Genomic DNA, 53,071 nt, shown 5'->3' with positions numbered 1-53,071 from the left:
CTCTCGTCAATGTAGTAGCATTCAATTTTTTCACATCCTTTTCAATACTCCTTTTTATCCGTCTTGTTGATATAGCTATCTTGTGAGTATGAAGTGGTATCTCATGTTTTTTATTTTGCATTTTGCCAATGAGTAAAAGTGCTGAGAATTTTATCACATGCCTTTTGGCTATTGCTATATATGTTCTTGGAGAAATATTATTGATACACTTATCCATTTTAAAAATTGGGTTGTCTTTCTGTTGTTGAGTTCTAAGAACTTTTCATATTTTCTAGTTATAAGTTCCCTAACAGCAATGTGGTTTTCAAATATTTTCTCACATTCTATGAGATGTGTCCTCACTCCTTTGTTGATATTCTTTGCAGTAAAGAAGGATTTTAATTATAGAAAAATTCAATGTATGTATTTTCTCTTTTGTTGCTTCTGCTTTTGTTATCATATCTAAAAATGTTTTCCTTAATCCAAAGTCCTGTAGATTCACACCAATGCTATCATCTAAGAATTTTATAGTTTTAGCTCTTACATTTAGGCCTTTGATTCATTTGGAGTTAATCTTTTTATATAGCATGAAGAGGAGAAGAATCTTTGTTTTGACTGGTTCAGTGTGGTTGCAATCTCCTTGAAAATTACCATTCTGTGAACTTCTATATGTTACCCATGCTTGTGATCATACAATTTTGTGAGGGAGAAAAATTATTACATACATATGTGTGGGCATATACATTATTCATGTTGATTAGCTAGTAGCAACATTATAACTGGCTATTGGGCTACTACCACCACTGCTGATATAGCAGTAATAAAAAATCATAATAGTTACTATATGGGTATATACTGGATGTGGAACACTATTCAGTACCTTTAATAGAGCATTGATTTGTTTTTAAAAACATGCAGAAAAAAAACCCAGTTTGTGCCAACATCAAATGACTTGTTATTTGCAAATTCCCAATGCCTTTGAAATCCTAGGAAGTGACTTGTTTCCAAGCTGAGTGTTTGGTATGTGGATGTTAAAGGGATAGAATACACAGTTTATATAGCCAACTAGGAAATTTTAGGAGGCTTTAGAAGATAATTATTAGTTATTCATCATTCAAGAAAACAGTCAGAAAATAGTGAAACAAAACATTCTTGCTTAACAGCAAAACTAACAACAAAATTGTACGTCAAGTCAATGACACCTGCATTCTGCAGGTTGAGGTCAGTAAGGTAATGATTCCTAGGACATGCTCTCTGCACACGCTAAAAACAAAAATTTAGGGGAAAGGTAACGTTCCAAAGTAGAAGACATCATTATATTAAACCAGAGATAATTTACCGTATTTTAGCATATGTTACTATCATCCCTCTGATTTGAATAGCACCATGACGGCTCAAGTTGGGCCATGTAGGGACAAAACTCTCCTGCTAATGTGGAGAAAGAGTTGATGATGGAATCTTGATATCTTCTCAAGAATGAGGGAGTTCCCATCATGGCACAGTGGAGTTCCTATTGTGGTGCAGGGGAAACAAATCCAACTGGGAACCATAAGTTTGTGGGTTCGATTCCTGGCCTTGCTCAGTGGGTTAAGGATCAGCATTGCCACGAGCTGTGGCATAAGTGGCAGACATGGTTTGGATCCTGCCTTGCGGCTGTGGTGTAGGCTGGCAGCTATAACTCCAATTAGACCTCTAGCCTGGGAACCTCCATATGCTGCAAGTGTGGCCCTTAAAAAAAAGCAAAAAAAAAAAAAAAGTAGCAAAAAGAGAAAAAAAAGAATGATGAAGAAGCTGGTCTTCTCCCCATCCCCACTTTTCCTTTGATTATAAAAATGTAGACTATTCAGCTCTTGGGGTGGCTCTTACCTGCCTGCTTGTATCTCTCACAAGCATCCTATACTAATAAACTTTTTCCTTACCTGTCACTCTGCTGCTCACTGAACTCTTTCCTCTAAGACTGAAGAACCCATGCTCTACTGATCCTTGAAACACATTCTGTGTTTTCAACTGGAGAGGAGAGAAGGAGAGAGAGGATTCTCTACATAAGCAGTGGAGTAGGGAGAGGTATCCAGGAAAGAAAAAGGATAAGGTGGTGGCTGAACTTGATAGGGTTACAGGCTTGCTTGGTGAGAAAAGGAGGACTGGGAAAAAGAGATGAAGATCTTATTACTGGTAGTGATGGTATATTAGGGAAGTAGAGATAAGGTGATCGCTCAGAGCCTGGTGAAGAATGGGATGCACAGAACACAGGTGTTAAAAGTAGTTTTAGAAAGTTTTCACACAACATCATTTGTAAAGCTTCATTCCTTCCTCCCTATGAAATCTCTGGCAATACATCACTGTCATTACCTTGCTGAGCTAAATTTATTTGGTGACTGCATTGATGTTAGATCTTACTTCAAAGTGGGCACAGGAGGAAGCAGTCTATTCCTCTTCATATTGTAAGCAGATAGGGTAGGGGGTCCCCAGAGAAAGAGGATCAGTCATGGCTTGACATAAGAGAAGCCGTTTTTGGCCTAAGGCATTTGGTAATCAAAGCCTGGCCACAATGCTTGCCCTTGGACAGATCTCAGTAATTAATGATCTTAAGGGAAAAAAAAGAATGCAGAAGCAATGGACTGTTATCAAGCAAGAGAAGTAACAATAGCGAGGATAATACATCAGTTATAAAGACTCCCAGTTCTGTTTCAATGGTAAAGATTAGACTGAAGAGCTCAACTAGCAGATCAATGGGAACATAAGGGATAATGATATTGACCATTTCCTACTTCAATCAGCTAAAGCTAGGACTCTGTTGACCACTCAAGCCTCTTCATTAATATGCATGTACCCTTAGTCTAAAACCTCCCCAGTTTTGCTGTTTGGAGAGATCCCCAGTGTTCTCCTTACTAGTTGTAAGTAATAAATCCTTCCTTCTCCTGGGCCTTGGCTTGACTGTCTTTTGTCCTGACACCACCAACAGGTGAACCCTTACTGTTTGAGTAACAGTATCAGCTCACCCTGAAGTGGAGTGATAAAAACAAATGCAAATGGGGGGATCGTCCATGTGGCAAGTGAAATTCCCTCAAACTGCCTGGCTCTTTGGTGCAAGCAATTAAATCAATAAAAAGAAAAAAAAATACAGAAGTTCCTGTCATGGCTCAGTGGTTAAGAAACCCGACTAGCAGCCATGAGGATGTGGGTTCGATCCCTCGCCTTGCTCAATGGTTTAAGGATCCGGTGTTGCTGTGAGCTGTGGTGTAGCTCACAGATGTGGCTCGAATCCTGCATTGCTGTGGCTGTGGTGCAGGCTGGCAGCTACAACTCTGATTCAACCCCTATGGAATCTCCATATGCTGTGGGTGCAGCACTAAAAAGAGGAGAAAATGGGGGAAAAACAAAAAATATGAAAGTGGTATTTCCAATGTACAGCTGCCTATACCTATGTAGGGGAACAAAATTTGCTACCCCAAAATGTGTTTCTTTGGCATAAGGATTAAATTTGTTTATTATTTTTAAGAAACTGAAGGCTCTGGAAGTTCTTCTTTTTAACTCCCCATTAGTAGCCTAAGAATTGGGGAAAGAGGATTTTTACTAGAATTTTACTAGAATTACAACCAGAGATATCTGAAAAGAGTATGGGTTAGATGTGATGGAGGAAATGTAGAATCTACAGATCAGAGCTCACTCTGGATCCCATTGTCTCCTCTTGGCCCAGCAAAAATAGGTTTGCTTTTCCATCTTCAGGTGAATTACTTCCATCCCCTTTGAAATCCCAAAGCGCTGTCCCCAATATCCTCTTTATCCTTACTTAGGTGAGATCTTCAGGAATTTTAGAAAGGTACTCAGTTTTCCTGGGTCTCTCCCATGTATACATATTGTAAACTTTTGCTTGAAGTTTTCTCCTATTACTCTGTCTCATATAAATATAATTCTTAGACCAGCCAGAACTTAGAAAGGTAAAGAAAATTTCTTCCATCTGGACACACCCAATTCCTCAACCTTATGCAAGAAACTTTGTAAATTAGCAGAGCAATATCCAGCTCTCCATTTCAGTTCCAGTGGAAGGTTCAAGCATAATTAAAATACAAGCCAAATTGAACTATATATTAAAACGATCATACACCATGATAGAGTCAGACTTATCACAGGGGTGGAAGGATTCCTCAATATCTACAAATCAATCAATGTGATATATCACATTAACAAGCTGAAGAATAAAAATCATATGATCATCTCAATAATGCAGAAAAAGTTGTTTTACTCTTTTGACAAAATCCAACACCAATCTCTGGTAAAAACTCTCTAGAGTCCAGAAAGTGTGAATTAAGGGAACCTACCTCAACATAATAAAAGGCATATATAACAAACCCACAGATAAGGCCATTCTCAATGGTGAAAAACAAAGCATTTCTTCTAAGATCAAGAACAAGACTAGAATGTCAATTTTCACTACGGTTATTCAACATAGATAGTTTTGGAAGTCCTAGCTATGGCACTCAAAGAAGGAAAAAAATTGAAAAGAATCCAAATTGGATTCTGTTTGCAGATGACATTATAATATACCTAGAAAATCCTAAAGACACAACCATAAAACTGCTAGACCTCATCAATGATTTTGGCACAGCACATTTTCATGGATACTAGTTCGGTTCATTACCACTGAGCCATGATAGGAACACCCTAATTACCAAATTTTTATTGGTGAAATTTCTATTGGGTTGGCTATTTGCCAAATATCAGTGGCATGCTATCTCAAGCATCTCACCCTCTTTATTTTAGTTCTGTTTGCCTTGACTATTGTATTCACTTTAACAATGCAGATTCTTCCAATCCAAGGGCAGGTTATATCTTTCCATCTCTTTGTGCTGTCTTTGATTTCTTTCATCGGCTTCTTAGAGTTTTCAGAATACAGGTCTTTTGTCTCTTTTAGGTAAGTTTATTGCTAGATATTTTATTCTTCTCGATGCAACGGTAAATGGAATGGTTTCCCTAATTTCTCTTTCTGATCTTTCATTGTTAGTATATAGAAATGTAATAAATTTCTGTGTATTAACTTTGTATCCTACAACTTTTCCAAAATCATTGACAGAGATGTCATGCGCAGTTATGCAACCCATCTCTAACCTATAAGACTCCTGCTTTCTTTGTGAAGGGCAGAGCACCCTGGGATGAGTTAATATGGGAGAGAGAGTATGTGGAAAGTAACTTGGTTCCAAGGTGTCTGGTTAGGTCTTGCTGATCCTTAGAAACTGAGAGGGATAGGCACCATAGGTGGTACATCATGGGCTTCTAGAATTCAGTTTTCTTGGCTTCTGGGAGCTGCATTCTGGAAAGTTAAACTCTACTTGGGGAAGAAACAAAAGCCCCAATGCCACTAGTGCCTGGCAGAAGACCTTAACTAGTGACTAATGGGCTTAGGAGTGTAAACACTCTGGCTCTCTTGACCCTGACTGAGATAGTCTGAGGTGTGACCTGTTGCATCTCCAGAACTCCCTGACTGAGGGCAAAGTTAACTGCTATGGGGCTTTGCTTAATATCATCCCTTGCTCATCCTATAAGTTGCTCACATGCACTCTCACCCAAGGTCTCAGTTTGGGGGACCCCACCCTAAAACGCCACCCAGCTCCAAGTTCCTTATGTCTAGGCGACATTTGTGTGGTTGTTTGGGTATTTTCCTAGGAGATCAGACCTGTGGCATAAAAGAATGTGTTCAAAGTGACATCTAGCTGTTTTGGAGGTTTACTGAGACTTAGTCCTTGTAGTCAATCATTGTATTATCATAATTTAAAAATAATTTTTTTGACTAAATTATGTTTCTTTTTCAGAACAAGAAGGGACTGTTAAGGAATTTTTTTATTTTTTATTATTTTATTTTATTTATTTTTTTGTCGTTTTAGGGCCACACCCGCAGTATATGGAGGTTCCCAGGCTAGAGGTCTAATTGGAACTGTAGCCCCTGGCCTATGCTACAGCCCCACAGCAACACAGGATCCAAGCCGTGTCTACAACCTACACCACAGGTCATGGCAACACCAGATCCTTAAGCCATTGAGCAAGGCCAGGGTTCCTAGTCAGATTCATTTCCGCTGCGCCATGATGGGAACTCTGTAAAGGAAGAAATAAAGTACAAGACCTGAAATCCTTGGAAGTTTTTTTCCCCTGCTTTTCTATCAGTTCTTGATCATGGTGCTTCATTTCCTCTGTGTTTTTATTTCTTTCTGTGTACTAGGGTTCTATTTTCTCCACATCCTTGCTAACATCGGTTATTTGTAGACTTTATGATATCCATTTTGACAGGTGTGAAGCAATATCTCAATGCAATTTTGATTTGAATTTTTCTGTGTTTAGCAACATTAAGCATTTTTTAACATGCCTGTTACCATCTGCATTTCTTCTTTCTTTTATGTATTTAAGTCTTCTTACCATTTTTGGTTGGGTTCTTTGGTTCTTGATAATGAATTGTATGTGCTATTTATAATTTTTTTGGATATTAACCCCTTATCTGTCATTATTTGCAACAATTTTCTCCCACAAAGTAGCTGTCATTTCAGTTTGCTTTTGGTCTCCTTTGCTGTGCAAGAGTTTCAATTTATTTAGATCCCATTTGTTTTTTTGTCTTTATTTATTTTGCCTTAGGAGACAGATTTTTATTTTTTTGATGATATTTCTTATTAATGTATGGTTGGTTGGTTTACAGTGTTGTGCCAATGTCTGCTGTACAGCAAAGTGACCCAGTTGTACATGTACACATTATTGTCTCATATTATCTTCCACCATGTTTTATCTCAAGAGATTGGATATACTACAGAAATACAAAAAATCGTGAGAGAATACTATGAACAATTGTATCCCAACAAATTTGACAACCTAGAAGAAATGGAAAACTTTCTAGAGACTTACAGCCTGCCAAAACTGAATCAAGAAGAAACAGATCAACTGAAAAGACCAGTCACTAGAAATGAAATTGAATATGTCATAAAAATACTCCCTACAAATAAAAGTCCAGAACCAGATGGCTTCACAGAAGAATTCTACCAAACATGCAAAGAGGATCTGGTGCCCATCCTCCTTAGACTTTTTCAAAATATTGAAGAAGGAACACTCCCGCAGACATTCTATGACACCACCATCACCCTAATTCCAAAACCAGACAAAGAAACCACCAAAAAAGAAAACTATTGACCAATATCTTTGATGAATATAGACTCAAAAATTCTAAAGAAAATTTTAGCCATCCAAATCCAACAACATATCAAAACGATCATACACCACGACCAGGTGGGATTCATCCCAGGTGCACAAGGATGGTTCAACATACGCAAATCAATCAATGTCATACACCACATTAACAAAAGAAAACTCAAAAACCACATGGTCATTTCAAAAGATGCATAAAAAGCATTTGACAAAGTCCAACATCCATTAATGATCAAAACTCTTACCAAAGTGGGTATAGAGGGAACATTCCTTAACATAATCAAAGCCATTTATGACAAACCCACAGCAAAGATAATACTCAATAGAGAAAAGCTAAAAGCCTTCCCACTAAAATCTAGAGCAAGATAAGGATGCCCACTCTCACCACTGTTATTCAACATAGTACTGGACGTCCTAGCCACAGCAATCAGACAAACAAAAGAAATAAAAGGCATCCAAATTGGAAGCGAACAGATAAAGCTGTCACTATATGCAGGTGACATGATACTATACATGGAAAACCCTTAAGACTCAACCCAAAAACTACTTTAACTGATCAACAGATTCAGCAAAGGAGAAGGATATAAGATTAACATTCGGCAATCAGTCACATTTCTGTATACTAACAAGGAAATATGAGAAAAGGAATACAAAAATACAATATCTTTTAAAATTGCACCCCAAAAAAATCAAATACCTGGGAATACTCCTGACCAAGGAGGTAAAGGACTTATATTCCAATAACTATAAAACTTTAATCAAAGAAATTAAAGAAGATGTAAAGAAATGGAAAGATATTCCATGCTCCTGGGTTGGAAAAATTAATATGGCAAAAATGGCCATACTACCCAAAGCAATCTACAGAGTCAATGCAATCTCTATCAAATGACCCATGACATTTTTCACAGAACTACAACAAACCGTCCAAAAATTCATATGGAACCACAAAAGATCCAGAATTGCCAAAGAAATCCTGAGAAACAGAAACCAAGCAGGAGGCATAACTCTTCCAGACCTCAAGCAATATTACAAAGCCACAGTCATCAAGACAGGGTGGTACTGGTACCAAAACAGACATACAGATCAATGGAGCAGAATAGAGAACCCGGAAATATACCAAGACATCTACGGTCAATTAATCTTTGACAAAGGAGGCAAGAACATAAAGTGGGAAAAAGAAAGTCTATTCAGCAAGCATTGCTGGGAAACCTGGACAGCAGCATGCAAAGCAATGAAACTAGAACACACCCTCACACCATGCATGAAAATAAACTCAAAATGGCTGAAAGACTTCAATATAAGACAAGACACCATCAAACTCCTGGAAGAGAACATAGGCAAAACATTCTCTGACATCAACTTTATGAATATTTTCTCACGTTAGTCTCTCAAAGCAACAGAAATAAAAGGCAAAAATAAACTAATGGGACCTAATCAAACTGACAAGGTTTTGCATAGCAAAGGAAACCAAAATAAACCAAAAAGACAACTTACAGAAGGGGAGAAAATAGTGTCAAATTATGCAGCTGACAAGGGCTTAATCTCTAGAATATACAAGCAACTTATACAACTCAACAGCAAAAAAAGTCAATAACCCAATGGAAAAATGGGCAAAAGACCTGAATAGACATTTCTCCAAGGAAGATATACAGATGGCCAACAAACACATGAAAAAATGCTCAACAGCACTGATTATTAGAGAAATGCAAATCAAAACAACCATGAGATACCACCTCACACCAGTCAGAATGGCCATCATTAATAAGTCCACAAATATCAAATGCTAGAGGGGTTGTGGAGAAAAGGGAACCCTCCTGCACTGTTGGTGGGAATGTGAGCTGCTACAACCACTACGGAGATCAGTATGGAGATACCTTAGAAATCTATACATAGAACTACATATGACCCAGCAATCCCACTCTTGGGCATATATCTGGACAAAACTTTCCTTAAAAAAGACACATGGAAATCCTGTGAAATCAGATTGTTATCATTATACAACTACAGATGTGATAAATTCATTTGAGTAATAAAAAAAATAAAATTAAAAAAAAAGACACATGCACCCACATGTTCATTGCAGCTCTACTCACAATAGCCAAGACATGGAAACAACCCAAATGTCCATCAATAGATGATTGGATTAGGAAGATGTTGTGTATGTATACACAATGGAAAACTACTCAGCTGTAAAAAAGAATGAAATAATGCCATTTGCAGCAACATGGCTGGAACTAGAGACTCTTATCCTGAGTGAAGTAAGTCAGAAAGAGAAAGACATACCATATGATATCACATATCTGGAATCTAATATACGGCACAAATGAACTTTTCCACAGAAAAGAAAATCATGGACTTGTAGAATAAACTTGTGGTTGCCAAAGGGGAGGGGGAGGGAGTGGGGTTGCTGAGGAGCTTGGGGTTAATAGATACAAACTATTGCCTTTGGAATGGATTAGCAATGAGATCCTACTGTGTAGCACTGAGAACTCTGTCTAGTCACTTATGACGGAGCATGATAATGTGTGAAAATAGAATGTATACATGTATGTGTAACTGGCTCACTATGCTGTACAGTAGAAAAAAAATCACATTGGGAAAATAACTATTAAAAATAATAATAAAATAAAATAACATTTAAATCTTAAAGAAAAGATAGAGATTGGATATAATTTCTCATGCCGTATGGTAGCACCTCATTGCTTATCCATTCTAAATGTAATAGTTTGCATCTAATTGCACAGTTTCTGTCAAAGAGTGTTCTGCCTATTTTCTCATCTTGGTATTTTATGGTATCAGTTCTTACCTTTAGGTATTTAATCTATTTTGAGTTTATTTTTGTATATGATGTGAAAACTATTCTAATCCTATTCTTTTCCATGTAACTGTCCAGTTTTCCCAACACCAATTATTGAAGAGGTTGTCTTCTCCATTGTCTGTTCTTACTTCCTTTGTCATATATTAATTGACCATAAATGTATGGGTTTATTTCTCTATTCTTTTCCATTGACCTATATATCTGTTTTTGTGCCATAACTAGGCTGTTTTGATTACTGTAAATTTGTAGTATAATCTGAAGTCAGATCATGTGACTTGATTCCAGCTTTGAGTTTTTTTCTCAGAATTTCTTTGGCAATTCAGGGTCTTCGATGGTTCCATATAAATTGTAGAAATATTTGTTCTATTTCTTTGAAAACGTGATGGTATTTTGATAGGGATTGCTTTATATCTCTGGATTGTTTTTTGGTAGTATGGGCATTTTAACAATATTATTTCTTCCAATCCAAGAACATGGAATATCTTTCCATTTCTTTGTTATTATGTTCAATATCCTTCATCAGTGTTTGCTAGTTTTCGGAGAGTAGGCCTTTCACCTTTTTTGTTAAGCTTATTACTAGTTTTTTTTATGTGATTTTAAAGGGATTGTTTTTTCCTTGCTCTTTCTGATCACTCACCATCAGCATATAGAAAAGCAACACATTTCTGTAATCTCCTATATTGTTCAAGGTTACTGAGTTTATTAATGGTGATACTTTTTTAGTGGAGATGTTTTCTAAATATAATATCTTGTCATTTGCATTAGAGACAGTTTTACTTTTCTTTTACAATTTTGATGAATTTTTGTCCAATATCTAGAGCCCCCATTACTATGTTACACACAAGTGGTGAGACTGGGCACCCTTGTTTTGTTCCTGAATTTAGTGGAAAGGCTTTCAGCTTTTCGTCATTGATTATTAGGTTGGCTCCAGGTTTTTCATAAATGGGCTTTATTATGTTGAGACATATTAACTTAAATCAGCTTTGATGAAAGTTTTTTTTATCATGAATGGATGTTTAATTTTCTAAAATGTGGTTTCTGTGTCTAATGAGATGATCATGTGATTTTTATCCTTACTTTTGCTAATGTGGTATATCACATGATTGATTTGCAAATATTGAAACTATCTTGCATCACTGGAATAAATCCAACTTGATTGTGGACTGAGATATATACATAGTCTCTTTGTCTTTTTGTCTTTTCTAGGGCCACACCTGTGACATATGGAGGTTCCCAGGCTAGGGGTCTAATTGGAGCTGTAGCCGCCAGCCTATACCACAGCCACAGCAACATGGGATCCAAGCTGCATCTTTGACCTATACCACAGCTCACGGTAACGCCAGATCCTTAACCCACTGAACAAGGCCAGGGATCAAACCCACAACCTCATGTTTCCTAGTTGGATTCGTTAACCACTGGCCATTATGGGAACTCCGGATCTTTTTTGTATAATGTTGAATTCTTTCGCTAACATTTTTGTCTTGAATTTTTGCATCTATTTTGCTCAGAGATATTGGCTTATAATTTTCATTTCTTATAGTATTTTTTTTATTTTTGGTATAAGTGTAAATAGCAGCCTCATAAATAGAAATTGGGAGTTATATATCCGCTTCAATTTCTCTTGGAAAAGCTTGGAAAGGATAGGTGTTAAGCACTTTTGTTCATATGTTTGGTAGAATTCTACTGTGAAGCTGTCTGATTCAAACTTTTGTTTGCTAGGGAGGTGTTTTTTAACAAATATAATTCACTACTAGTGATTGATCTTTTCATGTTGTCTAATTCTTGTTTCATTCTTGGAAGATTGTACGTTTCTAGAAATTTATCTTTTTATTCCAGATTTTGCAATTTGTTGGCATATAGCTGTTCATAATATTCTATTACGATTTTTTTTTTATCTCCGTGGTACTGGTCATTATTTCTTTTCCTTCATTTCTCATTTTGTTTATTCAGATCCTCTCTCTTTTTTCTTGATAAGCCTGACTGAAGGATTATCAATTTTGCTTATCTTTTATTAAAAAAAATCTCAGTTTCTTTGATCTTTTCTATTGTTTTTCTGGTCTTTAGTATATTTATTTACTCTCTGATTTTTGTTATATCCTTCATTCTGCTTATTTTGAGTGTTATTTGTATTTCCTTTTCTAATTCTTTTGGGTAGTAGTTTAGGTTGTTTGAGATTTTTCTTGCTTCTTTATAAAAGCCTCTGTCACTATAAACTTCTCTCTTAGAACTGCTTTTGCTGCATCATGTGGATTTTAGAAAGTTATATTTTTATTTAGATTTGTCTCAAGATACTTTTTGATTTCCTCTTCAATTTATTCATTGACCAATTTTTTTTTTGATAGCATGTTTTTGAGTCTCCACATGCTGGTGTTTTTCCTGTTTTTCTTCCTGTAGCGGATTTCTAGTTTCATATCATTCTGATTGGAGAAAACAGTTGATATAATTTCTTTCCTCTTACATTTGTTGAGACTTTTTAATGTGCCCTAGCATGTGATCTATTCTGGAGAACATACCATGTGAACTTGAAAAGATGGTTTATTTTGTTTTTTGATGGTGGAACAGCCTTTAGATAGCTATTAAGTACAACGGGTCTAATATATCCTTTAAGACTACCTTTTCCTTATTGAATTTCTGTCTGGATGACCTGTGCTGGATGTAAGTGGGGTCTTAAAGTCCCCTGCTATTATTGTATTATTGTCAATTTCTCCATTTCCAGCTGTTAATATATTTAGGTGCTCCTATATTATTTGCATATATGTTAATAATGTTATATTTTCTTCTTTTTTTTTCTTTTTGTGGCTGCACCTGTGGCATAGGAAAGCTATTGAACCAGGGATCAAATTGGATCTGTAGTGGCAACCTACACCAGCCATGGCAACACTGGATCCAAGACTCATCTGTGACCTACACTGCAGCTTGAAGCAATGCTGGATCCTTAAGTCCCTGAGTAAGGCTAGGGATCAAACCTGCATCTTCGCAGAGACAATGTCAAGTCCTTAACCTGCAGAGCCACAATGGGAACTCCTGTATTTTCTTCTGGTATTGATTATTTTATTGTTATAAAATGCCCTACTTTGTCCTTGGTTATAGACTTTTTTTTAAAGCTTATTTTGTCTGATATGTGATTGCTACCCCAACTTTTTCGTGGCTTCCATTTGCATGAAATATCTTTTTCCATCTCCTCACTTTCAGTATGTGTGTGTCTGTGTGTCTTTAGGTGAACTGTTTCTTTTAAGCAGCAGATAGATGGGTCTTAATTTTTTGTCCACTCAGCCAACAGATGTATTTTGATTGCAGCATTTAGTCCATTGATATTTAAAGTGTTGTGTGTGTGTGTGTGTTTTTTTCTTTTTAGGGCCACACCCATGGCATATGCAAATTCCCAGGCTAGGGGTCAAACTGGAGCTGTATTTGCTGGCCTATGCCACAGCCATGACAATGCTAAATCCAGTCCACAACTGCGAACTATACAGCAGCTCATGGCAATGCCAGATCCTTAACCCGCTAAGCAAGGCCAAGGATTAAACCTGCATCCTCATGGATACCATTCATTTTCATTACCTCTGAGCCACAGTGGGAACTCCAAAGTGATTATTGATAGGTATGTAGTTATTACAATTTTGTTACTTGTTTTCTGGTTGTTTTTATAGTTCTTTTGTTTGGGGGGGGTGTCTGTTTCTTTCTTTGCAGTTTGATGATTTTTTTTTAGTGGTATGCTTTTATTCCTTTCTAGATTTTTTTGTATTGATTGTACATTTTTGATTTGCTGTTACCAAAAATTTCAAAAATGTAGGGGAGGGGCACCTCCAGGGCATGTGGAAATTTTGGGGTCAGGGACTGAACCCAAGCCACAAGAGTGACAGCACTGACTCCTTAACCACTAGGTCACCAGAGAACTCCTTTTTAAATACATTTATGCTTTTTTTTTTAACTTGAGGTTCATAAGTGTTCACATATAATTATACCTACTTTTGTTAACTGATACTCATTTAAGTTCAAACACATTCTAAATGATCTAGACTTTTTTACTCCCTGCATTCCCTTTTTGCGTTTTTGGTGTCCTATTTTACGTATTCATGTCTATCCCTCAACAGTTTATCACAGCTATATTTTATTTTACTTATATTTGTCTTTTAATTTCTGTCCCAGCTTATATAATTTGTTGATCCACAGCCTTTACTATACAATTGCCTTTACTAGTGGGATTTTTTTTCCCCCTGTTTATCCTTACTTCTTCTTGTAGCCTTTTATCTTTTATTTTTATGGCCACACCTCTGCATATGGAAGTTCCTAGGCTAGGGGTTTAATTGGAGCTGCAGCTGCTGGCATACACCACAGCCACAGCTACACTGATCCAAGCCACATCTGCGGCCTACATTGCAGCTGTGGTCCCCCAGATCCTTAACCCACTAAGAGAGGCCTTGATTGAACCTGCATCTTCAGGGACACTATGTCAGTTCCTTAACCCACTGAGCCAGAATAGGAATGCCTCTCTTAGTCTTTTATGTTAGAGAAGACCTTTTAATACTTCTTGTAGGTTCAGTTTAGTATTGACTAGCTCTTTTAGTTCTTGCTTGTCTGAGGATCTCCTTTTCAATTCTGAATGATAATCTAGTCACATAGAGAATTTTAGGTTGTAGGTTTCCCCTTTTAGCACTTTAAATGTATCCTGCAACTCACTTCTGGCCTGGAAGATAGATGAAAATCTCCTGAAAGTTTCAGAAAGAAACAGCTGATAGCTTTATGGGAGTTCCTTTCATGTTACTCTTTGTTTTTCTCTTACTGCCTTTAGAATTCTCTCTATATCTTCTATTTTTGCCATTTTCATTATATATTTTGTTGTGGGTCTCTTTGGGTTCATCCTATTTGATGAACAGAGAATCAAATTCTCTGTTTGCTTGAGAATGTGCGTCATGTAGGTGGGATTCTGTTTCTTTCTTCAGAATTGGGAAGTTTTCAGCCATAATTTCATGAAATATTTTTCTCTCTTTTCTCTTTCTTGGATGTCTTTAGCCTTTAAAGGGAATGTTGGCATGTTTGATGTACTTACATGGTTTCCAGCATGACATACACATACCTCATATTATGGTTATATTCTCATGGGTCCATTTACCTGAAAAGCTGGGAGTACCTCACAGAAGGAATGAGACTTAATTCATCTCTGTGATCCTGATACCTACTACAGAGTCTGGTCCTTAATATATGTGTTGAAGCCCAGAAATATCCCTCTAGGAAGTATGCCAAAATTCTCAGTCTAGCATTCTTAGCCTAGATTCTATAGAATCTTTCTTAGAATCCCTTCCATGACTGCTTCCTATATGTCAGGCATTGTTTGCATATTAGTTCATAGAATACTCACCATGACCTATGAGGTGAAGTCTTGTTTTCACCTCTATGTTCCACCTAAGGAAACTGAGATTAGGTAAATTTGATAGTGTCAGGGTCACACAGCTAGAGCTGGGCTGAAATGCATGTGCGTGCGTATACAGCCAGGCCATTCAACTCCTGCAGTAGGCTGACTTAGGATATCATACCTCCCCAAGGGGTATCTTTCCCTTGGACTTGACAAACCAATCATGTGTGATGTGTTCTACATGCACTGGAATTTCTTTCCTCATAAACTGGTCTTTCACCAAAGGGGAAACTATGGCTCAGAAAAAGAGTCACTTGTTCATACCACAAAGCTTGTTCCAGAGTCTAGTCTCAAGCTGTTGCAGATTATTAAGTTACTTGTACCACATAGATAGGAACAGATGCAACTGTAGACTGGGCATACAGACATAGTGCCATGGCAGTAGCCAGGAGAGTGCAGACCCACTATGGGACCTAAACCTGATTACTTTCTCTTTCTGAGTATCAGTTTCTCCTTCATTAAAGCTAGTGAGGTTGACTAGTTGGCTTCTCTGAGATGTGATATGATTGGAGGATTCCCTTTGGAATCACAGTGTCAGAGGAACTAGATTCTGGCTTTTATGGGAGGAAATTATGCATGCTATCCTGGAACCAAGAAAGGAATTTTTTTCTGTGTCTTTTCACACAAACAACACCTAAGAATCTAAGATTATATCAGGATGCTCCATTATAGTCACTAGAATTATCTTCTGTAGAATGGTCATCTGGACAAGTGGATCTTTGAGAAGAAGCAGAGCTCTTGCCACAGGCCCATCTCCACTCCATCTCTGAGCCTGAAATCTAGTTCTCTTTCTTCTTTGGTCTCTGGGTTAAAGAAGTATCAGTTTAAAAAATGAGTTTATAGGGCACCAAATGTCTTTTGTTGACAGCCTGTCTGGCCCTCTCCAAGCTGCTTTCTGGATTTCTGCTGAGCTGAGGAAATCTGCTATCAATGTACATATGTGAGCCATGTTATGTTTTCCCAAATGTCTAGAGTCAAGGCAGTGTTGGTCTACATAGAGCTTAGGCAAATGAGATGGCAGGACCATATCAGTCTATACTGGTGTCTACCTCAACCCGCTAGCTCACTGTGCCTTTTACTAGACTCTTTGTGGGCCCCAGAACAATTTTTCTAAGAGGATCTTCAAGCTATTTATAGTTTATTTCTTTCTCTCTATGCTTAGCACACCTTTCCTCAGACTGTTCCCTCTACCATAAATTCCATCACAATATTTCTTGTGAAACTCTTTTTTTCCTTCAGAGTTCTTCAGGGGAAATGACACCTCTTATATACACTCAGTTTGACACTCATATCTATCAATGTCCTCACAGTATCTTGCCCTAATTTATTCATTCATATATTCAGCAAATGCTTATTCAATGCTTATTTTATATGGAAATATTTTAGGTGATAGGATCCAGCAAAGACCAAAGATAGAATGGTCTCTGCCTTCAGCTTCTTTTGGTCCACTGGGAAAAGTGTCATGTAACCAAAGATGACAATATACAGTGGTCCGTGGTGTGATGAGAGAATCCTAGGGACCGAGGAAGCTAAGTCTAGGTCAAAACTAGCCTGAAGCTTAGAGAAGGCTTCTGGGGGGTGATGTCTAAAGTGATACCTGGATGGTAAGTGGGTATGATACAGATAAGAAAAGTAAGTGGAGGAGGGGTTTCTGGATATAAAGAACAGAAAGTGCAAAGTTTCAAGGTGACAGAGTCATTGTGCCCTAGAGGATAATGGTATGTTTGGTGAGCTCTGAGGAGTTGGAAATGGCTTTGTGTTAGGGGGTGGTTCTGAAACGTGAATACATACAGACTGGAAGGGCAAGAGCATGCAAGAACTTAAAGACCATAGGAAGAGTTTGCTCCAAGAACAATGGGATACCCTAAATATTAAAATATATATATATGAAAAGAATTTTAAGGTAAACATATTCATATTACTATGAGGTAAACATATTCATAGACATTTGAGTTGTTTCCACTTTGGCATTCCTATGAATGTCATTCCTGTGAACATCTAATACATTCCCTAAAGGTCTAGGGAGCAGGGCTGAAAGTTCCATTTTAATCATGTCTTGGTTTTTCCTGAGACCAGATCCTTTCCCACAGCTACCTAGAGGCCTCCAGCTACTAGTCATCAACACTAAAAAGACACTCTGACTGCTCCTAAGATTCTAAAAGTTTCAGAAGCTCAATATCAGGAACCAGGGATGAAAATCAAAAGATCATATATGTATGTTATCACAGGGAGGCATATCGTAATGTCAGACTTTCTGGCTTGGATCATCAGGACAGCAGGGATAGGGTAGAACTTGATCAAGAAGAGAGATGAGGTTTTCCAGTGTGACTAGAAGTTACTGAGCACTTACATTCCCAACAGAAACCATTTTCCAAGACCCAGCTCCAAATTATCCACATTCTTGGAAACCTTCCAACTACCCTTATCCTAGGGCACGGCCCTGGATTCTGAATCTGGGCTTCTCCAGGTCCTGCCTTCCCTCTGACTCTACTTTGACCCAACAGGGTTGTGGGCATTTGTATCTAGTCCTGTCTTCTGCAAGACTTGGAGATCCTTTGTCCTCAACAGGGGCTGTAACTTCTCTGGGAAGAACAAGGCAGCTGAGAGTCTGTTCTGTGTGGATGGTGGGAGGAGGGATGAGAGACTGCAGGTCTCAGAAGAGCCCCTGAAGTCCCTCCCAGTGGACCCAGAGGACTGCCCTTTCAGATTAATTTCAAGGAGTGGTTCTTGGGAACCATATGCTTGGGAAACTGCAGCAGGGATAAAGCACACTGTGTCAGGTCCAGGACCTTCTATATATGACCCCATACCTGTCTGTGACTGCTATTGATAGGACCAAGCAGGAGCCCTTTTTCTGCCCTTCCATGCAGGACATTTCTCAGAAGAGGCAGACCAGTCAGAGGAGAACCAGGAGAGAGAGGGTAGGAAGGAAGAATCATACAATTTTTGGTGGCACCTTCCATGCAGGACATTTCTCAGAAGAGGCAGACCAGTCGGAGGAGAACCAGGAGAGAGAGGGTAGGAAGGAAGAATCATACAATTTTTGGTGGCACTGTCCAGCCTGGGCATGGAGTCAGCGCAGAGGAGAAGGGTAGTAAGAGAGGATCATAGCTTTAGGAGGCTGACTGAGATCTCAGTTTACCCATTCTGGGCCCCTGATTCTGACCCAATCTAGATTCTCTTTGTAGCTCTTATGTCAGCCGTTCTCATTCCAGGGTGATTCTATTCCGCAGTGGACTTTCAAACATGTCTGGAACATTTCTTATGGTGGGTACAGGCATCTGGTGGGCAAGGCCAGATATGCTGCTAAATGTTGTGCAATGTAAAGTACAACCAAAGAATTGTCTAGCCCCAAATATCACTGGTGTCGAGGTTGGGAAATTGTGCTCTAGGTATATCTTGTCTCTGCTGGTGTGTCCTAGGCTGGGACAAAGTTGGCCCATGCTAACCTGGAAAATAGGCTCTGGGGGAGTCAGAGGTGTGATCTGCATGCATTCCTGTGATGTGTGTGATGTTTATTCAGCACCTGTGTGTGAGCCATCCTCCATGAGATCAGAAGAGATGAAATTCTGTCCACCTATTAGAGGAGCTGGGAGAGCCTAACTTTGATAATCACAGCTATTCCACCAAGTAGGTGATGGGAAGGTGGACTTGTAGCAGTGATGCAGGGACTAGAGAAGAGAGTGGAGGTTGCATCAGCCTCCTAGAGGGAACTGTGTTTGTGATTACAAGAGGTGCTAAGTGCTCCACTGGGGTCAGATACCATGAGTTTAGAAGGGGGCCAAGTGGTGACATCTGAATCAGAATGATGACAACAAACCAGATCAGAAGAAGGAACACAATCTCAAAGTCAGTGAGAATTATATTTATTCGTAACCTGAGCCTTTTATGCAAATCCTCATGTACCCACTGAAGGCAGTTTTCTCTCTACTCCTATTTTTCTTCTGGGGTTAGGAGGCTCAGAGCTGAAACGTTCTTTCTCAAAGACACACTCTGAGAGCTGGGACTGGGATTGAAACACTGGGTCTGATGATGGCATGCCATGTGGATATTTCAGAAATTTCTCTCTGGAAGCCAGAGTGTAGTGGAAGCAGAGGAGGGGACATGAGAGGAGCCTGGGGCTGTGGTCCAAGAGCAAGGAGATAGAGCCATATGGATGGAAAGGAAAGAGAGAAACCAGAACTGTTTAGTTGGGAAGGAGAATGCTGAGTGACAGGAGGGTTGAGGTGCAGAAAGCAGTTGATTCCAGTGTCTGTTTCTGAGTGAGGAATTTAGGTGGTTGGAAGACTGTTTTTTCATCATAAATGCAGTCTTCCTCACTCCATAGAGCATCCTTACTCCGTAGGGCATATTCACTCCAGCTAAGTTCCTTAATGTCCTAGAGATTCTGCGTCCTCCAAGTTCCAGGCTGACCCCTGAGTATTGTGGTCAATATTTAGAGACAGTGCTCTAATGAGATTACTAGGGGGTGCAATTGCGGGTGAGCCCTCTCCCAGAGCCAAGGAGTTCAGCAGCTCTGGGAAGCAACATGGCTCAAGTCATTCATAAAAACTTTTTAAAATTTTATGGTGGACTTCAGGTGCAGAGGCTTGAGTCAATGATATTTCCAATTTGCAGCTTTTGAATTATCATTGATTTGTGCAAGGTCCTTCTTGTATCTCATAAATATATTCCCTTTATTTCATCCCATTTCCTTTTTGTTTTGACAATCATTTAAAAATACTTCATGTGTATTATTTGATTTGGGTATTTTCTTGCATGTTTTGTATTGCTTTCTATATGTATATCTTTAAAAATTAATGTTTATTTTATTAGAGGAGTTTTAGGTTTACAAAAAAGCTGATCAGAAACCATAGCAAGTTCCCACTTACCTCCTCTCCCCTGGACACAGTCCCCTCTATTTTTACATCTTGCATTAGTATGGTCCATTTGTTACAATTGATGAACCGATATAGATACATTGTAATTAACCAAAGTCCAAGTTTACATTAAATGTCACTGTTTGTGTGGTACATTCTATGGATTTTAACAAATGTGTAGTGACATGTATCTACCGTTCCAGTTTCATAAAGAACACTTTCATGCATTCTATTTCTAATGTGCTCAAATGGAATTATAGTAGATCGTACATCATGTTTTTTGTTTTATTCATTCAATATTATTTAAAAATCAATTTACATTACTAGGTATTAGATGTGTACATCTAATACCTGCTTGGAGCTTCAATGTTTTCATCAACCCCATCTTACCTGCCCTCACCCTAATTATGGATAAGAAGGCTTGTGCAATTCCCCCCACTAAAGCAATGCTACAAGGAATATCATCCTATACAATCCCTATAAACAAATTTGAGAAATTGAAATAGCTACTTAAGACCAAATTTGCTGGTGCACAAAGCATGTCTGTTTTGAATTTTCACCATTTTACATTCTTACTAACAGTATGGAAGACTTCTTTCTCCCCATAATCAAATCAACATAGCATTTTCTAATTTTGGAAACTGGATAGGCATACAGTGATATTTCACTACTGTTTTCCATTTTCTACCCCCTCCTTTATACCGAGCATCTTTTCATTTTCATGGGTAACTCCTTCTGTGATTTCTCTGCTCATACCCTTTCCTACCTCTTCATTCTTCTGGATATCATTCCTTTAACAGTTTTACACAATGAAAATTATTTTCCCTCCAACTGTCCATGTGCCTGATTACTTTATCCAGGATATCCTTTGGGAAGCAAAACTCCTTAATGTTGATATCTTCATGTATTTTATTTTATTTTTTATTATTATTATTATTTTTTTTTGTCTTTTTGCCATTTCTTGGGCTGCTCCTGTGGCACATGGAGGTTCCCAGGCTAGGGGTCGAATCAGAGCTGTAGCTGATGGCCTATGCAAAAGCCATAGCAACTTGGGATCCGAGCCTCATCTGCAACCTACATCATGGCTCACAGCAATGCGGATCCTTAATCCACTGAGCAAGGCCAGGGATCGAACCCGCAACCTCCTGGTTCCTAGTCAGATTCATTAACCACTGAGCCACAATGGGAACTCCTTCATATATTTTAAAAATCACCTTGACCTAAGTGCTTTTGAAAGTCAGTTTCTTTTACTTGTCCTATTAACCTTGTGGTTTATATTTCTTATATATGTTTGAATCCATCTGGATTTACCTTCACACATAATCTTGGGCAGAAATTCAGATCTACTTTGCTTCATAGCATTAAGAATTTTTCCACCACTAATTAGTAAAAAATTTATCTTTTCCCTTTGATTCGTACTGGCACATTTATCGTATAGCAGGTTTTGAATAATAAAGGGATGTCTTCTGAGATCCAATCAGTTCAATCGGTGTCTATGCCTTTTCCAGGTTTACATTTTAAAAAATGTTTGACTCTATAATGTATCTCCATACCTAGGAGGGCATATGTCTCCTTTTCACTCCGTATTTATGAAATTAGTATAGTTTTGTAATTTTTTTTTCCAGAAGGAATTTTGGGTTAGTTTTATCAAGTTCACAGCTGACTCACTGGATTTTAAGTGCAGTAACCCTGATGATATAGTTTAGGAATAGAATTGACATCATTAAAATATTAGCTCAAATCATCTGAGAGTGTGGACTGTTTTCAAATAACAGAAAGTGATCATCTTCCACACATTTATTGGTGGTTAATTTTTTTGCGTTTGGAAGTATTGTAGGTTTTGGCAAATTTCTAGCTATTTTAAATAACAGTAGTTTTCAAAGTGGGTTGAAGATCCTTGGGGGTCTGGATATACATTCTGGTGGGGTCCTTCCTTTACCACGTACATATGAGGGTGTGTTTTCATCATATAGTTCAACTAAAACAATATATTACCACAGGCAGACATTAGGCATAAAAATGTGAGAAGTTTATTATTATTCTTTTAAGTGTTCTAATATTTAAGTATTTTTAAATATTCTCAGTTTTAATTTCTAATATGGTAAAAAGTGATAGTTATGACCCACTGAAACAAAAGCCCTAAGGGCCTCAGTAACTTTTCAGTGTAAAGGCATCCCGAGACTAAATTGCTTGAGAGCTGTTTCTTTAAAGTTCATGTCATTATTGGAAGTGGGTTTTTAAAAAAAATTTTTGAGGTATAGTTTATTTACAATGTTCTTTCAATTTCTGCTGTACAGCAAAGTGACTTAGTCATAAATATATATATATATGTATGTGTATATATATATAATTTTTTCTTGCTGTCTTCCATCATGTTCTAACCCAAGAGATTGGACAGAGTTCCCTATTCTGTACAATAGGACTCCATTGCTTATCTATTCTAGATGTAATAGTTTGTATCTACCCTACCACTCCCTCCCCACTCCCCCCAGCAACCACGAATCTTCTTCTCTTACTTTTACTTAAAGTCTCTATTTTGAATGGTAATTACTGATGAACATGAATAGTATGAGAAATACTGTTTTTTGGAAGTTGATCTTGCCTTCTGCATATTGTGCCCTTATTTTTCTAACATATTACATCTTGATTCTTTTATCTTTTCTAGATAGATGGTCATGTCCCTTCCCTTCCAATCCTTATGTATCTTCTTTTTTTTCCTTGTAGCACCACTCATGACTTTCAGTTCCATGTTAAAGAACAACAGAGACAGTGAGTATTCTTGGCTTGTTCCTGATCCTAAAATAATGCACCTAGTTTTCCAATTAGTACACTATTAGCCCGTTTTGTAGTATATATTCTTTATCTAGCTAAGAAAATCACCTCTGACTTCATGTTGCAGATATAGATATGCACCTATCAAATTGTTATGTTTTACAACTAAAACTAATACAATGTTATATGTCACTCATATCAAAACTTTAAACATCATAAATAGGAGCTGAAATTTAGAAAGTGTATTCATTCCTTGATCAAAATATGTAATTTTTCTTTTTTAGTTTATTTATGTGATGAATCACATGATGCCACACCATCTTGTCACTCATGGGGTAAACCAACACCACTTGATCATAGTTTACTATTTTTACTACATCATTCATTTTTACTAAATTCAATAAGTAAATTTCATTTTTATAAAATTCATTTATAATGAATTTTTAAATATGCACGGAAAGGTAAAGTGAACCCATAATTTGCCTTTTCTTAGAAACATTCTTTCTGGTTTCAGTATCAAGATAGCATTAATATGATGAAATGAGTGGGGCAATTTCATGCATTTTTTCCATTTTTGTTTATTAGATTTTGAAGAACATGTATACGGTATTCACAGCTGTTCCTTAAAAGTTTATGAGCAATCACTTTTATCCCACTGGGGCTGATGATTGTAGGAAGGGAAAGTCTTTAACCATTTAAGTCTCTTTAGAACTTGATCCGTCCTACACCACAGCTCACAGCAATGCCAGATCCTTAATGCACTGAGAGAGGCCAGGGATTGAACCCACAATCTCATGGTTCCTAGTTGGATTCATTTCTCCTGTGCCACAACAGGAACTCCTCTTTAGAACTTTTTTGAATAACAAGGGTCTTTATTTTTTTCTTGCATTAGTTTTGGAATTTTGTATGTTTCTGAGAATTTATTCATTTTATAACTTATTTTACAATTTTATTACTTTAAAAATATCCATAATTTCTGTAGTTATTTTCCAGTTTAAATTTTGTGTTTCCTTATTGGCATTTTCTCCTTGTTTCTGATTTATTAACCTTTTCTATCATCTGATTTTGGTTGTACTAAAAATGATTTCCAGGGTAAAGTTTCTTAATAAATATGTATACATTTAAATCTGTATATTCTCCTCATAGTACTATTTTGGTTTAAAAATTTGGCATTTGATACTTAAGTTATTTAATTATAAATATTTCTTCATTTATGTCATGATTTACTATTGAAACAAAAGATTATTTAGTACTATATTGAGTTTCCTAACTTAGGGAGTTTGGAAAGCTATTTTTTCCTCTCTCAATTTGCAATTTTAGTATATTATAGTTCATATCAAATATTTATACTTTGAAGTGAATGGAAGTTTCTCTATGATCAGAAACAAGGTCAAATTTTGTTGAAGTCCTCTATGTTCTTTAAATAAATGTTTCATCTCTGTTCAGTTAAAAGCTATTTGTATTTTATATAATTTCACTGAAGTTGTGATTATTTATTACTAATATTCTAGTGTATATTGCTATATATAATTATATTTATGCAGGCCACTACAATGTTCTTCTAAACTTCATAAGATATTCTTCTTTGTCCCTTGGTTTGCGCATGTGTGTGTAATTATTTTTTGAGGCATTGTTAATTTACAATATTGTATTAGTTTCAAGTGTGCAGTATAGTGATGCCATATTATTACAAATTATACTACATTCAAAGTTATTTCAAAGGAGTTCCCTGGTGGTGGAGGGGGTTAAGAATCTGGTGTTTTCACTGCAGGGGCTTGGGTCACTACTGTGGTGTAGTTTTGATCCCCGGCCCTAGAAAAGTTAAGAAATAAATATATAGTATAGAGGACCTCAATTGCCTCTTAATCTATTTAAAAAATTTTTTTTGAATTTTTGTCTTTTCTGGGGCTGCACCCGTTCCCACGGGTCCAATCAGAGCTGTAGCCACCAGCATACGCTAGAGCCACAGCAATGCCAGTTCCCAGATGCAACTGCGACCTACACAACAGTTCACGGCAACGACAGAACCTTAACCCACTGAGTGAGGCCAAGAATCGAACCCGCAACTTCATTGTTCCTACTTGGATTCAATTAAGCACTGAGCCACAATGGGAACTCCTAGAAACTATTTTTCTTAACTGCTGTTTTTCATTGTTTCCAGTCTCACCAGATGCAGCATTCTCATCTGGTCAGAACCACAGCACAGTGTCTGAATTCATCCTCATCGGCTTCTCCAACTTCCCTCAGCAGCTCCTGCCCACCTTCTTCCTGCTCTACCTGCTGATGTACCTGTTCACGCTGCTGGGGAACCTCCTCATCATGACCACCATCTGGAGGGAGCACAGCCTCCACACACCCATGTACCTCTTCCTGTGTGCCCTCTCCACCTCTGAGATTCTCTTCACTGTCACTGTCACCCCTCGCATGCTGGTCGACATGCTCTCCACCTACCGCTCCATCTCCTTCACGGCCTGTGCCAGCCAGATGTTTTTCTCCTTCACGTTTGGCTTCACCCACTCCTTCCTGCTCATGATCATGGGCTATGACCGCTATGTGGCCATCTGCCACCCCCTTCGCTACAACGTGCTCATGAGCACACGTGACTGTGCCCGTCTTGTGTCCTGGTCCTGGGCTGGTGGCTCAGTCATGGGGATGATGGTGACAATGATAGTTTTCCACCTCACCTTCTGTGGGTCTAATGTGATTCACCATTTTCTCTGCCATGTTCTTTCTCTCTTGAAGTTGGCTTGTGGAAATGAGACATCTTCTGTCACCTTGGGTGTGATCCTAGTATGTGTCACAGCCCTGATGGGGTGTTTATTCCTCATTGTTCTCTCCTATGTCTTCATCGTGGCTGCTATCTTGAGGATCCCCTCTGCTGAGGGCCGGCACAAGACCTTCTCCACCTGCGTCTCCCACCTCACCATAGTTATTGTGCACTACGGTTTTGCCTCCATCATCTACCTCAAGCCCAAGGGCCCCCGTTCTATGGACAGTAACACTCTGATGGCCACCACCTATACAGTCTTCACCCCCTTTCTGAGCCCAATCATTTTCAGCCTCCGCAACAAGGAGCTGAAGAATGCCATAAAGAAAAGCTTTCACAGAAAATTCTCTCCCCTGAGTTCCTGATGGTCAGTTTGGTGGTATGGAAGTGTGACATACGGTTTGGGTTTAATAATGTCTGTCTTCATAGAACTGTTATACTGACTCAGGTCTGTGAAAATATTCACACTCCACAAGAGTTTGATGCATATGAGCCATTTGTTTTTCTCCAATCTTCTCCCTTCTTGCATAGGTTCAAGGCATCATAGTTTCTTATTTATACCGGATGGGATGAACTATATCCCATTATCTATGCCTAAGAATGTGTTATCTCTCTATCAACAGATGTGGAGACCCACATGGAAGTGTCAGGACCCTGATGCACATAATTCTTCTCAAATGGACCAGCACAAGAGGACTTTATTCCCCTACCTCCTCAAGATATAAACAAAAAATCCTAAAGATAGTGATAAATGCCACCAGAATTGAGTCTTTTTCATATATAAAGTGCTGTGCCTATTGCTTTATTATATTTTTTTCCACCATGGCAGAGACTAGAAGTTTATTTTGTGTAGAGGGTCAAAGACAGTCTCTGCACAACTGAAGTCATGCTTTATTTTTCCAAGGAAGATGTATAGATGGGCAACAAGCACATGAAAAAATGTCCCACATCCCTGATTATTAGAGAAATGCAAATCAAAACTACCACGAGATACCGCCTCACACCAGTCAGAATGGCCATCATTTAAAAGTCCACAAATAACAAATCCTAGAGGGGTGTGGAAAAATGGGAACCCTCCTGCACTGTTGGTGGGAATGTAAGCTGCTTCATTGTATTTTAATTATAAAAAATATACAAAGGAAAATAAAGTGCTTGTCATAGGGAAAATGGTTTACTATTTACAGTTTCTTACTGGGTTTTGGGGCTATAGACTATAACGGAAGTTTTTTGTTGAACTGAACTGAGTGAAGAATGTTAGAATGCAAAGTAGAGAGATATGGAGAGAGAGAGAGATAGGCAGAGAGAGCAGTCTAGTATAAATGGACTCCTTCAGATCTGGTCATTCAATGGATTAAAAAATATACGGGGCAAAATCTGGCCAAGATGGGGGGAAGGATTAGAGGTTGGCAATAGGGCAATATGAATATGAGGAAGGGGAAGAAAGGGGAAATGATGGAGGGCAATATGCATATGAAGAAGGAAGAGAGAGAGATTGAGAGAGAGAGGAGAAAAAAAAGGGAAGAGGAATTAGGTAAGAACATAGGCATGTAAAAGGGTGTTGTTATCTGACATCTTATAGAAATCCCTTTCCACTTTTCCCACCCATAATCTTCAGTAAAACATCAATTTTCACTGTTATGTTAAAGTTGCATCTATGTAAGGAATGTTCTGAAGGACAGTGTGCCGTCTCAAGGCGGCACAAAGAGAGGTAAGAGCTACCTATAGGTACCCTCATTATACAGATGGGAAATGTTGGTGGAGGTCACGCAAATGTGACTGAAGGAGGTCACAGGGAACGTCAGGTCTATCTGACATCCATGCTGGTGTTTAGGAATATATATCACTGAGGCTTCAAATTTCCAGGAAGAGAGCCCTTTGAGGGACGTTAATTATTTTTTTATTGCTCAATGAATTTATTACATTTATAGTTGTACAGTGATCATCACAATCCAATTTTATAGGATTTCCAACATGCAACCCCAGCACATCCCCACCCCCGCAAACTGTCTCCTCCAGAGACCATAAGTTTTTCAAAGTCTGTGAGCCAGTATCTGTTCTGCAAAGAAGTTCATTCTGTCCTTTTTTCAGATTCCACACGTCAGTGAAAGCATTTGATGTTGGTGTCTCATTGTATGGCTGACTTCACTTAGCATGATAATTTCTAGGTCCATCCATGTTGCTAAAAATGCTGGTGGCTGAGTAATATTCCATCATGCATGTGTACCACATCTTCTTGATCCACTCCTCTGTCGATGGACATTTAGGTTGTTTCCATGTCTTGGCTATTGAAAAGAGCACTGCAATGAACATCGGAGTACATGTGAGGGATGTTAATTAGTAACTCAAAGATGAGGCCGGGTGTTTGAGCTGGTGGCAGATGATACTTTATGATAAACCCACAGCCACCAGTCATCTCATCAGCACACACAAGACACTTTCATCATAGGGTCACAAAGCGAGGACAGCATCAAAGACCAAATATTTATGTTTTGTGGTATCACAGGGAGGCATATGCAGATATCAGACTGTCTGGCTTGGATCACCAGGACAATGGGAATAGGTAGAATTTGATTTGGAAAGAGAGGCAAAGCCATCCGGTCCGGCCCGAAGACTTGTATTGCACAAGAGACACCACTCTTTAAGATCCAGATCCAAGTAGCTCTTACTCTAAAAAGATATTCAGCTGTTCTCACCTCAGGACACAGCCCTGGAATCCCACTCTAGGTTCCTCCAGCTTCTGCCTTCCCTCTGACCCGACCTTGACCCCAAGGTGTTGAGGGCATCTGTACCAAGCCCTGCTTTTCCCCCAAGACAGGAAGATCCTCAGGTCTCTGCAGGGGCTGATGTCTCTCTGGGAAGAGGAGACACCAGGGTCCTTTGTTGTGCATGGATAGTTGGAAGACAAAGAGGCTTCAAATTCCCAAAGGCCCCCTGAGTTCCCTCCCAGCCTCTCCAAACCCTGAAAACAAGTCTTCTAGGTTGGTTTCCTGGAGGTGTCCTGGGGAGCAGCCTGCTGAAAGCCCAAGCAGGGATAAAGCACATGGGATCAGTTCCAGTAGCCCTTAGGTCTGACTTCACACCTGCTCGTGGGTGCCACTGACAGCATCAAGCAGGAGAGCTTCTTCTGCTCTCTCCTACTGACTACTTCATGGAAGAGGCAGGCCAAGCTGAAGGGGACCAGGAGGGAGAGGATAGGAAGACAGTTGTGGGTAGTGCTGTCCAGTCTGGGAATGGGAAGAAGAGTCAGAAGAGAGGATCTCATGCTTGGGAGGCTACGGGGGCAGGGGGAGTCTCCTCAGTTTACCATTCTGGGTCCTTGGTTCTCACCCAGCCTAGGTGCTCCATACAACTTCTAAGGCAGCAGTTCTTAGCCTGGGGTGATTCTGCCCCACAGCGGACATTTGGACATGTCCAGAGACAGTTTTGCTCATCCTGATCATGGGAAGGAGGTGTGCCAAAGACATCCGGTGGCTTGTTGCCAGAGGTGCTGTCATACATACATGTTAAATAATGTACATATAAATATACACTAATATATAAAAAATTATAATAATGTATGAATAATGTATTATAAATAATAGAATACATGTTGTATGTGTATTAGTGTGGTTCATTTGTTCCAACCAATGAACCATTGTGGATCGATTATTATTTTCTGAAGTCCAAAGTTTAGAATTCTTTCTTTGTGTTGTAATTTCTATGGATTTTAACAAATTTATAATGATATAGTATGAATTTGCTGGTATACAGAGCATGTATATTCCGAATTTTCACCATTCTGCATTCTTACCAGCAGTGCAGGAGGATTCCTTTCTCCCTATTGTCCAATCAACATGGTATTTTCTAATTTGGGGAATCCACCATGCAAGGAGTGTAACTCCATTGCTTTTATTCATTCCCCTACCCCAGTCCTTTTTCTGAGCATTTCTTCATTCACCTGCGTAACACCCTTCTGTGATTTCTCTGCTCACATCCTTTGCTCATATCTGTATTGAGGTTGCTACTTCTTGCTTATTCTTCTCGATGGTGTTCCCTTTTCGGTTTTAGACAATGCAAATGATCTTGTCCCAGTTTTCCATCTGCCTATTAACTCAATTCAGGATATGCTTTGTGGAACGGAAATTCAAAATTTTGATGTTTTCATGTCTTTTTAAAATCACCTTGCAGTCTGTGCTTTAGAAAGTTTGTTTAGGAAGTCCTTCTCCACTGCTAGATCGACAAGGTAATTCTCATACACGTTTTCCTATTAACTCTGCGGTTTCTATTTCATATTTATGTCTTGAATACATCTGGATTCCACCTTTGCATGTGGTCTTGGGCAGAAATTCAGATGTACTTTGCTTCATAAAAGGAGCTGTTTTCCCACCACAAACAAGTAAATGGTGCCCCTTTTCCTTTCATTTGTGTTGCCACATTTACCATATATAATGTTTGGAAAAATAGTGGGGTGTCTTCTGAGATATCCAACCAATTTAACCAGTGTCTTTATCTGTTCTTGGCTCACATTAAAAAAAAATGGCTATGACCCTACAATGTGTCACAATACCTAGAAGGATGTATTGCTCTTGTTTACTCCAATTTATACAATTAGTACAGTTTTGCACGGGCTTTATATTTAGAGGAAATTTAGTATAGTTGTTAAATTTACAATCCATTCGCTGGAATTGTAAATGCAATTGTACTGACAGTATTATCTGAGGAAAAAGTGACATCATTACTATATTAGTTCATCCCATCCAAAAGTATAGCCTTTTCCGTGTATTCAGATCCTCCTCTACATTTTTCTTATTGCCTAAATTTTTGTCTTTGTAGGTTTTGCATGTTTTTGGCTAAATCCTAGATATTTTAGGAGTTCCCATCGTGGCTCAGTGGTTAATGAATCTGGCTAGGAACCATGAGGTTGTGGGTTCAATCCCTGGCCTCGCTCAGTAGGTTGCAGTGAGCTGTGGTGTAGGTTGCAGACGTGGCTCGGATCCTGCTGGCTCTGGCTCTGGCGTAGGCCAGCGGCTACAGCTCCAATTAAATCCCTAGCCTGGGAACCTCCATATGCCACAGGAGTGGCCCTAGAAAAGACACACACACACAAAAATCCTAGATATTTCATATCAAAGCTTTCCAAATTGTGATATGAGGACCTCTGGAGGTCCCAGGACCCTTGCTGGAGGGCCTTAGTTTCCTAATATATAGGATGTATTTTTGTCATATGCTTCAGGTAAAACATATTGCCACAGACTAAAGGAAGAACTGGGCACCAGCATCAGGTTGCCTCCCATCGGGCCAGACATTGAATGTATTTGCAAAAACGTAAAACCAGGCCAGTATCCTCACTACTTAATTTTTGGAAATGTAGTTACTTTCCAAAAAATGTTATTATGGTAAAATGTAATAGGCTTATTACTGTTATTTTAAATGTGCTAATACTAAATATTTTAAAAGATTCTCAGATTCAATTTTTTTTTTTTTTTTGGTCTTTTTAGCTATTTCTTGGGCTGCTCCTGCGGCATATGGAGGTTCCCAGGCTAGGGGTCGAATCAGAGCTGTAGCCACTGGCCTACGCCAGAGCCACAGCAACACGGGATCCGAGCTCCATCTGCAACCTACAGCACAGCTCACGGCAACGCCGATTGTTAACCCACTGAGCAAGGGCAGGGACCGAACCCGCAACCTCATGGTTCCTAGTGGGATTCGTTAACCACTGCGCCACGACGGGAACTCCTCAGATTCTATTTTTAAAATGTCAAGATGGATAGTTATGACTCTTCCAAACCAAAGCCCTTTTCGGAACTCACTAATTTTTAATAGTAAGGGGATCCTAAGAACAAAATGTTTACGGGATTTTTTTTCTTTGGAGTTTGTGTTACTATTGGGAGCCTTATCCTACTTAACTTAAATTCTATGTCTTGAACGATAATTACTGGTGGAATACCATGAGATATATGATGCTTTGGGGGAGTTGATCTTGCCATCTGAAGCATCGTGCTTCTTTTGTTCTGTATACTGCTTCTTGATTCTTTCACCTTCTCTAGGTACACAGTCGTGTTTCTTCCCTTCCAACCTTGTATACCTTCTCTCTTTTTCTTTCCTTACAGCACTGCTCATGGCTTTCAATTCCATGTTAAAGAGCAGCAGACACGGTAAGTAACCTTGGATTCTTGTTCCTAAAATAGTGTATCTAAAGTTCCCCTTTAATAAACCATTTGCTAGTGTATCTAAAGTTCCCCTTTAATAAACCTTTAAGGTGTGTTTAAAATTGAAGTGTAGTCGATTTACAATATTATTTGAGTTTCTGGTGTACAGCATAGTGAGGTAGTATTGTTACAGATTATACCCCATTCAAAGTTATTATAAGACAATGGCTGTAATTCCCTGTCCTATGCAATATGTCTTGGTTGTTTATCTATTTTATACATAGGAGTTTGTATCTCTCAATCCCATATCCTTAATTTTCCCCTCCCCCATTTAGTCTCATCTTTGGTAACCACTAGTTTGTTTTCTGTATCTGTGAGTCTGCTTCCGTTTTGCATACACATTTGTTTGTATTATTATTTAGAGTCCACATATAAGTGACATCATGTAGTATATGTCTTTCTCTGTCAGACTTATTTCACTAAGTGTAATATTCTCTAGGTCCATCCACATTCCTGCAAATGGCAGAATTCCATTCTCTTTTATGGCTGAATAATATTCCGTTGTGCAAATTAGTAGTATTATTAATCTTCTTATGCTCTCCATATGTCTGCCGGTGGGAACTTGAGTTGCTTCCAACTCTTGGCTGTTTTAAACAGTGCTGCCATAAACCTTGAGGTACATGTATCTATTCAAACTAGTGTTTCCATTTCTTCCAGATATATACCCAAGAATGAAATTGCTGGATGATATGGTAGTTCTCTTTTTAGTTTATTAGGGACCCTCCATAACATTTTCCACAGTGGCTGTGCCAATTTACATTCCCACTAACAGTGTACAGGTGTTTCCTTTCCTCCACATCATCCCCAATATTTGTTATTTGTAGACTCTGATGACAACCATTCTGACAGGTGTAAGGTGATATCCCTTGTTGTTATAATTTGTATTTCTCTAATAACCAGTGAAGTCGAGCGTGTTTTCGCATTCCTGTCAGCCATCTGTATATCTACTTTGGGAAAAGGTCTATACAGGTTTTCTGCCTATTTTTTGATTAGGTTGTTTGTTTCTTGATATTGAGTTGTATGAGCTATTTGTATAGTTTGGGTAGTAACCCCTTGCTGGTCATAGTATTTGCAAATGTTTTCTCCTATTCCATAAGTTGTCTTTTTGTCTTGTTGATGGGTTCCTTTGCTGTGCAAAAGCTTTTCAGTTTAATGAGGTCTCCATCTGTTTAATTTTGCTTTTGTTTCTTTTGCCTTAAGAGACAGATCAAAAAAAAAAATCACTACAGTTTATGTCAAAGAGTGTTTTTCCTATGTTTTCTTCTAGAGCTTTCGTGCTTTCCAGTCCTACATTTAGGTCTTTAATCCATTCTGAGTTTATTTTTGTGATGTTGTTAGGGAATCTCCTAATTTCATTCTTTTACATGTAGCTGTCTAGTTTTCCCAGCACCACTTACGGAATGGAATTTTCTCCATTGTATACTCTTGACTCTTTTGTCATCGATTAATGGAACATAGGTGCATGTGTTTATTTCTAGGCTCGCTGTTCTGTTCCATTGATCTCTATGTCTATTTTGGTGCCAGCACCTGCAGTACATATACTTCACCTAGCTAAGAAAGTCCCCTTCCATGACATGTTGCAAGCAAGCTTTTTAAAAATCATCAGTAGATGTACATGTATTATATGATTATTTGGTAGATATAACACTAAGACCATGTTATATGTCAATTTACAATTCTATGTGTCAATTTTTAAAAATCGTAAATAGTCCATGTAACCAGCTATAATGGAAAAAATAAAAATCATTACAAATAAATCAATAAATATCATAAATAGGACTTGAATTTTAGAAAAATATATCCCTACCTTGATTAAAATAATTATGATTTTTCTGTTGTGGTGTGTTTACCTGATTAGTCTATGATAAGTTTTCTGATGCTGAGCCATCCTTGTCATTCATGGGAGAAGCCAAAGTCACCTTCTTGTAATATGCTAGTTCTGAGAAACCATTGGATTTGACCAGGTTATGTCTTTTGAATTAAAAAATCTTTATGGATCAGTGAAATGGGCCCATAATTGTCTTATTAACAGTCTACATTCTAGTTTAGAATCAAATTGCATTAGCCTAACAGGATAGAGTGAGACTATTTCATGTTTTTCTGGTTTTTAAGAATGAGTATAAGACACTCATCAATTTTCCCTTTAACGTTTGAGAGAGAGATCACTTGTAAACCCACTGGGGTCAAGGATATTGGGGAGGGGGGAAACAGCATTTCATTAACCTTCTCAATGTCTTTAAAATTTACTTGAGTCTCCAGAGTCACTATTTTCTCTTGAAGTAGATTTGAAATTTTAAAGATTTCTAAGAACTTAGTCTACTGTTTCAAATTTGCCAACATGTTTTTCTTACTATTTTTATTTAAAAAATCCAAACGCCTGTAGTTATTTCTCAGTTTTAGTTTTTGTGTTGTCTTATTGGCATCGTCACCTTCTTTCTAACTTATTAATGTTCTCCAAGAACCTTATTTTTATCTTATTAAACATGACTTTCTTCTTCATAAAGTTTCCTCTATAAATATATTTAGAGCTGTATTTTTCTTTCATAGTACTTTTAGCTTAAAATTTGACATTAGTTAACTTGAATTATTTTATTGCAAATGTATTAAAATTTATGTTTTACTATTGTAGCAAAAGATTACTTAATAATATACCAGGTTTCCAAACACAGGGAGTTTGCAAAGCAACTCCTCTATCAATTGATACTTTTAGTTCACTATGATCTACATCATATTTATAATTAAATTCATGGAAAAAATTTTGATGCCCTTAAGATAAGATCAATTTTTGTAAAAGTCCCCTGTATGCTTAAAAGTGTTTAATTTCTCTTTGTTGAAGAGTCAAAATATCACCAATACCTAATGTCTACATATTATTCATTGCATTGTAGTTAATAGTTCATAAATTGCCTTTCTAGACTCTGTGAAAATGTCTGACTACAAATTCCATCGATCTATCTAGACATGATTCAGCTCTTTCTATCTGTTTCACTGAAGTTGTGTTGATTGTTTTTTACTTACTATTCCAGAGTATGTCGTTTCATAGGTTAATTATATTTAAACCAATTGCTATGCTGTGCTTCTATACTTAATAAAATATCCTTCTCTTTCTCTTGGAGTGTGTGTGCATGTTGTGTATTTTTAATCTCAGTATGCATTTGAATGGAGAATGTTTTTCTTTATAGCCAAAATAACAAGGTCACATTTAAAATTATGGAGTCCCTGCTTGACGCAGTGGGTTAAGGATCTGGCATTGCTGCAGCTATGGTGTGGGTTGCAGCTGTAGCTCAGATTTGATCCCTGGCCCAGGAACTTCCATAAGCCTGGGTGTCGCCAAAAAGAAAAAAAGAAAAAATTAATAACTCAATTAATAATAATCTCATATTATTTATACCTAAAATTATTCATTCATGCCATAATCAAAGTTTTTCTGTTGCCTGAAAATTAATGTATACCTGTTTATCTAGATCAGTATCCAAGCTAGTACCCTATATTATATCTCATTGTTATGTCCCTTGAATTTCTCTATATTCTTTCAATGACCCTGGTATCCATGATACTAGATCATCTGTTCTACAACATTTTCCACCTTGGAATTGTCTGATTGCTTCCTCATGGTGTCATTTAGCTTGTTCCTCCATCCTTTGGACAGTGAACCTTCATTTTGGCAATAGTGGGCACATGTGCCATCTGACCGAGTCATCTATTTAACGTTAGCCTATTACTCACTGAAAGTTTCATTTCACATTGGCACAAATGTCCTAAGCTTGACTTCTTTTCCAGACCATTTCTCCAGGGAAGCCTGATGTTTTTGAGTGGCAGATGTTAATGGTCATATTATACTTATTTAAATTTCATTTTCTGTGTTTTCAACTTTACTGTCTCAGCGGTCACTTGATACATAGTTACCTGGTATAGATATTCTTCCATCCTTTTATCTGCAAACTTTCTGTTCAGCTCACTTAGAATGGTAAATATGTATATGAAACAACCTAGAAAAATGAGTACCTACAAAAGTATTAAAATAAGTACATATGTGTTAAATCATCAGTTAAACAACAAAGACTCTTAGAGGAAAAAAGTTAGAACCCTAAGATCCAAATAAATGTTTTTTCTAGAACATGTGACCTTGATTGTCTATGTCTGATTTCAGTATTTCCAAAAATGTAAACTTTTCATTTTTTAGTCACTGTTGATGCAAATCCACCTGTCGAACTGTGTCATAATTTATTAGTATACAAATCTCATTTTGTTTTAATCACATTAGTAAATGATAACAACTATTACAATTTAATCCATCTTACTGATAAAGATTTTGGGACCCAGACAAGTCAAGCAAATATTTAAATAGCACAGAGTATTTCACCTGCCCTTTAATCTATGTTAGAGCCTATGATTTAACCACTGTGGCTTCATTCTGTGTCTGATCTCACTAGGGCCAGATTTCATGACTGATCAGAACCACAGCACAGTGTCTGAATTCATCCTCATCGGCTTCTCCAACTTCCCTCAGCAGCTCCTGCCCACCTTCTTCCTGCTCTACCTGCTGATGTACCTGTTCACGCTGCTGGGGAACCTCCTCATCATGACCACCATCTGGAGGGAACACAGTCTCCACACACCCATGTACCTCTTCCTGTGTGCCCTCTCCACCTCTGAGATTCTTTTCACGGTTGCCATCACCCCTCGCATGCTGGTCGACATGCTCTCCACCTACCGCTCCATCTCCTTCACGGCCTGTGCCAGCCAGATGTTTTTCTCCTTCACATTCGGCTTCACCCACTCCTTCCTGCTCATGATCATGGGCTATGACCGCTATGTGGCCATCTGCCACCCCCTTCGCTACAACGTGCTCATGAGCACACGTGACTGTGCCCGTCTTGTGTCCTGGTCCTGGGCTGGTGGCTCAGTCATGGGGATGATGGTGACAATGATAGTTTTCCACCTCACCTTCTGTGGGTCTAATGAAATCCACCATTTTGCCTGCCATGTTCTTGCTCTCTTGAAGTTGGCCTGTGGGAATGAGACATCTTCTGTCACCTTGGGTGTGATCCTAGTATGTGTCACAGCCCTGATGGGGTGTTTATTCCTCATTGTTCTCTCCTATGTCTTCATCGTGGCTGCTATCTTGAGGATCCCCTCTGCTGAGGGCCGGCACAAGACCTTCTCCACCTGCGTCTCCCACCTCACCATAGTTATTGTGCACTACGGTTTTGCCTCCATCATCTATCTCAAGCCCAAGGGCCCCCGTTCTATGGACAGTAACACTCTGATGGCCACCACCTATACAGTCTTCACCCCCTTTCTGAGCCCAATCATTTTCAGCCTCCGGAATAAGGAGCTGAAGAATGCCATAAAGAAAAACTATCTCAGGAAATTCTTTCCCTGAAGCTGCTGGTGAGCAGATTGGTGTTGGGAAAATATCAAAGAAATGCCAGGATCATATCTGTCTCCAAAGAACTGTGGTAGGGATTCCGTTGTGTTAAAATACTGACACCCCATCGGAGTTTTATGTATACTAGTGATTTGTTTCTCTTCATTTCTTTGCCACCCTCTTGCCACTATGATGTCTCATTTATGACCAAGTGTGATGAACTCCCTCCCACTCTCTATGCCTTAGAATGGGTTGTATTTATAGGAAGGTAGGGAGTAGGATATGAATGAGTGTTGGTTCTGAAGCTCTTGGTTCTTCCTGAATGGACAAGCAACAGAAGACTTTATTTTTCTCTGTCCTCACCAATATAAGATGAAAAATAATAACATAATATAATAATAAAAAACATCAAGAATTGAGAATTTTTAAATATCAAGCACCATGCCCAGTGTTTTATAATCATCCTTTTAGTTAGAAGAAATGTAAAGAAAGAAACTATTTGTCACCAAGGAAATTGTTTCCTAATTACAAGGCTACTGGCACATGAGATATGAAAAAGAAGAAAGAGAAGGGAAGAAGAGGGAGGGAGGGAAAGTAAGAGAGAAACACAGAGAGCGATTTGGAGGTGAGAGAGAAGATAAGGAGAAGGGAAGAGGTGAAGAAGGGTCAGTGGTTAGATAAGAATATAGACATTTTAAAGGGGGTTTTATGTCATATCTGCGGAAAGCTTTTCCCCTTTCCACCACACAAAACATTCAGTGAAACATAAATTTTCATTGTTGGTTAACATCGCATCTATTTGGGGAGTGCCTTGAAGAGCAGAGTGCTGTCTCAGGATGGCACAAAGACAGGTCAGAGGCTACCTATGGGAACCTTCACTGTGCAGATGGGAAATGTGCAGATGGTGAAGGTCACAAAACCCGTGAATAAATGGAGACGCACAGATGTTTGTTTCTGCCCAGCTCCCACTCTGGTCTTTGGGACTGAGGATCCAGGAAGGCGGTTTTTTGTGGAACTCAGTTGGTAACTCAAAGGCAATGTCACCCGTTTGGGTTAGAAACAAAGATGCTTTACAAGGATAAACCTGCAGCCAATGCATTAGCACACAAAAGGCATTCTTATCAGAGGGTCGGAAACCAAGGACAACACCAAAATATGTATATTGGTTGGCAGCACAGGGAAGCATCATCAAATGTCAGACTGGCTGGATGAATCACCAGGACAGTGTAAATATGGAAGAATTTGACTGGGAAGAGAGGTGTGGCCATCTGGTTTGGCCAGAAGGCAGTGAGGCCTTAAATTACCCAATATAAACAAGTCTCCAAGACCCAGCTCCAAAGTACCCTTGTCTGAGAAGCCCTCCAGCTGCCTTTACCCCAGGGTAGAGCCCTGGATGCCCCCTTGGGACTCCTCCAGCTCCCGCCTTTCCTCTGACCCTGCCTTGACCCCAAGATAAAAAGGGCATCTGGGCCCAATCCAGTTTTCCACGTGACTGGGAGCCCCTCAGCCCTCAGCGTGGGATGGGGTCTCTGGGCAGAGAGAGGCAGCAGGGAGTCCTTTTACGTGTTGATAGCTGGAAGAAGCTTTAGAGGCAGCAGGCCCCTGAAAGGGCCCTTGAGATCCCTCCTGGCCTCTCCAGACCCTGAGGAAAAACTCCTCCAGGCTGGCATCCTGAAGAGGCCCCAGGGAGCAGCCAGCTGGGAAGGCTGCAGTGGAGATAAAGCAGACAGCATCTGTTCTAGGAGGTCTGATCCCACACCTGCCTGTGGGTACCCCTGACGGCATCAAGTAGGAGAGCTTCTTTTGCTGTCTCCTGCTGGCTGCTTCATGGAAGAGGCAGAGCAGGCTGAGGGCAGGAGGGAGAGGGTAGGAAGGTAGAATCCTACAGCTGTGGGTAGCACTGCCCAGGCTGGGGATGGGGTCAGTCCCAGAGTGCAGGGCAGTAAGAGAAGAGCTAATCCTTGGGAGGCTGCCTGGGGTCTTCTCGGCTTGCCCATCTGGTCCCTCGTTCTCACTCAGTGGTGGGGCCCTTTGCAGCTCCCAAGTCAGTGGTTCTCGGTTCTCAGACCAGGGGCTTTGGATTTTCACGATTCTGGCGAATTCCTAGCTCTTTTATAACAGGTTTTCAAAGTGTGATACGAAGACCTCTGGGGGTCCCTGAGACATTTTCTGGGTGTCCACAAAGTCCTCGCTCTTTCAAGTACGCATGAGGATATTTTTCATCATCTACATCAATGAAAACATCCTTGAATGAAGAAGCAGACACGGGTATCAGGTTGTCTCCTACAAGGCAGACATTCAGATGCATTTGCAAAAATGTGCAACAAAGCCACTCTTCTCACTAAAAGTTTTCTCCAAAGTGTTTTTACTTTTCTAAAAGTGTTACTTATGTTACCATGTACTAGGCTTATTATTTTTCTTTTAAATGTACTAAAAACTAAATAGTTTTAAAGACTCTCAGTTTTAATTTCTAACATAGTAAAAATTGATACTTATAACCCACCCTCACAAAAACCCTTTAGTGGCCTCAACAGTTTTTGAGTGTAAAAGGATCCTGAGACAAAAATGCTTCAGAGCTGTCTATCTGTAGTTTGTTTCACTCTTTGGAGTCTTCTCGTAACTTTAACTTCAACTACCTACTTGGAATGATTTTTACTGGTATCATACCATGGAAAATGCTATGTTCTTTGGAAGTTGATCTTGCCTTCTGCAGCCCTGAGCTCTCTTACTGTTCCAACATATTACATCCTGATCCTTTTATCTCTTCTGGGGAGATGCTCAGGTCTCTTCCCTTCCAGTTCTTATACGTCTGCTTTCTTTTTGTTTCCTTGCAGCACCACTCATGTCTTTCAGTTCCATGTTAAAGAGCAGCAGATTCAGTGAGTAAACTTGGCTTGTTCCTGCTCCTAAAATAAGGCATCTAGTTTTCCCTTCAGTGTACTTTTTGCTGGTTTTGTGCTATATATTCTTTATCTAGCTAGGAAAGTTTCCTTCCCTGACATGTTACAAAGCTGTTTAAAAAAAAAAAAAAATCCTGCATAAGGGTCGAGTTTCAGAAAATTATTCCTACCTTGAAGGAGATAAATGTACAGTTTTTCTCTTTTAGTTTGTTCATGTGAAGAGTCACATGATAGGTTACCTGATGCTGAACACTGCTTGTCATTCATGGGATAAACCAAATCTACATGATCATTATACACTATGTTTAATAACCACGAGACTTGACTGGATGATGTCTAATTGTGGGTTTTAAAATCTGCATGGGTAGATGCAATGAGTCCCTAATTATCTTTTCTTAAAAATATTCTTACCTGTTTTTCAAATCAATATTTTCTGACAGTATTCTTACCTGGTTTTCACCATCTTACCTGATGAAATAACCTGGGGAATTTCACATATTTTTCTATTTGTTGAGAACATGTGGAAGACACTCATCAACTGCTCCATAGAAGTTTAAGAGAGCTCATTTGCAAACTCACTTTGGCCAATAATTTTAGGGAAGGACAGTCTTTAATTAATATTTTTGAAAATTATTTATTTATTTATTTATTTATTACTATTAAAGTATAGTTGATTTATAATATTTCTGATGAACAACAAAGTAACCCAATCACAGACATTTCCCTGTGCTTTATAGTAGGATCCCTTTGCCCATCCATTCCAAATATAACCGTTTGCATCCCTAAAAACCCCCAAATGCCCATCCATCCCTTTCCCTCCCAGGAGCTACAAGTCTGCTCTTCTTGGCCATGATCTGTTCCTGTTTTTTGTTTTCTTGTTTATTTGTTTGTTATTTTAGATAGGACCATCTGGTCCATATTTAATTTTCCATCAATAAGTGATATATCATATGTTATTTTTCTTTAACTAGTACTTTAAAAATACATATGTGTGTACCTGAGATCCTAATTTTTTCTTGTGCTACTTTCAGAATTTTACATTCTTCTAAAAATTCTTTCATTTCATCTATGGTTTCATATTTGTTACCATATTTTCTTAATGTTTTTCTTAATTTCAAATACTCATTAGTTTTGTACTTATTTCCCAATTTTAATATCATGGGTTTTTTTTTATTGGTGTCTTCTCCTTCTTTCTACCTTATTAATCATTTGCAATAACCTAACCTTGACTTTAAGCACAATTTCTTGGATAAAATTTCTTGATAAATACACTTAAACTTGCACATTTTGCTTCATCTTTATTTCAGACTAAAATTCCAACATTTGATGATTAAATTATTTCATTAGAAGTAATTCTTAATTTATTTTATCATTTACTCTTGAAAAAAAAGATTATTTACTTAATTATTTAGCTTCCAAATATATTGGGTTGTTTCTTTTCTACTGTGTTATAATCTTAGTGTTATAATCTATATAATATTTAGAGTTTTCAGTTGATGGGGGAATATTTTATGTGTAATAGCAGGTCAATTTTTGTGAGAGTTCTCTGAATGATTGAACAAAATATTTATTTCTGCTGTCTAAAGGGTCTAAAAAGGAGTTCCCTTTGAGGCTCAGTGGTTAATGAATCCGACTAAGAACAATGAGGTTGCGGGTTTGATCCCTGGCCTTGCTCAGTGGGTGAAGGATCCAGCGTTGCTGTGAGCTATGGTGTAGGTTGCAGACGCAGCTCAGATCCCGCATTGCTGTGGCTCTGGCATAAACTTGGCAGCTACAGCTCTGATTCGACCCCTAGCCTGGGAACCTCCATATGCCGTGGGTGTGGCCCTAGAAAAGGCAAAAAGGCAATAAATAAAGAAATAAATAGTCTAATAATATGTGAGTACTAACATTTGAATGTGATTAACTGCATTGTAATAATAATTGCCTAAATTGAATTTTTGAACTCTGTTAAGATTTATTTTTTCTTTCAGTTTTATGGAGATATAATTGATAAATCACTCTGCACATTTAAGGGGGACAGCATAATGTCTTCGTTTACATACACTGCACAATGATTACCAATGTAAACTTAGTTAATGCATCATCTCAAAGATGCAAGAAAAAAGACAGCAAAAGAAAAAAGTTTCTTTTCCTTGTCTTGAGAAATTTTCACATCTGTTCTCTTAGCAACTTGCAAAAATGCAATACAGCAACATTAACAGTAATCAGCATGCTGTACTTCACATGCCCAGTACTTATCCTTTTTATTAAAATTTCTATTAAAGCAGAGTTGATTTATAATGTTGTACCAATTTCTGTTGTACAGCAAAGTGACCCAGTCATATATATATCATATGTATATTTTCTAGAACAGGCACATTATTCAAGAAACATAGCTCTGATGGCCTATGTCTGCCTTTAGTTGGTCCAAAAAATGGGAGCATTTCTTTATTTTAGTCACAGGTAAAAAGAACCCAGTGGTTACACTATGTCTTAAGCCCTTAATGTGCTGATCTCATTTTACCTGTGTCACAATGCTGAACAGTAAGAACTTGTATGATTTACTCCATCTTACTGATGAAGATGGTGAGACCCAGACCAATTAAGGGAATATTTAATAGCACCTGACTCTTCAGTGGCCACTTCATCTACATTAGAATTTGTTTTAATTATGGTGCCTTCATTCTGTTTCTGATCTCAACAGATGTAGGATCACTGTCTGCTCAGAACTATAGCACAGTGTCTGAATTCATCCTCATCGGCTTCTCCAACTTCCCTCAGCAGCTCCTGCCCACCTTCTTCCTGCTCTACCTGCTGATGTACCTGTTCACGCTGCTGGGGAACCTCCTCATCATGACCACCATCTGGAGGGAGCACAGTCTCCACACACCCATGTACCTCTTCCTGTGTGCCCTCTCTACCTCTGAGATTCTCTTCACTGTCGCTGTCACCCCTCGCATGCTGGTTGACATGCTCTCCACCCACCACAGCATCTCCTTTGTGGCCTGTGCCAGCCAGATGTTTTTCTCCTTCACGTTCGGCTTCACCCACTCCTTCCTGCTCATGATCATGGGCTATGACCGCTATGTGGCCATCTGCCACCCCCTTCGCTACAACGTGCTCATGAGCACACGTGACTGTGCCCGTCTTGTGTCCTGGTCCTGGGCTGGTGGCTCAGTCATGGGGATGATGGTGACAATGATAGTTTTCCACCTCACCTTCTGTGGGTCTAATGAAATCCACCATTTTGCCTGCCATGTGCTTGCTCTCTTGAAGTTGGCCTGTGGGAAAGAGACATCTTCTGTCACCTTGGGTGTGATCCTAGTATGTGTCACAGCCCTGATGGGGTGTTTATTCCTCATTGTTCTCTCCTATGTCTTCATCGTGGCTGCTATCTTGAGGATCCCCTCTGCTGAGGGCCGGCACAAGACCTTCTCCACCTGTGTCTCCCACCTCACCATAGTTATTGTGCACTACGGTTTTGCCTCCATCATCTACCTCAAGCCCAAGGGCCCCCGTTCTATGGACAGTAACACTCTGATGGCCACCACCTATACAGTCTTCACCCCCTTTCTGAGCCCAATCATTTTCAGCCTCCGGAATAAGGAGCTGAAGAATGCCATAAAGAAAAGCTTTCACAGAAAATTCTCTCCAAGTTCCTGAACAATTTGGAGGTAGAGAAATATGAAGGAAGAGCTGGGAATGTAATGTCTGTCTCCTTAGAACTGCTGTAAGGATTCAGCTAAGTGAATATACCCACAATCCACAGGAGTTTGATACATACTAGCTATTTGTTTCTCCTCAATTTGTTTGTCTCCTTCTTGTATGGGTTTGAGTTATCATGATTTCTTGTTACACCTGATGTGATGAACTTCATCTCATCATCCATGCCTTAGAATTGTTATCTATCTATAGACAGTTGGCCGAGCATGTGATACTTGTGTCCGGGCCCTGATGCACGTGGTTCTTCCTGAGTGGATAAGCAAGAGAAGACTTTATTTCTCTCCTACCCGTATAAGAAAAAGAATAACATAAAGATAGTAATAATACCACCCAAGCACTGAGTAATTTTATGTATGAAGAAATGTGTCCAAAGCCTTTTAATTATTATCATCCTTGTTATAACAATTGTAAACTAAGAAAACTGCCTGTTTCCAGAATAATGGTTTACTATTTTCATGTCCTTACTGCCTCTGGAAGGGATAGATCTGAAGCAAGTTTTTGTATGTTGAGCTGATCTGGGTGAGGGATGCCAGAATTTAAGTGCAGAGATAGTCAGAGAGAGAGTGAGCAGGAATTCTTTAAATTCATTTTGAAAGTCAATTGGATAATTAAGACATGAGCCAATAGAAAATTGACAGAACACTGTAAACTAGCTATAATGGAAAAAAATAAAAATTATTATATTTATAGAAAAAGAAGAAGAGGAAATGAGCCAAATCTGGGAAGGAGGAGCAGAAGGAGGCTGTTGGGAACAGGTCTATTTGCATATGAAAAAGAGGAAATGTAAAGGAGTTAAAAAGAGAGCTGGAGAGGGTGAAGGAGGGAAACAGAGGGAGAGAAATATAGTGACTGAGAGGAGGGAGAGATAGTGAGAAAAAGAGAAAGAGAAAAGGGGGGAAGTAGAAGGATCAATGATTAAGTAAGAACATAAAGTATATTAAAAGGGTGTTTCTAACTGACGTCTTATGGAAATCCCTTTTCCCCTTTCCGACCCATAACATTAGGTAAGACATCAACTTCGCCTGACTGTGTTTTAATTGTACTTATTTCAGGTGTGTATGTTGAGGAAGGCACAAAGGTCAGAGGCTAGCTTGGGTACTCCCATTACACAGATAAGAAATGGTGGCAGTCACACAACTGGTGAATAAGAGACACACAGGAAACCTCAGGTCTTCTGAATCCCAGACTAATGTTTGGGATTATATATAACTGAGGATCCCGGAAGAGAGCCCTCTGGGCGATGTAAATTGGTAACTCAAAGGTGAGACCAAACATTTGAGTTGCAGGCAGAAGAGATTTTGTAATAACAATCCTAAGAATATCTATCACATATAAAGGTCTACCATATGTTGTGGTAAGATTCATTTGCATTGGATCCTCTAACTCTCAAAATAAATCCTTATTTATCCAAATTTATATGTTAACTACATCTATTATTATTTTCAGTGGAAGAAAATGAGAATCTGATATTTTAAGCTATTTGTCCACACTACACAGCTCTGAAGTGGTAAAGCAGAAATTGAAAGTCATTGAGATCTCAGGTGCCTGCCAAGAGAAGTTTGGTCTTCCCCACAAGGAGAAGGTTGTAATTAGAGGGAATAGACATATTTTAAGAATATAGTGCGGGCTTATTTACACATTGCTTTCACATAGCCAGAAAGAAACACTGATTCCAGAAAAGTTAATGAGACACTTTATAAGTCCAGCCAAACAGGATGCAGCCTTTTGGGAGTTTGCTTCTATTATTTTACTCATTGAGTATATAGACTGAACACCCCACCGCCACCACTAGAGATGTCAGAACTCGTAAATACCATTCCTTACTTGGCAAAAGGACTCTGCAGACATGATCCAGTTAAGGAAATTGACATAGAATTACCCTGGATTATCCAGGTAAGCCTGGATAATGCACGAGTCCTCAAAAAAGGGAGGCAAGAGGTGTCAAAGACTGGGAGAAGTAGGAGATGTAAAGGGGAAGAAGAAATGACAGAGATTTGAGGGAGGGATCAGGGGCTGAGAAATGTAGGCTGCTTCTACAAACTGAAAAAGGTAGGAGAGAGATTCTCTCCTAGATCCTCCAGAAGGAAGCAGCCCTGCTGGCACCTTGGTTTGAGCCTAGTGACACTAATTTCAGACTTGTGGCCTCCAGAAACAGAAAAAATAAATTTGTGTTGTTTTAAGCAATTAACTTTATATTTTTATTATAGCAGCCTGAAGAAACCAATACATCAATTGACACATGAAATGGCATCCTATTGTTAATTACTATGTTGACTTCAATGACAAAATTAGTTTTAAGCCAAATTCTTAGGTCATGCTTCTTACTGAGAAGACTTAAAGGAAGTTGAGGTGGTTCCTAAGGAATGCTGTGCACCCCTTGAAATCCATCAACAAAGGCTGTGGAGTCCTAGTACCAGGGATATAAGATGAGATCATTGGCAACAATTCTTTATAGGTCTGTTGTGAGGATAAATATAATTTTATAGATCTTAGGGTGCCTGTGATAGGGCCCCTAAGATTCTGAGATTTTGTCTGCACTCAACAAACAGTAGTGGAGTAGGAATTGGAGGACATCCAAGAGGACTCTTCTTGCTTGGTGTGAAGTGTGCAAGCTCAGAAGAGATGCTAAAATTCCTGTTTGATAGTGACCTCTTTGTTACAACAAAGATACAAGAATAATTATATTATTACATTATATACAGTGTAATGTATATTACATTATATATAAAATATGTAATATAATATCATACATTATAATCTGCAATGATAATATAATTATTAATACAATGTCATACTGAAGTAATATATTAATATAGTTATGTGATTTTTATAGTATTAATGCTATATTAATATAATACTATATCATAATATATAAAGTAGTATAATAAAATGTAATATAACATATTGCAATGTAAATTTACACTTATACATAGATACAAAGGGAATTTATTTATTATAGGGAATTTGGTCAGATGATTATGAAAAATGGTAAGTCCCAAAATCTGCAGTGAGCAAGCTGGACATACAAGAGAGTTGATAGCAAGTTCCAGTCTGAAAGATAGCAAGCAGGCTTAAGACCCAGGAAGGGCTCATGTTGATATTTGAGTCTGAAGATAGGAAACAAAAGGATATCCCATCTATAAGGCCGTGATATGGAAATCGCTATTTCAAGTTGCCATCCCAGCATTTTATAGTATGACAGCCCTGTTCATACCAAATCTGGACATTTAGATCAGGACCAAAATTTAAGATTCCTTCCGTTAAGTTCTCACTTTGATTTTCCTGGGGCACCTTTAAAAATAACCACTTAGAGTGAGTCTGCAAAAAGTGAGCGACCTCTCTTCCAATCAGCTTATAAGTAATAGGTGCTTTCTACTCTGCTCTCTATCACCTGCTTGGCTCATGATCAGGGATACAACATACTCTTCCCTTGGCTCATTGCACTCCTCCTGCTTCTGGGATCTGTAAGTAATACATCTTGTGACTTTGCTTCCTTTGCGTGACTATATTGAAACTGCACCTTCAATCAAAACAACCCTGAGTTCATTTTGCCATATTTTAGATTCCACATACAAGTGATATCACACGGTATTTGTCTTTCTCTTTCTGACTTATTCACTTAGTATGAGAATCTCTAGTTGCATCCATGTTGCTCCAAATGCCATTATTTCATTCTTTTTATGGCTAAGTAGTTTCCATTGTATATATGTATCACAGATTTTTAATCCATTCTTCTGTCAATAGACATTGAGGTTGTTTCCATGTCTTGGCTATTGTAAATAGTACTGCAATGAACATAGGCACAAATGAACCTATCTACAGAACTGAAACAGACTTATGTGGTTGCCAAAGGGGAGGAGGGGAAGGGGGATAAAAGGGAAGTTTGGGGTTGGTGGATGCAAACTGCTACATTTAGAATGGATAAACAATGAGGTCTACTGTACAGCAAAGGGGACTATATCCAATCTCTTGGGATAAAATATGATGGAAGATAGTATGAGAAAAAATATATATATGACTGTACAGTATAGTACACTGCACAGCAGAAACTGGCACAACACTGTAAATCAGATCCACTTTTAAAAAAAACTGGGGTTTTTATCTCAGATGCTGATAGATTGTGGGTGGTTTGTGCTTCCAAATTCAGCAAGTCATAATTTGCATATTCTTGATTTAATGCGCTATCCAGAGACCCCACATGCAGGAAAAGCCAGGCAGGGAAAATGTGTTTTTGTTCAGTAGAGGGTTAGCTTTCTTGTTCTATTCTTTTTTATTTTTCAGTTGATTAGGCAAGGCCCACCCACACTAGGGAGGGAAATCTGCTTTACTTCTCTATCGATTTAAGTGTTAAAATCATCTAAAAACACTCTCACAGAAATATGCAGAGTAATGTTTGGCCAAATATCTGTGAACCTCATGGTCCTGCCAAGTTAACCATCACAAGTTTCTACTATATTGTAGTATGTATTTACTCCTTTTCATGGCTGAACAACCTACCGTGTTGCATACAATGTGGCATATTACATACACCACAGGTTGATTTTCCATTCATCCACTGGTGGATATGTTGATTAGGCCACAGGTTTGATTTGGAATCAGAAGTAACTTCTCAGATGAGTTTCTGTCATGGCTCAGCAGAAATGAATCTGATTAGTATCCATGAGGTTGCAGGTTCAATCCCTGGCCTCGCTCAGTGGGTTAAGGATCTGGTGTTGCTGTGAGCTGTGATGTAGGTCGCAGACATTGCTCGGATTTGGCATTGCTGTGGCCATGGCAGAGGCCTGCAGTTACAGCTCCATTTGACCCCTAATCTGGTAACTTCCATATGCCATGACTATGGCCCTAAAAATACAAAAAAAAAAAAAAAAAAGAAGAAGAAGAAGAAGTAACTTCTCCCTTTCTGTCTCTCTATCTCTCTGTCTCCCCTCCCTCTATCCCTTCCTCCCTCCTTCCTTCCTCTTTCCCTCTGTCCTTCCTTTCTTTTTAGTAGTCATGAATATAACAGCTTCCCATTTTTTGAGCACTTATCATCAACTCGGTACGGTCTTTTTAAAAACAGTTTTATTCAAATGTACTTTACATACCATAAAACACAGCCACATAAAGATATGTGTAATCATCACAACAGTCAATTTAGAATTTCATCACCTCCAAAGAAAGCTTTATCTTTTTGCTATCATCTCTCCTTCCTCCCTTCCTTCCAGTCCTGATCTAATATCTCTATAGATTGACCTATTTGGACATTTCCCATACATGGAATCATACAATAGTTTTCCTTTTGGTTCTGGTATCTTTTGTGTTAGCATGCTTTCAGGATTTATTGTAGCATGTATCACGAATTCCATTCCTTTTTACAGCTGAATAATGTTGCATCGTTTGGATATACCAAATTTTATTTATCCATTCATGTATTGGTACATTTTCTGGTTTTTTTTTTTCCACTACATTTTGGCTATCATGAGTATTTCTTCTATAAACATTCATGTATGAGTTTTTGGGTGGACTTATGTTTTCATTTTGGGAGGTATGTACATAGCAGTGGAATGGATGGTTCATAAGGTAACTCCATGTTTAATCATTTGAGAAACTGCTAGACTCTTTTTCAAAATGACTATACCATTTTACATCCCCACTAACAGTAGATGAGGGTTCCAATTTCTCCACATCCTCTCCAACACTTGTTATTACCTAACTTTTTATTGTACTCAGCCTAAGATTATCATATTGTGGCTTTTCTTTGCATTTCTCTGATGGATAAAGACAGCTTTGGCCTTAAATGCTTAAAACACACTAGTTCTTTTGCTTCAAAGGGGAGATCAGATTATTAGTTCCTTTTTGAAAGATGAGGAAACTGAGATATAATGCGATTATGTCTGTTAGCTAAAGATCTTGCCCCTTAAATGCAAAAACTAGTATTTGTTAAGTTGGAGCTGGAGCTAAGAAGCGTACATTTCCCAAGGGTTATGAGGAGGGGAGGTCAGGCTGTCTCAGAAATGGATGAAAACCTGGATTGGAAAGAAAAGATCTGTTTTAGCAGGCACCAATGAAATGAGCCCAGAACTTGAAAATATGCTGACTTCAGGGTGTTTATGAAGAAACATTCAATGTGAGAAGACTGGGGAGACTTAAGTTTGACAAAACTGGCTACAGGCTTTCTGTGCTGGTTTCATTAGCAGGAGCATTAATATGGAAAAGGCTGTCATTTTAAAATATGAGGTTGCTTGAGCTAAAACTAAGTCTGACTTGGAGTTCCCTCGTAGCACAATGGGTTAAGGATCTGGCATTGTCACTGCTGTGGCTCAGGTCACAGCTGTGGCATTGGCTTGACCCCTGGCCCCCAAACTGCCTCGTGCTGTGAGTAAAGAAAAAAAAAATTCTGACTCCTTTTATTTATTTATTTTTTTGTCTTTTTGCCATTTCTTGGGCCGCTCCCGTGGCATATAGAGGTTTCCAGGCTAGGGGTCGAATTGGAGATATAGCTGCCAGCCTACGCCAGAGCCACAGCAACGCGGGATCCGAGCCGCATCTGCGACCTACACCACAGCTCACGGCAATGCCAGATCATTAACCCACTGAGCAAGGGCAGGAATCGAACCCGCAACCTCATGGTTCCTAGTCGGATTTGTTAACCACTGCACCACGACGGGAACTCCTGACTCCTTTTAAAGTCAGGTTCCTTGATGGGGAATTTGAGGTTAGTAGATGCAAACTATTACATTTAGAATGGATAAGCAATGAGGTCCTACTGTATAGCACAGGGAACTATATCCAGTCTCTTGGGATAGACCATGATGGAAGATAATATGAGAAAAAGAATGTCATATATGATATATGACTGGGTTACTATGCTGTACAGCAGAAATTAACACAACACTGTAAATTGACCATACTCTCATAAAAATAAAATAAAATAAAAATAAAAAAGTCAGGTTCCTCGACTGTATTGAAAGATTCAAATTAGTTAATTAGCAATATTTGGTTATTTCTCCTCCTGCCCACCCCAAAAATGGACATTGCATTTGTTTTCCCTGCAAAAGACAAAAATTTAGAAGCCATCATTAACTTACAAAGTGATGGAAAATGGGAAGAAATGCTAAAAGGTCAGTGTAAGCTCAGCCAGTGTCTTGGGGTGATGACCCACCAAATCAGAAGTCAGGAGACAGCTCACTCCTCTGCCCCTTAGTGTTGGCCAAGACTCCCACCATCCACAAGGGCCTGTCCTCACCTCCCCTCCATTATTCAGCTTCTACTTTCTGATGTCCTCACTCTCATGCATTCCTAGATGTTTGCCATTCCTTGTTAATGGTTCCTTCTGTGCTACATTCTTCGGTATCCCCAAGGTGGGGCCAGAGCTCATAGAGGTGATTAAAAGGCCTGAAGTGCAGAGAAAGACTGTTGATAGAGAGATATCCAGACTCTAGAGGACCTTCACTCCTTGAGCTAATAAAGTTTCCATGCTAATTGTTTGGGTCAAAGACCATCTTGAGAGAGGCAATTGCCTACTCTTCTCTTGTTCTGCTCTTCCCCAGTGTCGACTCTGACAGCCTTGCTGTCAGAAGAAAGTCCAGTCCCCTCCTCAAGAATGTTTTTTTTCCCTCTACTCTCAATCCTTCGAGTTGTCTCTGTCCATCAGCCAAAGGGATTTTTCTGAAGAAGAAATCTGAAAAATCACATGTCTGCTTACACCCTTTGGACATAATACAAACTCTCTCATGGTCAGGTCTATACTTTAACAGTACAGCCCAGCCCTCCCCAGATCTCCAGCCTCTCTAACATCCCAGGTATTCCTGCCATAAACCAAGAATGCTGGACCTCAGGGGATTTGCACATGATGCTGCTTCTACCTGGAAAACCCTTCCCCTGGCATATCCTACATATCCTTTTCTCTGAACTTAAATGTCACCTTTCAGGAAAGCCTACCCTGGTTTCCCCATACAGAGTCACCACTCCTATTATAAGACCTCATAGCAACTTATTTCTTTTCCTCATAGCTTTCACTGGAATTTATCATATATTTTAATTAGTGTGATTATCTCTTTAATAGCCCCATCTTCCCCTTTCAGCTGGAAACACTGAGATCAGTGTTCTGATCTATCTAATAAGGTCAAAAGTATACCCCCAGTGGCATCTCAAAAAGTGCCTGGTGAAGTTCCCTGGTGTTTTAAGGGTTTAAGGATCTGGCATTTTCACTGCTGTGACTCAAGCCACTGTTATGGCATGGGTTCAATCCCTGGCTCAGGAAATTCCACAAACTGTGGGTGTGGCAAAAAAAAAAGTGCTTTACAAACATTAGGTGCTCAATAAATGTTTAAGTGAACACAGCAAGGCTTGTCAATCTTGGTACCGTTGACATTTGAGGCTGGCTCATTCTTTGTGGTGGGGTTAGTTCTGTGCATTGCAGGATGTTGAGTAGAATCCCTGGCCTTGACCCACTAGGTATTGTAGCACATCTCCCCCTCTTTCAGTTGTGACAACCAAAAATGTCTCCAGAAACTTCCAAGTGTCCTCTGGAGGCACTAGTGAGAGCTATTAGGGTAGAGGAATGAGAGAAGAGCTGGCTGATGCATTCCAAGCTGCAAGAGTCACACCCATTTTGGTGGCCCTTAGTGCCTGGTCCATATCTTGGTGAGATCCCTGACATTTCTGTGTCGGACTTTCCACCAAGTATCAGGAGACATGTTTCTACAATCTTTTCTTAGCCTCTTTACTTCTATTTTCTATGCTGAAAACTCCATCCTGTCCTTCTTTACTTTACCCCATATTCCTGCTTGAAAAACAGTCTCAGTGCTGATAAATAACCTAAGCTTATGGAAAGTAACAGAATGTCTTTTCTATCAAAGGAAATCTTGGTTACTCCATTTTGCGCCGGTTTTGGCTGAAACACCTTCCTGCAACACCCCCCCCCCCCCGCCGCCTTCCCTCTTCTCCCAGCAACAATTTGTTTCAAATTAGCCAACCAAGAAGAATGTGCACCCTGACCTGACCAATGGGAAGGGAGCAGGTACATCACCTGTGTTAGGGATAAATACGGAGGGTCTTTTCTTCTTTGCGTGTGCTTTTTGAGAACCCGCGCCCTTCTAGAAGAAAAGAGCCTTGTAGAGATCTCCTCATGTTCACGTG

General features: G+C 38.9%; 3 protein-coding genes across 3 annotated transcripts; all 3 read left to right on the top strand.

The window, feature by feature from the left end:
* Positions 16,971-26,152, top strand: LOC100525507 (olfactory receptor 10H3-like). Its single transcript, XM_003123463.1, has 3 exons — positions 16,971-16,993; positions 18,223-18,407; positions 25,182-26,152. Exons 1-3 carry the CDS (start codon positions 16,971-16,973, stop codon positions 26,150-26,152), a joined length of 1,179 nt encoding a protein of 392 aa, XP_003123511.1.
* Positions 36,420-37,361, top strand: LOC100525684 (olfactory receptor 10H4-like). The gene has a single exon (XM_003123464.2). It carries the CDS (start codon positions 36,420-36,422, stop codon positions 37,359-37,361), a length of 942 nt encoding a protein of 313 aa, XP_003123512.1.
* Positions 42,763-43,891, top strand: LOC100525859 (olfactory receptor 10H4-like). Its single transcript, XM_003123465.1, has 2 exons — positions 42,763-42,814; positions 42,933-43,891. Exons 1-2 carry the CDS (start codon positions 42,763-42,765, stop codon positions 43,889-43,891), a joined length of 1,011 nt encoding a protein of 336 aa, XP_003123513.1.

This window comes from Sus scrofa, chromosome 2 (genome assembly GCF_000003025.6).
Source record: "Sus scrofa isolate TJ Tabasco breed Duroc chromosome 2, Sscrofa11.1, whole genome shotgun sequence".
NCBI classification, from domain to species: Eukaryota; Metazoa; Chordata; class Mammalia; order Artiodactyla; family Suidae; genus Sus; species Sus scrofa.
The sequence above is the reverse complement of the archived record's forward strand: the minus strand, read 5'-3'. Positions and strand labels throughout refer to the sequence as shown.

Bases quoted from the DNA above. Each gene is read 5' to 3' on its own strand.
- LOC100525507 (XM_003123463.1), top strand. From the start codon at position 16,971: ATGTCTAAAGTGATACCTGGATG. The intron at 16,994-18,222 runs GTAAGTGGGTAT...TGCTATTGATAG, and splicing joins TCTAAAGTGATACCTGGATG to GACCAAGCAGGAGCCCTTTT. The intron at 18,408-25,181 runs GTAGGAAGGAAG...CATTGTTTCCAG, and splicing joins GGAGAACCAGGAGAGAGAGG to TCTCACCAGATGCAGCATTC.
- LOC100525859 (XM_003123465.1), top strand. From the start codon at position 42,763: ATGCTGAACAGTAAGAACTTGTATGATTTACTCCATCTTACTGATGAA. The intron at 42,815-42,932 runs GTGAGACCCAGA...TGATCTCAACAG, and splicing joins CCATCTTACTGATGAAGATG to ATGTAGGATCACTGTCTGCT.
- LOC100525684 (XM_003123464.2), top strand. From the start codon at position 36,420: ATGACTGATCAGAACCACAGCACAGTGTCTGAATTCATCCTCATCGGC.